A 72,089-nucleotide genomic window follows, 5' to 3' on the forward strand; every position below is an offset into this window, starting at 1 on the left:
GGACTGTACTCGTTGGAATTTAGAAGGATGAGGGGGGATCTTATAGAAACATATAAAATTATGAAGGGAATAGATAGGATAGATGCGGGCAGGTTGTTTCCACTGGCGGGTGAAAGCAGAACTAGGGGACATAGCCTCAAAATAAGGGGAAGTAGATTTAGGACTGAGCTTAGGAGAAACTTCTTCACCCAAAGGGTTGTGAATCTATGGAATTCCTTGCCCAGTGAAGCAGCTGAGGCTCCTTCATTAAATGTTTTCAAGATAAAGATAGATTGTTTTTTGAAGAATAAAGGGATTAAGGGTTATGGTGTTCGGGCGGGAAAGTGGAGCTGAGTCCACAATAGATCAGCCATGATCTCATTGAATGGTGGAGCAGGCTCGAAGGGCCAGATGGCCTACTCCTGCTCCTAGTTCTTATGTTCTTATGGTTAAGTATTCTCATATACTGTACATGATGTAACCTTAATAGATAGTCATGATTGGACTTAGATAACTAGAAACAAATAATTGGTGTGTGCTAATTTTTTGTAATCAAATCTCAAAGTATAACTGTCTGTACCTTTCTTGAGTCTGGGCTTTTTGGTGACCTAATTAGAATGCCGCGAGCTCTCGCCCTAGTCTGTAAATAAAGAGTCATTTTTAACTTCAAGAGTCTTCATCTGGTCTCTCATGAGAGTGAGCGTGAAGTACGCTACAGTCAAATAGCTGTATAATTTTTCCCTCAACAGGCCAAGTGCTGGAAAATAGGGTTAGAATAGTTTGGTGGTTGTTTTTGACTGGCGCAGACACAATGTGCCAAAGGGCCTTTTCTGGGCGGTAAACCTCTATGACTCTACGATAACATGGTCAATGAAAAAGATGCTGAATAGAAATCTGGAAAGAGAAGGAACAGAAACAAAGTACCATGACCATTCCTTCACATGTGGCAGACAGAGTTTGTGAATGAGCTGTCAAGACGGACTGTGTTGTAGTGTTGTATTGTGATGATGGTAGGGTAAGATGCGTGACAGAGAAAATGATCGATGAAGGTGTAATAACCAAGGGCAGCATGGTGGTGCAGTGGTTAGCACTGCTGCCTCATGGCGCTGAAGACCTGGGTTCGATCCCGGCCCCGGATCACTGTCCTTGTAGAGTTTGTACATTCTCCCCGTGTCTGCGTGGGTCTCATCTTCGCAACCCACAGATGTGAGGGAGGTGGGTTGGCCACGCTAAATGCCCCTTAATTGAAATTTCTTTTTAAAAAGGTGTAATGATCAGCACGGGACAGACGGTTTGGTGATGATGGTTTTCACCGTGCTCCTTCAGGAGTACAAGCTCCCTTGCTAGGGACGGGATAGCTTACCTGTACTTGTATAAAAGGTCAGCCAGTATGGAACCGACTGACAAGAGAGAATACCAGGTGAGGTTCTACCGGTATTCATGTATATAATTATTGTAAAATAAATGTTGTTTACTTTTGCTTACTTTGGACTCCCCGAGCCTTATTAAAGAAGGATTGGAGACACCATCCGCAGAGTAAAGTGTGTAGTCCCTGGTCAGCACAGAGTCTAGAACAGGACTCGGAAAGCAGCAAACCTGTGTGGAAGAATTCCACAGAAGACAATGGGCGTGATTGAACCAAATGCGGATGCGATTGAACCAAATGAGAACTATGTCCCATAGTGAGCGTGTTTAGCCGTGTGTTTTCCAGCACTCGCAGTGCCGAGAAACACACTGCTATCTAACCTGACTCTTGTTAGATACAGGGCCTCAGCAGGGAATGCACGGCTGAGGCAGCACTTTGTCCTGTTTCCTGCACTGAGGAGCCCCATTCACCGAAACTCCTCAGTGCAAGGAGAGATAAAAATGGAGTCCCAATCTCTCGATCCCCGGTGCGACCCCCGAACCTCCCACCTCAGCAATAACAGGGTCCTCACACCCACCTCAAGTGCGCAGGGCACCCCCAGGCCCGATCACCGCCTCGCAAAAAATGCTAGCTTGACACCATGGCACTGCCACCCTGCCCAGCGGGCAAGCACCTGAGGATCTCTGATCCCCTGGAAGACCTAAACGAGTGCCATAGCTGTCTAGTCCCCGTTTGTACTGAATGGCACTCGCCCAAGGTTTCCAAGGCGAAGGGGATAGATCCCAACGATTTGGTTACCTCAAGGAACTGCATATTAGAGTGAGACTAGCTGTCTTGCTCTAATATGCAGATTTGCCAAAATGTGATCCCTTCCACAATAGGTGGGCTTCACTTCGTGATGTCTCACAAGATCACATTAGATCTCGCGAGGCATGGCGAGCTAGGTAGATCCCAGGATATTACATTATATTACAAGAACACTTGTAGCTAAAGCTATAAATGATTTATTAACATTAGCTGTGAGTCGACTGTATACAAAACAACAGATGAATAACCGTATTAACACGCACAAGCAACCTCTCTCTTCCAGCTTTCCAGTCAGTCTGAGTTCAGATGACTCTAACATTCACTTATATACTAATGAGACTCCTAGTGGTCAGTCAGTGAATTACAAAACAACCATGATATCACCACAGTCCCCACAAAGCATTGTGCATTATATATAACTTGCAAACTTATCGCCAACTGTGCAGCAATAAACACAACTGCAAAATTAGCTAATCTGCACCCAAAAAGTGATTTGTTGGCAACAATGATTTTATTGTCTTGATAATCTTTCTGCATTCCACAGCTTGGTGCTTAAAATATGACATTTAAGGTAATGGTGTGGCCATGTACTTAAAATGTACAGGAAAGAACAAGCCATTCAGCCCAACTGGTTCTTTCCTGGAGTTTATTGCACACCAACATTCCCACAGGTCCCCCCTCCATATTGTCCATGTTGATTAGCTCCTCTAGGAGCGTGTCTCTCAGGGCCCTGGGGTACCATGCTGTCTCCTTAAGGAGAAAGTGTTTAATTTGGAGGTGCCTCAGCTCCTGTCTCGTCAGTAGGTCCAGGTTCTCTGTCAGTTCATCTAAGGTTGCGTGTCTGTCCCCAATGTAGAGGTCCCTAACTGCTAACGTCCCCCTGTCCTATCTCCGAACAGAATGAGACGATTATACCTGTATATGAGTTCCAACCTGGATTAGGAAGCATTGCACAATGTACCCTTCAGCTCTATCAAATGCCAGCAGATTTCCGACCCTGCTCTGAACTCCTGCTCCTGTTTCTCAGGCCTCGCGTTCTCCCTGCAGCCTCAGCCTCTGGTGATGGTGGTGGTGGTTCAGTGTGCAGCGTGTGGGTGGTGGGGCCAGAGTGCCGATAACGTAAAAGCAAAACTGGCAACACAAATCGAAAAATGAGGCCCTAAAGAGTAAACAACATTAAAACAATCCATGTTAACCAGAGCTACGTAAATCAAGGACTGATTACACAGGAGATGGCATCCTTTTTGGCTGTGTGATGTCAGCACCCTGGAGGTGGTGCGGATTGAGGACTATGCTTCAGGCAGCAGGGACTGGAAAACTTGAAAGCACTGTAAACTGAGGAAGACAGTGCAGAACTTCAAAAGAGACAAGTGGGTAGAATGGGCGGATAGGTAGCTGATGAAGTTCAATATGGAGAAATGTGAGGTGATACATTTTGGCACGAAGAAAATGGACAGACAGTACAAAATACTCTGCGGCATTGCATTTAGGAAGGATTTGAAGGTGTTAGACAGAGGTTCCAGGGATGAGAAACTTAAGTTATGAAAATAGATTGGAGAAAATTGGGACCCTTTTCCTTGGTGAAAAGAAAGCTCAGAGGAGATTTTATAGAAGTATTCAAAATAATGAGGATCCTGGATACTGTGAAAGGATTGAGAACTAGAGGGTACAGATTTAAAATAATTGGCAAAAGCGATCATTAGAACAAATCTCACAGAGAGCAGTTAAGATCTGGAATATTGATTGGGACAGTGGTAGTATGTGTCATGATATCCACATCAGCATATCATGGTGCAATCACACACACACACTGATGGACAGGTAGTTGGACCAACCAACACACACACAACATCGCAGCCAATCACCAGTGAGAGCACACGCACTATAAAACAGGGAACACCACAGTTCCCGCTCATTCTACCAGGAGATAGCTCAGAGCACAGAGCTCACAGCGTGCCACTCACACATACACCATGTGCTGAGTGCCTCATCAAGATAGTGATAGGGCTGGGTCCACAGGTTAGCTGGTGAAGCACGTACCCAAGCCAGTAGTTAGTTGTTACCGTTGTTTAGACAATAAAAGAGAGTTGTACCATCTACAGCCGTGCTGGATCATTTGTGCATCGGAATACCCAACACGACAGTATAAAGGCAGAGAAAGGCAAATGTTCCGAGATTTTGTTCAGGAAAATTCCTAGATTGTGCCCAATCCAACAAGAAAGGATGCACTGTTGGGCCTGGCTCTTGGAAATGAGGTGGGCCAAGTAGACCAAGTGTCAGTGGGAGAACGTGTAAGAGACAGTGATCATTGTATTGTAAGGTTTAGGATGATATCGAAAAGGATAATAGGTAATCCAAAGTCAAAATAATTAGCTGGGGAGAGCAAACTTCAATGCAGCAAGAATGGAGCTGGGCCGGATAGATTGTACCAAAGGTTAATGGGAAAAACTGTAGCTGAACAATGGGCTACCTTCAAAACAGAAATGGTCCAGAAACAGTCAAGGTATATTCCTCAAGTGCCCTCAGTGATCCTTGATGTGTTTGGCCTTCCTAGCTCTACCTCTACGTCTGGGTGTATCTCCAGGATGCACATCAGAGATGGAGGCAGCCAGCTGCTTACCTCGTCCCAGGGCCTTCGATGCCCCTAGCGGGCATCATCTGGGGGCTCTGGCGTCGGAGTGCTCCGGTGCACTTGTTAGCGGCACATGCTCAGCCGTGCCGCCCTGTTCCGGGTGCTGGCTGTGAGGTGCGGCCTCATCAGAGTGGTGGAACTCGGGGGAGCTGGTGGCCACTGTCGCCATTCCATGGGATGGGTCCGGGTTGCCACCCAATGCCCCCTTCTCCCGCCCGGTGCCCATAGAGCCCTGGGGTTTACCTTGAGATAGAGGGGCAGCTGATTCGAGCCCCAGCTGCCCCTGCATCATTTGGTTCTGCCATCCCTGGTGGCTCTCCAATGCCTGCACCATCTTGTCATTCAAAATCAGGAGGGGGCTAAACAGAGTAGATAAGGAGAAACTTCCTGTTCGTAAAAGGATCAAAAACGAGAGGGCACAGATTTGAAGTGATTTGCAAAAGAAGCAAATGAGATGTGAGAAAAATATTTTTCACAGTGGTTTGGGTCTGGAATGTACAGTCTGGAACAAACAAAGAACAACAAAGAACAAAGAAATGTACAGCACAGGAACAGGCCCTTCGGCCCTCCAAGCCCGTGCCGACCATACTGCCCGACTCAACTACAATCTTCTACACTTCCTGGGTCCGTATCCTTCTATTCCCATCCTATTCATATATTTGTCAAGATGCCCCTTAAATGTCCCTATCGTCCCTGCTTCCACTACCTCCTCCGGTAGCGAGTTCCAGGCACCCACTACCCTCTGCGTAAAAAACTTGCCTCGTACATCTACTCTAAACCTTGCCCCTCTCACCTTAAACCTATGCCCCCTAGTAATTGACCCCTCTACCCTGGGGAAAAGCCTCTGACTATCCACTCTGTCTATGCCCCTCATAATTTTGTATACCTCTATCAGGTCGCCCCTCAACCTCCTTCGTTCCAGTGAGAACAAACCGAGTTTATTCAATCGCTCCTCATAGCTTATGCCCTCCATACCAGGCAACATTCTGGTAAATCTCTTCTGCACCCTCTCTAAAGCCTCCACATCCTTCTGGTAGTGTGGCGACCAGAATTGAACACTATACTCCAAGTGTGGCCTAACTAAGGTTCTATACAGCTGCAACATGACTTGCCAATTGTGTGGTGGAGGCAGGTTCAATCAAGGCATTCAAGAGGGCACTAGATGATTACTTGAATAGAAACAATGCGCAGGGGTGTGATGATATACACAGAGCAAGTTTGTACATAATGTTATGCATGACCTCCGACCACTAGGTGGAAGTGTTAACCCACCATGTGACCCGGTAGCTGGGGAGTTGAGAGTAGGTTGTGCTGTGGGATAGATGTATTTTGCAGTAGCACTACAATAATTAGTGTTAGTTTATTATTTTATTTGTCTTAGTTATCTTTATCATGCAGTTGTTCCATAATAAATAATTTAAATTAGATGTTCTGTAGTTTATCATTTACTTTGGTCAATCTACAGAACATGGCAAGGGATACTGTGTAAAAGAAAGGGGAATGGCATGAAGTCATAATGTTGGTTTGGACAGCCAGTGCAGGCCCACACAATGGGCCAAATAGCCTCCCCTGCACAGTGCCGATTCTGTGATTTTGTGGATTGCATGGGAGTGTGGAGCAGACGAGTTCAATCTAGGCTTGCATGAGGGAATTGGATCATTTTTTTGAAAATAAACAATCTGCAGGGTTAAGGGGAGAAGGCGGGGATTGGTATTGGGTGAAATGGTGCAGCCACAAAGATCTGTAACAGTTATGTAATTCTGGGTGCCCACTTCGGGAGCCAGGGACTGGGACACACACACTCCGGATGGTGGGCACTGAGGAATGCACAGCTAGGGTGGGCTGGCTCAGGATGGTGGGCGCTGAGGAAAGGGTGGTTGGGGAATGCGCTCCGGACAGTGGGCACTGAGGACACGCGGCGGGGGAGGGTGCGCTCGGATGCTGGACACTGAGGAATGTACGGCTGGAGGGGTGCTCTGGACGGTGGGCACTGAAGAACGTGGCTGGGGGCGTGCTCTGGACAGTGGGCACTGAGGAACGTGCAGCTGGGAGGGAGTTGCTCTGGACGGTGGCACTGAGGAACATGGCTGAGTGCGCGCTCTGCACAGTGAGCACTGAGGTCACGCGGCGGGAGCGCGCTCCAGACGCTGGGCACGGCGGAACGCGCCTCCGGCGGCTGCTATGGTAACTCCGCACTGGCTGAGGGAGTGTTGATTCATGGCGCAGGCTCCTTCCGGCTCCGACTGATGGGTCAGGGGGCGGCCGCCTTTTCCATCGCGTCTCAACGACTGAAGGGGGCGTGAGAACCGTCATGTTTCAGCCCCGTGATCAGGACACGCGAGCCAGGTAAGGCTGTCGTCATTGGGACAAGTTCGGTCTTCGTCGGTTAAGAAAGTGCGAGGCTCCATTCAAGGCCTAGTCTCGATCCGCGGCTTCGGGATCTGCAATGTTCAGTCATGGTTAGAAATAAATAAACGCTCTGGTTTGTTTGCGTCGGAATGCAGTAATAAATAATCTGATTTGAAAATCAACCCACCCGCTTATGGAGGGTGATTTGATGTTTATATTTCGGCCTCGATGCCCCTTTGGAGTGTAAGAACCTGGGAAAAGCAGTGTCAAGGTTTCTACTCATTCATTTTGATTGCCAGAAATCAGGGGCACAACATTATATGATGTTTCCACTGCTTTTGTCAAGTTCCTCAAATGGGAGCTGATCTAATTATGCCAGACACAAACAAGCTTTTACTGGTGCGATTAATTACAATAAGATTAACCTTTCCCCCAAAACAGTGCCAAGCTTTAGCTTTATGACTTGTAATATTTATTGTGTGTTTACATTGTCGTCGCCCCCCGCCCCGCCAAATGCCAGTTAGACCATTGTGTTCATTCACACGTTTTCTTAGTCAATTCTTTAACCTAAGGTCAACACATCTAAGGCAAGATAAGAAAGAAAAAGTTGGGATTTCTGCGGAGGTTTTCATCATAGAATGTACAGTGCAGAAGGAGGCCATTCTGCCCATCGAGTCTGCACCGGCTCTTGGAAAGAGCACCCTACCCAAGGTCAATACCTGCACCCTATCCCCATAACCCAGTACCTCCACCCAACACTAAGGGCAATTTTGGACACTAAGGGCAATTTATCATGGCCAATCCACCTAACCTGCACATCTTTGGACTGTGGGAGGAAACCGGAGCACCCGGAGGAAACCCACGCACACACGGGGAGGATGTGTAGATTCCGCACAGACAGTGACCCAAGCCGGAATCGAACCTGGGACCCTGGAGCTGTGAAGCAATTGTGCTATCCACAATGCTACTGTGCTGCCCCTGGGGGATTGTGATGCAGATAAATGGAAAATGACATCTATTTACACAGTTCTTTTAATAAATTCGAATAAGAGAATGAGCCAAAATATTTTGGGCTTCCCTCAATGCTAAATGGTGTACTGAAACTTGACGCCTGCTAAAATTGGATTGAATTGTTGTTGGGGGGGGTGGGGGGGAAATGAGCAAAGGCCACTTGATTTGCTTTAGGCAGAAAGCGGGTGATTATAGGCCAGGAAGAAATAGCGAGTTATCTGGATGGAAATTGTCCCATTGGGCAGACGCAGCATGGGTTCATAAAGGGCACTAACTAATTTAGTGGAATTTTTTGAGGACATTACCAGGGACAACGGGGAGCCAATGGATGTGGTACATCTGGATTTCCAGAAAGCCTTTGACAAGGTGCCACACAAAAGGTTGCTGCATAAGATAAAGATGCATGGCATTAAGGGGAAAGTAGTAGCGTGGATAGAGGATTGGTTAATTAGTAGAAAGCAAAGAGTGGGGATTAATGGGTGTTTCGCTGGTTGGCAATCAGTAGCTAGTGGTGTCCCTCAGGGATCAGTGTTGGGCCCACAATTGTTCACAATTTACATAGATGATTTGGAGTTGGGGGACCAAGGGCAATGTGTCCAAGTTTGCAGACGACACTAAGATGAGTGGTAAAGCAAAAAGTGCAGAGGATACTGGAAGTCTGCAGAGGGATTTGGATAGGCTAAGTGAATGGGCTAGGGTCTGGCAGATGGAATACAATGTTGACAAATGTGAGGTTATCCATTTTGGTAGGAATAACAGCAAAAGGGATTATTATTTAAATGATAAAATATTAAAACATGCTGCTGTGCAGAGAGACCTGGGTGTGCTAGTGCATGAGTCGCAAAAAGGTGATTTACAGGTGATTAAGGCGAATGGAATTTTGTCCTTCATTGCTAGAGGGATGGAGTTTAAGACTAGGGAGGTTATGCTGCAATTGTGTAAGATTTTAGTGAGGCCACACCTGGAGTATTGTGTTCAGTTTTGGTCTCCTTACTTGAGAAAGGACGTACTGGCACTGGAGGGTGTGCAGAGGAGATTCACTAGGTTAATCCCAGAGCTGAAGGGGTTGGATTACGAGGAGAGGTTGAGTAGACTGGGACTGTACTCGTTGGAATTTAGAAGGATGAGGGGGAATTTATAGAAACATATAAAATTAAGAAGGGGATAGATGCAGGCAGGTTGTTTCCACTGGCGGGTGAAAGCAGAACTAGGGGGCATCGCCTCAAAATAAGGGGAAGTAGAATTAGGACTAAGTTTAGGAGGAACTTCTTCACCCAAAGGGTTGTGAATCTATGGAATTCCTTGCCCAGTGAAGCAGTAGAGGCTCCTTTTTTAAATGTTTTTAAGATAAAGATATATAGTTTTTTTGAAGAATAAAGGGATTAAGGGTTATGGTGTTCGGGCCAGAAAGTGGAGCTGAGTCTACAAAAGATCAGCCATGATCTCATTGAATGGCGGAGCAGGCTCGAGGGGCAAGATGGCCTACTCCTGCTCCTGGTTCTAATGTTCTTATTATTCAATATTCCCTCCACCCCATTCACTAAATTCTAACACCTGAATTCAGTCACCTGAATTTCCGCACAAACCCGAAAAGGCACCACAGACGCAGCAGACCAAATCCGAACACCAAGGGGATGGGACATCAAGTTGACATCTGGGGCATGATTCTCCGGCTTCGTTTGTGCTCCCGCTTGAGCGAAACGAGGCCGGTGAACAGCGAGAGAGGCCAAAAACGAGTGCCGCACCAGATGCCAAACAAGATGCAACCGGCCAGCTCCCATAGTCGAAATCGGGATCTCACCGCAGCGTGGTGGGAAACCAATTATCACCACTTAAGCCCTATTTCCATACAATTAACGAGAGATACCCCATATCCAACAGACTCCCGTCATTCATTGGCCTCCCCAGCAAGTAGTCACGCTGGCGCCGATTAGTACTCCCTTTGAAAAACGTGAACCTGGTGGAAGGGCTTCTGCGGGGAACCGGGAAGGTGAATAGCCATCTCTGCTCAGAGGCAAAGAGCTCGGGGACGCTGGACTTGCCACCCCAGTGCTCAGCGGAGGGTGGGGGGCCCTCGGCTGAATGGGAGGGCACACTGCGAGGGGTGGGTCGCGAGGGGAGGGCAGAGGCAACCCGGCATGGCACCAGCATGCCAACCACTGGATCGTGTGTACCTGTTCTTGGTGCAGCCCCTGCCTATCTGCCTCACCAACCATCCATGATCCCCACTGATTGCCAAGGCCTCTGGCCATGGGGCTGAAGGCTATTGCTGATAGGGAATTGGCAATCGTGGTTAAGTGAGCACTTCACACAACCCAAGTGGATTCATGTAGGTGGGCGAGCCATGTCGGATGTGGGAGTCACTGTGGGGCATCCTAATAACACCTCGATGCATGGACATTGTGCTTGAACACTGTGGGAGGCAGCACCACAGACGCAGCAGACCAAATCCGAACACCCAGGGGAGGGGGAGATGCCTGGAGAGACGGGCCAAGGGTTGGGAGGTCGGCCCGCATTGCCGTGACAGAGGCGTTATACTGGTTGTGGTCAAGGGTTAATGTGGTTTACAATTCACCTCTCATGATATTGCTGCCCTCACCCCCTTACCCCGGTGCCCTCAGTGATCCTCAATGTGTTTGGCCTTCCTAGCTCTATGTCTAGGTGTGTCCTCAAGATGCACATCAGAGATGGAGATAGCCAGCTGCTTACCTCGTCCCAGGGCCTTCGATACCCCTGGCGGGTGTCATCTGGGGCTCTGGCGCATGAGGGCTCTGGTGCACTTGTCGGCGGCACATGCACAGCCATGCCTCCCTGTTCCAGGTGCTAACTGTGAGATGCGGCCTCATCAGTGGGGTGGAACACGGGGGAGCTGGTGGCCACCCTCGGCACTCCATGGGACGGGTCCGGGTTGCCACCCAATGCCCCCTCCTCCCACGGTGCCCATAGTTGGTTTGAGTCCCGGCTGCCCCTGCATCATTTGGCTCTGCCATCAATGGCGGCTCCCTGATGCCTGCACCATCATGTTGTTGCCCTCGGTGAGGCTCCTCAGTGATTGAGCCATGCTCTGCAGCGCCTCGGCCATTCCCATCTGAGAGCAGGACATGTCCTACAGCACCTAATCAAGGTCAGCCTGGTACTGGGTCACTTGCCCCAGCGAGTCGGACGTTCTGCCGAGACCCTCAGCCATGGCTGTCATCAACTGCGCGGCGTGTTCAAAACCTTGACTGATGGTGCCGATGTCGTGCATCAGGCCCTCCACTGAGGTTGCCACCCTAGCAGTGTCGGCCTCGGTGCCACGCATTGCCAGCAGAACCTCCTGTGCTGTAGCCTCTGGGACTCCTCCAATCGGCTATGGATCAGCTGGAGTGTCGCTGACATCTCCTTCTGCATGACTTGACCACACCCTATTCTCTACATCAGCTCCAGGACTACCACTTCCATCAGGCTGGGATCCAGCTGGGTCTTGGGATCCAGCAGACCTCCGTCTGCTGTCTTGCCTGGGGGTTCCTGTCTCCACCTGATGTACAGTAAGAAGTCTTATAACACCACGGGTGAGGAAGGAGCAGTGCTCCGAAAGCTAGTGATTTGGAACAACCTTGTCAGACTTTAACCTGGTGTTGTAAGACTTCTTACTTTGCTCACCCCAGTCCAACACCGGCATCTCCACATCACCTGATGTACATCAGTATCTGTGTGATGCTCACCAGTTTGTGCCCCACAAGCCTGACTACTAACGTTTCCCACCGAGGTGCGTGTATCTGTGCTGGTGGAGGGTGGGGATGACTGCTGTGAAGCCTCGATCGTGTCTTCCTTGGAGCTCTGCTATGAAATGAAAATCGCTTATTGTCACAAGTAGGCTTCAAATGAAGTTACTGTGAAAAGCCCCTAAGGTGATATTCTGGGAGGCTGGAGAGAGTGCCAACCGAGATGGGCCGCCAGCGTTGGCTGGAAGACCTCTGGAGGAATGGGCATGTGGTCAGTGGGAGGGATGGGTCTGGAAAGCCAGTCCTCCTGGTCACACTCCCGGATCTTACAGTCACCGCCACCTCATCCCATGCAGCACTGGCTGCCATGTGGTGACCCTCCGGGACCCTGTGAGGAACAGGACATCTCTCCTGGCTGCCACTGTGTCTAGGAGCCTCCCCAGATCTGCATCCCCGAATCTTGGAGCCGGTCTCCTCGGTGCCATTGTTGCGAGCTGACTGGGGTTGGCTGAGCAAGTGCTGTTTAAGTGCTGCTCGACCTTGTTAGTGGGGGGCTGCTGAGCGCAAAGCCAACGAATCAGTAGATGAGCCTTCATTTTCGGCGAGAAACCTGTGGGGCCTCACTAAATGGACCAATTTACGTTGAATAGCGTTGCCGGCCTCACTGGCCTGAGTGCCGGGAAGCTCGCAGCAGTTCCTGCTTGCTGCCACACTTTGAAATCTTTCTGGAGGATCGCACCCCTGATGTGCTAATCACACCATGTAGTAAGCAGTAGAAGGGGTCCTCTCTGACAATTTAAATCTCTAAATGCTTCATAATGTTCTATTAATTCAAAATAAAACCTTGATTTTGTTTCAGAGACAGTCAAATCAAATATATTCAGAGTACTGTTGTAAATGTAGAAAAACACTTTGGTGAGTTGTGCAGCTTATTTGCCGCGTATGCACGGAAAACTGCAAGACTACGTGATAAGGCTGACCTCCTGGTTAAAGAACTCCGAGGATACTCCGATACAGAAACTCCTAATTTAAAATATGGTCTGAATGGATTTGCCGATCATTTTGCTTTAATTCAAGATTATCGCCATGCAGAGGTGAGTGGCTAAAAATATTTGTTTGAATACATTCTGAACATTCTTTGCATTTAGCGGTACATTGTAGTATAAGGGTATCTGCATAGCAAGGGTTACTATAGAACTGGGAAACAATACCACCCACAGTGTGATTCAAAGAGACTAGATACTTGAAACCTAGAATCAGTTGTTGTGGACTGAAGAGAGGCTTGTGTAGAAGCAATCATGGAGTTAGCTCTTGTTTGCCTTGGGCTGTACCCTGCATATATGTACATTGTTATGTGTTATCAATAACTACTTGGGCTGGAATTCTCTGGCTGTTGGGATTCTTTTTTCCTGCTGGCAGCCCATCCCCACCTGCGGGTTTCCAGCGGCGTGGGGTGGCTTCAATGGGAAATCCCATTGACAAGCGGCGGGAAGAGAGAACCCCCTCCGCCAGTGAACGGTGGGCCGCTAAGAAACACGCGGCTGGTGGACCGGAGAATCCCACCCAGAATGTTCAAACAAACAAGACTCAGAACCACTCTGTGAGGCTATTAAACATACAACAATGGCAGCTTAAAAAAAAACAGAACCTCAGAGAAACGAGCAGAAATTCAAAAGCTGGAAAATTAAAGGAGCAGCTTTCTGACCTGACTGAAAGTATCTGAACTGAAGACACACACGGAGATCACCTGAAAGAGGTTGCATTGTAGAATTAGTAGCAGAAATTCAGAAGGAAAAGAAATTCCGTTGTGCAGCTGAGGACTCCATAATATCTCATCGAGATACATTGCAAGGGACCACAAAGTCTTAAGGACAGAGCAGGGGTGAACAAAACATTCAGCTCTAAACCAGGACCAGTTTAAAAAGCTTATTGCTGTAAAAAGGTAGAGCAGACTGTTTCCAAAAGCACTATGGCCAGCTGGGGTTCAAAATCGGCGCCCTGTTGCAGCAGAGCCCATTGAAAGAAAAAAAGAAGCAGAAGATTTAAAAACCTCAACCAAAGCTGGGAGATCAATTGTAAAACACTCAAAAATCCTCCGATATCGCAGGAATGGCCCAAAATCATTGATTTAACAAATTGTTACAAAAACTAAACCCAGGTCTGCCTTCGCCATAGAAGCCTGCCAAAATTCAACAAGTGCGAGGAGTCTCTTTGAAAGATGGTTCTTGCAGTGATATCTTTAAAACCTGCGCAGCATTTGAAGCTGTACTCGCTTGAAATTTAAAGCAACCGTGGACAATAAATCAACCAAATTCAACCGATCCAAGGACCAGATCAAACACAATATTTTGATCTCTTCTCTCTATTGACTGCATTACCCATGTTAAACATTGAGTCCTTTGCTCTCCTTGTTTAGATTTATCTTTACAGTTCTCCACCTCCTACTATTCTGCTTTCTCCATTTGTGGCTGTTGGTAGCAAATTGCCTCTGACTCAGAAAGTTGTGAATTTTAAATCCTATTCCAGAGAATTGAGCAAGCAATCCAGACTAATACTCTAGTACAATACTAAAGGTATACTATACTTTCGGAAGTGTCATATTTGAGATAAAACAATGAACCAAGACCTTGTCTGCCCTTTCGAGAGACAGACCTAAAATATTCCATGTATAATTTCACTATCTTGAAATTGCACCATTCTAGAATAAGATGTAGGTTTTGGGAGGCTGCTGAGTGTGTGTATCTGTGCTTGCATCACAAAGCCACTTTGCAACTCCGTATAAGCCATGCTGATGTACATGTACTATATCAGTTTGATAGGTTTTGAAAAACCAACATGGGTGTTATTGTTCTGATTGCATGTCAGGTAGACCTACAAAAAACTGACTCATCGACCATTTGTATTAATGTGCACTGCTGGTGGCAGGGAAATATACTATTTGCCATTAGCTGCATTCTTGTAATATGTAAAAGTCTCAATTCTAAAATCATCCATTGATAGTGTGATGGACATTCTAAGATGATCTAGCCAATGGGATCCTGGCTGCACCTCCATTTCCTTATGTTGTTATCAGTGGGAATTAATTGTTTGTTTAAATACCATTTTTTAAGTCTAAAAATAATTTGATCTATGTACTAATTAAGCCAACCAATCACATTACATCAATGTTAGAAACACTGTGAGGCAATCCACTTTATATGTTGGTTGGAAAATGTTAAATATTAAAATACGTTCAAAAGAAATACCCAGATGCAAAAAATGAACCATCAGTTTCACAAACATTTCTTAAATGCATTTTTATTTGCTTTGCTGAGGTAGCAGTGTACTTTTGGGAGAGGCTATTGGTCTCGAACATGCTCACCTTTGTTGACTTGTGGGCATGGTTAACTCAATCAAGTGAATTTCTAGGATGTGTAGCAGAAAATAATGAGTGATCTTTTTGTTGTATAACTGGAGATGCAGTGCTCAAACTAATATGATTTAAGTTGTAGAATACACAGATATAATGGCTGGCTACAATTCATTACAAGCGTCTTGGGGGAGGGGAGAGGGGGGACATTCTGTGATAAACTTTGCCAGTGTCAGAGCTTTTTTCTGTGAAATTGTCAACTACCTCCAATGACCACCATTTTACATACCATTCTAAACATTTGACTATTTGGTTGTGTAGGTTGAAAGGCTAGAAGCCAAAGTGGTCGAACCTCTGAAGAAATATGGTTCAATTACCAGGCTTAAAAAGGTATGTTGAGCATGCATAGTGATCATTGCAGCAGGAATGATCAGAGTTCATTTCAACAATATGTTTATGAATATTTGGATCTTGAGTGACTGTGTGGAGTTTGCACGTTTTCCCTGTGTCTGCGTGGGTTTCCTCCGGGTGCTCCGGTTTCCTCCCACAATCCAAAGATGTGCAGGTTAGCTAAACTTCCCCTCAAGTGTCTGCAGGGGGATGGGATTACGGGGATATGGTAGGGAATTGGGGTTAGGTAGGGTGCTTTATCAGAGGAGAAGTGTAGACTCGGTGGGCTGAATGGCCTCCTCTGCATTGTAGGGAGTCTATGATTAAATAACATCTACCACATACTCCACATCCCCATTACTATGAAAATGGATCAAATCTAGTAGTGATATCAGGTAATGAGTCTCTTTCATCACATTTTTTTGAAGGAAGTCTTTGAATTGATTATGCAGATTTTCAAAAATTAAACCAAAATCAATTTGATCCAGTGCATCTCAGATAAAAGGATCTAACATTTGCTGATGATTTGTAGAGAAGAGGGTTCTTGCACGATTCCACAAATAAAATTAATCAAAATTAGTGATTAGTGCTGTCAAAGAATAATTTCCCACTTTTTAATAAAGTGAAAACATTCAACATTTTTTTCTTGCAGCTACCATAATAACTTTGCCTTGATGTGCAATTACTAACATTTTGTCATTGTAATGCTGAGCGCTAATACACCTTCGTGAAATTCACTTCCGTTGTACTGATTTTTAAAAAAATTGTATTTTTACTTCGTATTAGCACAGGGGCTACAAATCCCTTTGATCCAATCTTCAGAACACAACACTCTTTCAGTCTTTGATAGGTAGAGAACCTTCTAACCTGTACTGGAGGGAACAACAAATCTTATTTTTAAAGGAAGTTTTTAAAAATGGTTTTAAAAGGTAGCTGCAGGGGGAGTGAATACATTAGTTTTGATCTTTCTGCACTCCTTAAATTCTGGAATAATTCCCAAGGATTGGAAGTTAACACATAATCCCGCTATTTATGAAAGGAGGAAGAAAGAAAACTGAACCATAGACCAGTTGACTTAATATCAGTAGTGGACAAAATACTGGAATCTATTATTAGGGGAGAGATAACAGGACACTTAGAAAATCATAATTTGATTAAGCAGAGTCCACACACAATTCTGTTAAGAGTTTTTAAAGCTCTGACTGATAAGATAGAAAAGGGGGAACCTGTGGATGTAGATTTTTTAAAAACATATTCAGTAAGATTCTTCCAGGAAGTTGTTATACAAAATTAGGACTCATGGGATTGGGGGTAATATATTAGCTTGGGTTGAGGATTGGTTTATGGACAGAAAACAATAAACAGGACATTTTTGGGTTGGCAGGCTTTAATTAGTGGGGTACTATTTTAGCCTCAGCTATTTAAAATCTATATTGATGAGTTGGATGAGGAAACTGAATGTAATGTATCCAAGTTTTCTGATGATACAAAGTTAGTTGGAAGAGTATGCGGAGAAGAGGATACTGTAAGACTGCAGAGGGATAGAAATAGGTTGGGTGAGTGGGCAAGAACATGGTAATGAGGCAAGGTGTGAAGTTATCCAATTTGGTAAGAAAAGTAAAAGAGCAGAATATGTTTGAGTGGTAAGAAACTAGTAAATGTTTGCATGCAGAGGGACCTAGGTGTCATTGTATGTGAATCACAGCAGTACCTCAAGCGAATGAAATGATAATATTTGTTACCAAGAGGTTAGAATATGAGTAAAGTAGTCTTACTACAATTATATAGAGCATTGTTGGGGTCACCTATAATAATAATCTTTATTATTGTCACAAGTAGGCTTACATTAACATTGCAAACTAAGTTACTGTGAAAATCCCCTAGTTGCCACACTCCAGCGCCTGTTCGGGTACACAGAGGGAGAATTCAGAATGTCCTGGAGTACTTTGTGCTGCTTTGGTCTCCTTACCTAGTTTTTTTTTCCCCTGGCGTTTAGTAGAATGTGAGATGATTTAATTGAAACATATAAAATTCTTAAGGGGCATGACAGGGTAGATGTGAAAATGTTCCCTCATTGGGGAATCTAGAATATGGGGGTACAATCTCAGAAAAACAATGTGGATCATTTAAGACTGAGAAGAGAAATTCCTTCACTCAGGGGGTTGTGAACCTTTGAAATTCTCTATCCCACAGAGCTGTAGCTGCTTAGTTGTAGATAATATTCAAGATAACATTGCTCGATGTTTGGGTACTAAGAGAACTAAGAGATATTGGAATCATGTAGGAAGGTGGATATAAGGTAGAAAATCAGCCATGATCTTAGTGAATGGCAGAGCAGTTTTGAAAGGCCAAATGGCCTATGCATACTGCTATTTCTTAAGTTCTTATTTGTCATGTAGATAACATTTGTTTTCATTATCAAAATTATCAAATGATGACACAGTCGCAGGGTTGATTTCGAATCAGAAATAGCTCTAAATATGACATTCATGTCCACAACTGGAGGTGAGGCAAGTTATACATTAGAATTTAAAATTAGTTTATTGTGATACGAGTTGTAAGTATACTCAGCATTTCTTCACTTACATTAAAGGAAACTCAACATAAATACAGGAAAGCCTAAAGAGCAATTAAAAGCACATGATTTATTCTGAGAGGGTTCTGAACACTGGCAAAAGTGCCGACGCTTAATTTTGTGCATTGCACTTTACTATAAATTTCCTTTCTTTCTTTGGCTATAAACGATTCAAATCTCAAAATTAAATAAGTTTGTTTTGAAGTCTATAAAATGATCAGTTCCTTTTATTGGGAGCTAAAGTCATACATTGCAAACATGTGGATTTTATAAATGTAAGTCCCTTCTTTCTAGGTAATGTTTTGAGTCCAGTATTTGTGCCTGCACTTTTGTCTTGGTCAAAATTAATGTGGATTTATCTATAGGCAGGAGTAGGCCATTCGGCTCCTCGGGCATGTTCTGCCATTCAAGATCATGGTCTTTGCTCCATATTTGTTAATACCCTTAACTTGCAAAAATTTCTCAATCTCAGATTTAGAATTATTAGTTGATCTCGCATCTAATTTCAGTATTTAAACTGTTCATGGACCTCCTTTTTTGACCTCACACTTCACCTGCAATGGACAGCTATCTGCCCAACTTTGCCCACTGTCTTAACAGTCAATGTCCACTTTGTAATTTTATGCTCCCATTTAAGCCATTTATTATACCATCAGTCTTTGTGTCATTGTGAAATTGGATATATGGTTCTCTATTGTGTTATCTAATGCATTAAAAAATATAATGAATCTTTTTTTAAATTTGCTAATGAGATGTGAGTGTCGCTAGCCAGGGTAGCATTGTTGTCAACCCTTAATTGCCTTTCAGAAGGTGGTGATGAGCAGTGTTTTGAACCTTTGAAACCCATGAGTGTATGTGTACCCATTGTGCTTCAATGAAGAAAGTTCCAGGATTTTGGTCCAGCAATTCTCCATAGATCTAAGTTAGGATGGTGTGTGGCTTGGAGAACTTGCAGGTGATGGTATTCCTATCCTTTTGCTGCCCTTGTCGTTCAAGTTGTCTGCAAACGCTGCCAAGCAGATACAAGTGGAAAATGCAGGTGGTTGGATGGTAAGCTCTCAAAAAAAGGGAGCATTTAATTTAAAAACATTCAACAATTGTTACATCTGGGCTGGTCAAATACTGCGGCAGCATTCTTAATTGGAATCACTTGCGAATCATCAACTAGTGAAGCATGTTCACTTTGCATCAATTTAACTTTAGCTTTGTGTTACAATTTCATGGACTGTATGAATAATTAAAGCTGAGGAACGAACAGCCTTGGCCTCAGTAATTTCCATCCTTTTATATTTCATGTGCTCATGTTAATTATATTTTTGCATTACTTGGTTCTGCTACTAGATGGAGCCCTGAGCATTGTAAACCATATCTGTTAACTTTTCAATATACGGTTCGATTTCAGAACATTTGATCTTCTCGCACAATTGTTTAAGTTTGAACAAAAAAGGTTCACCGTGGATATTACCATGTGTCATAGTTTTACAGCACAGAATGAGGCCCTTCGGCCCATCTTGTCTGTGCTGGCCACCAAACACCTATCTATTCTAAAATGCTTTTTCCAGCACTTGGTTTTCAGCCTTGTATGCAAAGGCGTTTTAAGTGCTCATCTAAATGCTTCGTAAATGTTGTGAGGGATCCCCTCAAATGTTGTATACCCCCCTTTCAGGCAGTGAGTTCCAGATATCCATCACCCTCTGGTTTTTCCTCAAATACCCTCTAAATTTCCTGCTCTTTCCTTTAAATCTATGCCCTCTGGTTATTTGCCCCTCTACTCAGGGGAAAAATCTCTCCCTATCTATATCACTCATAATTTTGTCTACCTCGATAAGGATCCCCCCAGCCTTCTCTGCTGTAGGGAAAACAACCCCTGCCTACCCAGCCTCTCTTCATAGCTGAAATGTTCCACCCCAGGCAACATCCTGGTGAATCTCCTCTGCACCCTCTCTAGCGCAATTGCATCCTTCCTATAGAGTGGCGACCAGAACAGCACACTGTACTCTATCTGTGGCCTAATGAGCCTTTTATACAACTCCAATATAACCTCCCTGCCCTTATGTGCCATGCCTCGGCTAATAATGGTAAGCATTCCATATGCCTTAACTACCTTCTCTACCTGACCTGCTGCCTTCAGGGATCTTTGGACATGCACCCCATGATCCCTCTCGCCCTCTGTGCTTCCTAGCATCCTACCATTCATGGACTCCCTTACCTTGTTAGTCCTCCCAAAATGCATCACTTCACACATTTTCAGATAAATTCTGTTGCCACTGTTCTGCTCATCTGACCAGCCTGTCCATATCGCCCTGTAGTCTAAGGCAGGCATTGTCAAGCTCAGGCGCACGACCCGCGGGTGGGTCGTGGACGGGTGTCGGGAGGGTCGCGGAGCCGCCGTAGCAGCGCTCCCGATCGTGCAAATCAGCACGCAACAGCCGCAGCAGCCGGCTTTTAATAATGCTGGCTGCGAGCGGCCTTCAAAATGGCCAGGAACAGATAACAAAAATTCGGCTGCACTGCGCATGCGTGCCCGATCATCGATGCGCATGCGCAAAACTGCGCACGCACAAAACTATGCACATGTGCACCGATGATCGGGCACGCATGCGCAGTGCGGCCGCATTTTAAAAAATATATGGTTGCAGCCTTTTTTTTCCAGTTCGGGGGGGCCAAAGGGACAAAGGTACCATTTGGGGCCAAAGGGACCCAAAACCATTCCCTCCATTTTTGTCAGCAACAAACAAGGTGAGAGAAAATGGTGAGTTTCGCAGGCCGGCATGGGTCGCGAAGGTTGGCCGGTTGGTAAAAATGGGTCCCCGGAAAAAAAGTTTGAAAAACACTGGTCTAAGGGTTCCTTCCTCGCTATTTACCACCACCAATTTTAGTGTCACCTGCAAATTTTCTGATCATTCCCCCCTCCACATTCAGATCATTAATGTACACTGTAAACTAAGGGACCCAGAACCAATCCCTGCGGTACACCATTGGTCACAGGTTTCCAATCGCAAAAGCATCTTTGACCATTACTCTCTGTCTCCTGTCACAAAGCCAATTCTGGATCCAAATTGCCCTGAATCCCATGGGCTCTTACCACCTTGATCAGTCTATTGTGCGAGACATTGTCAAAAGCTTTAACTGAATTCCATGTAGACTATATCAACTGCACTGTCCTCATATACATACCTGGTCACCTCGAAAAATTCAATCAAATTTGTTAGTTATAAACAAAAGCAGAAAATACTGGACAATCTCAGCAGGTCTGACAGCTTTGACGAAGTGAACTCCCTTTTGTAGAGAGCATCTGTAGAGAGAAAAGGGAGTTAACTTTTGAGTCTGGATGACACTTTGTCAAAGCTGTCAGACCTGCTGAGATTGTCCAGTATTTTCTGTTTTTGTTAGTTATGATCTCCTCCTAAAAAAGCCTAGCTGACTATCCTTGGTTAATCCTTGCCTTTCCAAGTGAAGATTAATTCTGTCCCTCAGAATTTTTCCCTACCACTGATGTTAGAATGGTGACTGGAACTGCCCGGGTACTTAACTTGCATATTATTAGACAGTGAGATCTGATGCCAAAATTCCAATGTGGAAGCATTTTGAAAGATGTGACCAGGCTGCACAAGTTTATACAAAAAAAAAAAATTCTCTAATCTAGAAAGGCCTGAACAGTGCCAGATTCAAGTAGGCCTTTCAAGAGAGGGCTACTCCCTTCAAGTTATGTACGTTACGATGAGAATGACCTATCTTCAGAGTTCTCTGCATCATTTTAGGCTTGTTCAACCAAGGAACGCAGGGAAGTTTCTTGGAACCTCCCTAGCAACCACTTAAAACTGTACTGCACCATTTTTATCAATATTTGTGTCCTTATTTGTGCTCAGCTATAAGTTTTCTGTGGTTATATCTTTCTAAATGTAGGTGTGGAAGAAGATCAGAGGATGCATGCTAGACAGGTGCAAGTAGCAGCTTAGATGTTCTATTTGATCACGTCCTTTAGATGATAATTATGAATTGTGCCTCTGTCTCTTTCTGCCCTTCTTTGCCCCATCACTAACAGCATTGTCTTTAACTGCATGTACCTCACAGACTGGAAATTCCTTGTTAAAACCCATATCTTTCCTTCAGGACCCTTCTTAAACATTTGAACATGCTTTTAGCTACAATATCTAATTTGGCTGTGTCCAATTCTCTTGCATCTCTATGAAGTGCTATTCTCTGTTAAGAATGCATTTAAATGCAAGTTATTGTCGATATGTTTTTGCAATACACGTACCTGTTTAGACAGGCTATCCACAGTCTTGAATTCTAGGGCCATCAATGTGTAAAAAGAAAGAAGAAAAATTAGAGTATTTGTTTAGTAACTAATGTATAAAGCAACTTCAATGTTGAACATGTAGGTGCAAATAAGCGGTTTGATGGTAGACATAACTTCTCAAAATTAAATTTGTGTTACCTAATCCACTATTGTCAAGTTATTTAATATTTTAAAATCTTTTTCACAGGAAGACCTCAAGGTTGCTTCTTGTGCTATAAGACGTGAATCAAGGCAAATTGCCCATGTGGAGAGATTGCGCCAGAGAAATCCTTCTGACCGACAAGTTGTTGTATCCTTAATTTACTGTGGTTGTATGTCTGTGCTTTGTACAGAGCACTATTACACAATAAGTGGTGAACAGGGTAACTGTTGGACCTTAAAGCAAAATTTCCTCTTTTCCACAGTAGATCCTGTGATTGGCCTTTTCCCCTATAAACAGAAAACTCTTAACAGAATTACAAGATATGGGCCTAGCAATAAAGTTGATTTTGATAAATTGCAAATTGAACCTGTGTAGGATCTCGCACTTTGCATTCAATTCATTTCCTAAATGTCCAAAGATGTGCAGGTTAAGTGGATTTGCCATGTTAAATTACCCCCTTAGTGTCCAAAGATGTGTAGGTTAGCTTACGGGAATAAGGCGGGTAGAGTGGGCGTAGATAGAGTGCTCTTTCAGAGGGTTGGTGTAGACCCGATGGATGAATAGCCTCTTCCTGCATTGTAGCGATTCTATGATTCTTCATGGAGTTTTAAAGAAATTCTAAGCTACAATATCTATTCATAGAAAGGTTCAGCACAGAGCCCATCCAGTACATGCCAGCTCTCTGTGAGAGCAATTTAACAAGTCCAACTTTCCTTCCTTTTCCATGTCATCCTGCAATTTCTTTACCTTCAGATGCTTATCCAGATTCCTTTAAAAAGCAATGACTGAATCAGTTTGCACCATCATCTCAGGCAGTACATTCCAGATCCAAACCACCCACTGCGTTAAAATATTTTTCCTTCTGTCCCCTTTGGTTCTTTTGCCGATCCCCTTAGGTCAGTGTCCTCTGGTTCTTGACCCTTTTGCGAATGGGACAATTTCGCTCTTTTACTCTGTCTAGACACCTTATGACTTTGAACATCTCTATAAAATCTGTCAACCTTTGACAATAAACCCAGCTTCTCCAATCTATCCACATAACTGATGGCCCTCATTCTGAAGCAAATCTCATGATTATTTTCTGCACCCTGTCTAATGCTTCCTTACCAAAGTGTAGTGCCCAGAATTGGACTCCGAAGAAATACACCACTTGAGGTCCAACCAACGTTACATAAATGTTCATCATAATTTCCTTGCTCCGGCTCCCTCGCTCTGGCACCTCCTCTAACACTTGTCCACAGTTTCAAATCACCCAGGCCCTGCTACAGATGTCCTGGCCCTCAGCTCGCTGGCTAGGTTCCTCTGCTCCCTGGCCCTCTGTTTCTGGGCCAAGCACACCCCCCTGCTTCCCCTCAAACACAGTGGCCTTTGGCCTGGTGCCACAAACTTGGTTCTGACCCACTCCTCCGAAGACCCAACATGTATTATCAAAACTGAACAAATTATTAGCAAGTGGGACCGTGGGACTCCAACTCTACTTGCCTGTTTTTTTGGACTGCCTGGCGATCACCATCCTCTTTCTGCCTCCAGGCTCCTAACCTGTGGTGTGACTTTAGATTGATTTTACTTGGCCTTAACTTAATAAACCTTATAACGATTGATAGACCTTACTAGTACTGATACTGAACACGAATACTAGCGCACTTTACAAGTTGCAACAAACCTGACTTAAAGCACTCCTTTCCCCTGTACACTGAATTCCCATATGATCCTAATTCGTTACTCACTCGGCCTCCATTTCAGTCAGTCATAGTCTCCTGTCTCCTTATGTACTCCTTATTGTATTGCACTTAGAAAGGTGATCACACTGCAGGTAAGGAGCATGGAGGTGGCAGTTTTTCTTGCGTTAGTTAGAGTGTCAGTGTCAGGCTGTGGCCAGCCTGGAACATATTAGAAAAGCTCTTTTGTGCCTGAGGTTTTTTGAGCCAAGGTGTTAGGCCAGAGCCAATGTTGCTCAACCACGAGAAGCTTGTTTCTGTCTGTAGCGCACAAAGACTCCGTGAGACGAATAGAGTGAAGTCGATGAGGCTTTATTAAGCGTGTCTGTTCCCCCGCAGCTCGATAGTAAACTGGCCTGCGGGGGAAGACTCCGGCTTCTTATACTCCGCCTTCAGGGCGGAGCTAGAGGTCAATGGCCAACCAGGACCCGGGATCTGTCAGCCAATGACATTAGGGCTTCCAGTCCCACATGACCCCCAATACATACTACCACATTCACCCCTTGTCAAAAATGAACCCGGCGGGGTGATGCTCCGTATGGTGGTAAGGGTTTACAGGGCTGGTCCTGGGAGGAAAAAAATATTCACAAGGCAATACAGTATTGTACAATTTTGTCCTGCTGCAACTATTTACAGAGGGTATGGGAAGAAAAGCAAAATGTTCTTGTGAAAGTCCATATTTAGTTTTAGATCGACGCCACGAGTCGGTCGGGTGGTCTGGTCGTCCGTGTCGATCGCCTCGGCCCCGGTGGTGGTGGTGCTTGTACCGTTGTCGTCGCCTCCAGGAGCCTTACGGTTTCAGCTTGGGCTTTATTCTTGGTCGGTGCTGAGGGGAGGGGAACCGATCCTCCTGGGAAGGGGGCGGTCGCGGGGTGCGGCGGTGGCAGGAAGGGGGGGGGGGGTTGGGTTGATGGTGTCGGGGGTGTGTGCGTGTTGCCGGCGGGCGCCAGATCCCGCAGGGAGACCGTGTCCTGTCGGCCGTCGGGGTACTCCACGTAGGCGTACTGGGGGTTCGCGTGGAGGAGGTGAACCCTTTCGCCCAACGGGTCCGCCTTATGTGCCCGCACATGCTTTCGGAGCAGGATGGGTCCTGGGGCCGCCAGCCAGGTCGGCAGCGACGTTCCAGAGGAGGACCTCCTAGGGAAAACAAGGAGACGCTCATGCGGCGTTTGATTAGTGCTCGTACATAATAACGACCGGATGGAGTGGAGAGCGTCCGGGAGGACCTCCTGCCACCGTGAAACTGGGAGGTCCTTGGACCGTAAGGCCAGTAGGACGGCCTTCCAGACCGTGCCGTTCTCCCTCTCTACTTGCCCGTTCCCCCGGGGGTTGTAGCTGGTCGTCCTGCTTGAGGCTATACCCTTGCTGAGCAGGAACTGGCGAAGCTCGTCACTCATGAAAGAGGACCCCCTGTCGCTGTGGACGTAAGCGGGGTAACCGAACAGTGTGAAGATGCTGTTCAGGGCTTTAATGACTGTGGCCGCGGTCATGTCAGAACAGGGAATGGCAAAAGGGAAGCGGGAGTATTCGTCCACCACATTAAGAAAATATGCGTTGCGGTCGGTGGAGGGGAGGGGCCCTTTGAAATCGAGACTGAGGCGTTCAAAGGGGCGGGGAGCCTTAATCAGGTGCGCTCCATGCAGCTTGCATTCCGCGCAGATGTGGCAGTCCCTTGTGACTGTACGGACCTCCTCTAAAGAGTATGGGAGATTGCGGGACTTGATGAAGTGGTAAAACCAAGTGACCCCCGGGTGGCAGAGGTCCTTGTGGAGGGTTTGGAGGCGGTTAATTTGTGCGTTGGCACATGTGCCGCGGGATAGGGCATCGGACGGCTCGTTCAGCTTTCCGGGACGATACAAAATCTCATAGTTGAAGGTGGAGAGCTCGATCCTCCACCTTAAGATCTTGTCGTTTTTGATTTTGCCCCGCTGTGCATTATCGAACATGAAGGCTACCGACCGTTGGTCCGTGAGGAGAGTGAATCTCCTGCCGGCCAGGTAATGCCTCCAATGTCGCACAGCTTCCACTATGGCTTGGGCTTCCTTTTCTACTGAAGAGTGGCGGATTTCTGAGGCGTGGAGGGTCCGGGAGAAAAAGGCCACGGGTCTGCCCGCTTGGTTAAGGGTGGCCGCTAGAGCTACGTCGGAGGCGTCGCTCTCGACCTGGAAGGGGAGGGACTCGTCGATGGCGCGCATCGTGGCCTTTGCGATATCCGCTTTGATGCGGCTGAAGGCCTGGCAAGCCTCTGTCGACAGAGGGAAGGTCGTGGTCTGTATTAGGGGGCGGGCCTTGTCTGCGTACTGGGGGACCCACTGGGCGTAGTATGAAAAGAACCCCAAGCAGCGTTTCAGGGCTTTTGGGCAGTGCGGGAGGGGAAATTCCATGAGTGCGCGCATACGTTCGGGGTCGGGGCCTATTATCCCATTGTGCACTACGTAGCCCAGAATGGCTAGCCGATCGGTGCTAAAAACGCACTTGTCCTCGTTGTACGTGAGGTTCAAGGCTTTAGCGGTCTGGAGGAATTTTTGGAGGTTGGCGTCATGGTCCTGCTGATCGTGGCCGCAGATGGTTACATTGTCGAGATACGGGAACGTGGCCCGCAACCCATGTTGATCAACCATTCGGTCCATCTCCCGTTGGAAGACCGAGACCCCGTTTGTGACGCCAAAAGGGACCCGTAGGAAATGGTATAATCGCCCGTCTGCCTCGAAGGCTGTGTACTTGCGGTCACTTGGGCGGATGGGGAGCTGATGGTAGGCGGACTTGAGGTCCACGGTGGAGAAGACTTTATATTGGGCAATCCGGTTGACCATGTCGGATATTCGGGGGAGAGGGTAGGCGTCTAGTTGTGTGTACCTGTTGATGGTCTGGCTATAGTCAATGACCATCCTTTGTTTCTCCCCTGTCTTCACTACTACCACCTGCGCTCTCCAGGGACTATTGCTGGCCTGGATTATGCCCTCCTTTAGTAGCCGCTGGACTTCGGACCGAATGAAGGTCCGGTCCTGGGCGCTGTACCGTCTGCTCCTAGTGGCGACGGGTTTGCAATCCGGGGTGAGGTTCGCAAACAAGGACGGGGGTTGCACCTTGAGGGTTGCGAGGCCGCAGATAGTGAGTGGGGGTATGGGGCCGCCGAATTTGAACATAAGGCTCTGTAGATTGCATTGGAAATCTAATCCCAGCAAGGTGGGGGCACAGAGTTGGGGAAGGACATTTGGTTTGTAGTTTTTGAACTCCCTCCCCTGCACCGTTAGGGTAACTATGCAGAATTCCTGGATCTGTACGGAGTGGGATCCTGCAGCTAGGGAAATCTTTTGTGCGCTGTGATAGGTGGTCAAGGAACAGCGTCTTACCGTGTCGGGGTGTATAAAGCTCTCCGTGCTCCCGGAGTAGACTAGGCATGGCGTCTCGTAGCCGTTTATTAGCACCGTTGTCGTCGTCGTCTGGAGTGTCCGGGGCCGAGCTTGATCGAGCGTAATTGAAGCGAGCCGTGGTTGTAGTAGTGGAGTGGGGTCCGTTGTTGCCGTCCAAGATGGCGTCGGGGATGGACAAAATGGCCGCCCCCATACATCGCACGTGGCTGGGGGGGTCCAAGATGGCGGCGCCCCTCCTCCCCTCGTGGTGGCCGGGACCCAAAATGGCGGCGTCTGCGGGTCGCACATGGTGTGCTGGGGGGGCTGGGGAGTGCTAGGACCGCGAGCGCTAGGACCGCGCGGAGCTCCCTCACCGGGGACAGCGGTGGTCGGGGCCCAAGTCGGCGGCGCCGGCGGGTCAGGCGTGGGGCCGCGAGCGCTAGGACCGCGCGGAGCTCCCTCACCGGGGACAGCGGTGGTCGGGGCCCAAGTAGGTGGCGCCGGCGGGTCAGGCGTGGGGCGCGGGGTGGGGGTTAGGGTGGCGTTAGGGACGCGGAAAACTCCCTCCTCTCCGTGGAGAGTGTTGCCCGGGACCCAGAGCGGCTGCGCCTGCGGGTCGTACATGGCGTGCTGGGGGGGTTGGGGCGCGTAAACTGCTTGCAGGGCTCCCTGTGCTCCCGGGACAGCGGCGACCTCGCGGGACCGGCACACAACCGCATAATGGCCCTTTTTCCCGCAGCTTTTGCAGATAGCTGCGCGGGCCGGGCAGCGCTGTCGGGGGTGTTTCGCCTGGCCGCAGAAATAACAGCGGGCGCCCCCGGTGCGACTCGGCGTTTGGACCGCGCAAGCCTGTGGGGTGTCCGGGGGGGGGGGGTAGGAGGTTTGCCGCGACGGGTACGTACGGGGCCCAATGGGTTGCCGCGCGGCCGGGGCCGTAGGCACGGGTATTACGCGCGGCCACGTCTAGGGAGGCTGCTAGGGCCCGTGCCTCAGAGTCCTAGCGACTCTTTTTCTAGAAGTCTTTGGCGGATTTGGGAGGATTGCATACCTGCCACAAAAGCATCGCGCATTAACATGTCCGTGTGTTCGTTTGCGTTCACCGACGGGCAGCTGCAGGCTCGTCCCAAAATCAGCAGCGCGGCGTAGAATTCGTCCATCGATTCTCCGGGAGCTTGCCGTCTCGTCGCGAGCTGGTAGCGAGAGTAGATTTGGTTAACTGGGCGGACAGAGAGACTTTTCAGTGCTGCGAACACCGTCTGGAAATCGTCCGAGTCTTCGATGAGGGAGAAAATCTCCGTGCTCACCCTCGAGTGCAGGACCTGCAGTTTTTGGTCTTCTGAGACCCGGCCGGTGGTCGTTCTGAGGTAGGCCTCGAAGCAAGTCTGCCAGTGCTTGAAGGCTGCTGCTGCGTTCCCTGCGTGGGGGCTGATCCTCAGGCATTCCGGAATGATCCTGAGCTCCATAGTCCTTTTTAGGCACGCTTAATAAATTGTAGCGCACAAAGACTCCGTGAGACGAATAGAGTGAAGTCGATGAGGCTTTATTAAGCGTGTCTGTTCCCCCGCAGCTCGATAGTAAACTAGCCTGCGGGGGAAGACTCCGGCTTCTTATACTCCGCCTTCAGGGCGGAGCTAGAGGTCAACGGCCAACCAGGACCCGGGATCTGTCAGCCAATGACATTAGGGCTTCCAGTCCCACATGACCCCCAATACATACTACCACACTGTCCAAAGTGATTTAACCCCTCTTTGGAGCCCATATTAGTTCTGGGATCATAGATCAATCACTTGATTCAATTGTCTATTAGTAGGGGTCCAATATTCAAGATTTTTCCTCCTATTTCTGTGGAAGCCCATGAAGTCATTTGCTGGGACATCTTTTTCCCCTTTACTCAGGCAGTTGGTTTGCATGTGGGTCATGACATTCCCCCTGTTTATCAGTGTTTAGTAATGTTTTGTTTCACATCCTGTCCCAAGAGTCAGCTACTTTGGCAGAGATAAAAGGCCTGCACTGTTCTATGTTGGCCAATTCAGCAGGGTGCTATGAAATATTTCTTTTGAAAGGAGAAAGAGAGAGTGAGCTGCTTTTATAACATTCAATAAACTTCTTCGGATTTTAGAAAGTTATTATCCAATTAATGCTTGCAAGCGTGTGCAATACCTCTGAAATGCTGACAGAATCCTATGCATTTTCTGTGGTTGCTGCAGAATTGTTCTCTTTTGTGTGTGACCCCGGAACCTCAGCAGCTACGTCCAATTGATCAAAACTTGGATATCCTATGTTTTCTATGGGGATTGTTCACTGCTGTCTCTGTTTCCAACTCCTGCTCACTTTATAATGGCACCTCGCCATGTGGCAAAGTAACTATCTTCCTTGGACCTCCCACATGTATGTGTATGGCCCCTTCCCTCCTTCGGGTCCGATGCCTTCTCCAAACCCTGCCCCCCCCCCCCCCCCCCCCCCCCCGAGAAGCATGTGCAGAGCTACAGGAAGATGGCATAAGAGTGGCACTAATTGAATTGTTCCTTCGGACAGTCAGCACAAACACAGGGCTGAATGGCCTCCTGTTCTGTAACCGTTCTATTAAGATAGACCATAAAACCTATCTGTGACCAGGTTTTTAATCATTTGTGCTAATATATCCTTATGCAACGTTATAACATTTTTTTGTGATAACACTCCTGTAAGGTTCCTTGGGATGTTTTGCTAAGTTAAAGGCATTGTATAACAGTAAGTTGTTGTTGATGCATTTTTGGCCTTGGAGTAGGTGAAGCATGGGTTCACCAGAATTAAAACCCAGCCTTGTACTAATCTTATATCTTAATTTCTTTCATGGGGTGTAGGCATCGCTGGCAAGGCGAACATGCATTGCCAACTCTAATTTCACTCTTCACATTGGGCCTCGTTCTACCTGCTGCAGGTCTTGATCTAAGTCAAGGTCTTCTGTGGGAGTCTTGATGGAATTATTTTTTCACTCCCCTTTTCAATTTCTTTGTCACATCTTTTCATAAAGTGGCATCCTAGCTGCAGCCCTGTCAGGATTTTGTGCTCTCTGCAGTGCAGCAGGAATCCCAACAGAAAGACATGCATGTGAAATTATCTCGACCCAGAAAAATGGTTTTGGAGGTGGGGATGGGGAGAATTGGGGTTGGAAGTTCAGTTCCACTGAAATTCTGCTCCAACAAGGAGAATTCTGCCATTGATATTCTGAAATACTATTAATAAGAATTTTGAGAAAAATTATTTCCTTGACAGTCAGACAGACACAGGTTTGTGCATGAATATTAACTGCAGTTCCTGTGGAATATCAATGATAATGTAGGGAAATTATATCCTGAACGTTTATTTAATCTCAACATTATGTGGTCTCAAGCTAATTTGAATAGGAATGCCGATATGGAGAATTAAATCCATTTTTATCTTATTTCCTGCGCCAGGCATTTTTATTTTATTCATTCATGGGATATGGGCATTGCTGGCTGGGCCATTTATTGCCCATCCCTAATTGCCCTTGAACGAATGTCTGGTTCGGCCATTTCAGAAGGCATTTAAGATCCAACTACATTGCTGTGGATCCAGACCATGTAAGCATGACAGATTTCCTTCACTAAAGGGCATTCGTGAACCAGCTGGGTTTTTATGTCAGTGGTTTCATGGATTTTTAATTCCAGATTTCTAAGAATTCATCATCTGCCATGATGGGATTTGAGCCCAGGACCCCAGAGGCTGATTTTGGTCTCTGGATTACTGGTTTCTAGTGATGATACCATTTTTAATAAAATATTTTATTCCTCTATACTTTCATTTCATTATTTTGATAATTAAACAGGAAAGAATGTAAATTGAGCATTAAACCTCCTCAATTATAAAAATAGATTTATGCTCATCTTCCAGTGCAATTTTTACTGTGTGTAGGCCAGATTAAATAATGCAAATCAGGCATCCAGTAGAGTAGGCCAGATTCTGTTTATTCAAGAATTGGGACTGCTGCATTATTTACAGACTTAATAAAGCAATCATACGAAAGCCCAAATTCAGTGACGTGCAGCTCTCGATAGAAAAACTTGTTTTGTGTGGCCTATGATCTAAGATTAATTTTATATGATGTAAATAAGTGTATGAGGATTAGATTGTTATTTAGGCATTTTGATGGAATGATTTGAACAGCCTTGGTTTCCTGCACTATCTCAAGAGTTTATTTATTTTAAGTACATTTTCTGATCCCTTTCAAAATAACCAGCACTTGAATCTTAATGCTGTATGAGTACATACAAGTTTAAAATATATGCCTGCTGATCGGGAATTATTCATCTCCTTTTCAGAAAGTTGTGTTCTAGAATCTATTCCAATTGTATGTATTGGGGCAGCACGGTGGCACAGTGGTTAGTTCAGCTGCCTCACGGCGCCAAGGTCCCAGGTTCAATCTCGGCCCTGGGTCACTGTCCGTGTGGAATTTGCACATTCTCCATGTGTTTGTGTGGGTTTCACCCCCACAACCCAAAGATGTGCAGGATAGGTAAATTGGCCACGTTAAATTGCCCCTTAATTGAAAAAAAATTTAAGTGGGTTCTCTAAATTTATAAGAAACAAAATTGCATGTATTATCCAAAGTAAGTTATTGATTTCCTAACATATTTTAGTTTTTGAATTGCTCCTCTCTAATAGGCCGAGTCTGAATTACAGAGGGTCACAATGGATACTGCTCGAATTTCACGACAGCTGGAAGAAACCATTGATGATTTTCAAGAAGAAAAAATTAAGGATATTAAGGTAAATGTAGCATATAAAAATAATTCTTCCTCTTTTGCTATAAGGATTTAGACAATACCCTAAAGGGGAAATCCTGGGACCTTGGGTGGAATTCTATCTGCCAAAGAGGGATGGGTTCAGGTCTGACCCGAAAAGTGGTGACTTGAGGAACTTGACATATTTCCACAACTCTTCAATATTTAACAAGGGTGTATTCATAAGTGAGTACGAAACTAACTTGATGCTGTTGGGTCTGATGGTTAAATATATTTGGGGTGGCAGTGGCGTAGTGGTAATGTCACTGGACTAGTAATCCAGAAACCCAGGGTAACGCTGTGGGGTCCGTGTTTGAATCCCGCCATGGCAGATGCTGAAATTTGAATTTGCTAAAAAATAAAATCTGAAATTAAAAGCCTAATCATAACCATAAAACCATTGTCGTCAAGACCCAACTTGTTCACTAATGTCCTTTAGGGAAGGAAATCTGTCATCCTCACTTGGTCTGACCTACATGTGACTCCAAACCCACAGAAATGTGTGGTTGACTCTTTTTTTAATTTCTCCAAGTAAGGGGCAATTTAGCCTGGTCAATCCATCTACTCTGCACATTTTTGGGTTGTGGTTGACTCTTAAGTGCCCTCATGGATAGGGCAATAAATGCTGGCCCATCCAGCGACTCCCACATCTCATGAACAAATTAAAATGTTACATTTCAATTGAGTGTCAATTTAACTTTGTATTCTGGCTGTAACGGCATGGACTTCCCAAACTGTGTGGATGTTGCCAAGATGCACAAGGCACGAGCACAGTGGGAAGTCATAGACCAATAAAACTGACATGGCCAAAAGTGTTCAAATTGAATTCAGTCAATTCGAATCTGGAATTAAAAGTGAAACGATGACCGTGAAACCATTGTCGATTGTTGTAAAAACCCATCTGGTTCATTACTGTCCTTCAGGGAACAAAACCTGCCATCCTTACCTGGTCTGGCCTACATGTGAATCCAAACCTGCAGCAATGTGGCTGACTCTTAAACGTCCTCTTAAATGACCACTCAGTTGTATCAAACCACTAGAATGTCTACAAGGAATAACATCAGATAGATCATCCAACATTGACTCAGGCACTGAAAACATCAATGGAAAACTGAGCCCAGTTGACCCTGCAAAGTACTCCTTACTAACATCGGGGCGAGTACCAAATTTTGGAAAGCTGTTCCACAGACTAGTCAAGCAACAGCATGACATAATCATATTCTCATAACCATACTTTACAGATGATGGGGGCGATTTTCAACCTGCATTTGCCGTCAGCAAGAACAGCAAAGTGGGGGGAAATATGTTGAGATTCGGAAATCGTTTTCTGATTTTCCAGGCCCCTAGCCACTGAGCTAAGGAGAATCCCGCCACAGAAGGTCGGGAACCTCATTTAAATACATTAACATCGAATTAGCGAGCCCTCTCGCAAGGATTCGCTCCCCCCCCCCCCCCCCCCTCCTTTCCAGCACTGAATATTCATTGGGCACTGGTGCGATTTACAACAGCTATATAAAAACAAGAACCTGGTGACCTCCTCTCAGAAGGGAAAATTGGAGGTGGGCGCTCTGGTCACAATCACCCTCCAAGTTGCCAATTGCAGAGGGGGAACTGGAGAAGACCTGGGGGGGCGGAGGCGGGGTTGCTCGCAACCTTAGCAGCCTTTCGTGGCTGTGAATCTCTAGGTTTAAAGGGTCTGGCAGGTGGTTTGCAGGCAGTGCTTCCCGTGTCCTCCTTGCGGGCTTGTGCAGATATCACCGCTGAGGGATTGCCTTACTAGAGTGGCAGCTGGAAAGTGTGGGAGCAGATGAATCCACAGGATCAGCACAGGGAATCTGAGGTCCCTAGACGAGGTCTCGTGAGATGCCAGGCTGCATGGGCCGAGTCGTGGACTCTGAAAAGGGGTGGTTCCCAGCCTCGTGAGAGCTGAATGCCCTGACTCGGGGAGGAGGATGAGTGCAATCAGAACAACCCCCCACACTCAGCTGCACTTTGAAGCCTGAGGGCATGAGCTGTGTGGAAGTTCAAGGCCACTGATTATGGAACCAGGCTGTCAAGGATAGTTTGCTGGCTGTCCCAAGTTGGAAGGTTCTAATCTGCATCCCATGTGAGCTGGGGGAATGAGGGCTCTATCTAAGGGTGAAGTTGACTGAAAATTGCAGTCTTCACGTGCATCAGATGTGCCTTGTCTTTGACAAGATGAAGCCGGTTGCCTAATCAGCTCCCTAACCCTTCCTTAACGAGCAATTGTGCCAATTTTATCAGCATTGCAATGCACGAGTGTGCCACTGATTGGCGCCTAATTGTTAACCTTTCAAGCCGAGCTTCCAGGAATTGAACTCCAAGGCTAATACTCATGTCTCCATAACAGAGGTAACACTGATGTGGCCCCAAATGCAAGACGTTATGGTGAAGTCACTCATCAGTCACCCCCTTCAGGAGATGGGGGGCTTTGGGGGATGTGCGGTGGCATCACAAGTGTTGGGACCCCGTAGGTGGCTGGAAGAGAGATCACCATGGTAATGTAATGCGTGTGTTAAGGGGTGCAGTGGGAGACACGAGGAGACAGACTTAGCTTTTCTGCATGAAGACGGTCATTTATCTTTAGGCACTGTAGCCCCATCCTCTTATGGGGTGAGCTGGAACTCACTATTGTGACCACTGTCCACCAGGCGGGGCTGATGAGCTTGCTTGCTGGACGTCTGACTGATCGTAAGTAGAAGATATCACACCTCAGCTTGACACCATCTTGAAGTTTTGTGAGGCCTACCTCCGTGAAACATGGTGCCGTGTTCCTGGCAGCCACTCCACCGACTGGACATGGAAAGTGCTGGGGAGGGGTTTAAAAGGAGTACCCCACCAATTACAGAGATTAAGTTTCCCACAGCGAGTGAAACAGGAGCCAGCCACCACAAACAAGTGTGAATCACGCGGGGGAAAGAAATGTTTTTAAAGAGGCTGAATATATAGCGTGTTTTCCCACCATCAGCACCGGTGGAATTCTCCCTGGTTTTCCTGCCGGGACCAATACTATCAAAATTACTCCAATGTCCCAGATATCACCATCCCTGAATATGTTCTGTCCCACCAGCAGTGGTGGCAGTACAGTGATAATGGCAATTTAGCATGACCAATCCACCTAACCTGCACAGTCAAGAGGGAGTTGCCTTGGGAGTCTTCAACATCAACTCTGGACCCCATGAAGTTTAATGGCATCAGATCAAACATGGACGAGGACTATTCCTGAAGGTCGCCATGTAATTGCCAGAGCATGTACTTGTTGATACATTGAGAAGAAGTGAAAATGTTCGCTGATGTTTGCACAATGTTCAGCACTATTCACAACTCCTCAGATGCTGAAGCAGTCCATGGTCAAATGCAGCAAGATCTGGACAATATCCAGGCCTGGGCTGACAAGTGGAAAGTAACATTCATGCCACACACGTATCAAGCAATGACTATCTCCAATCAGAGAGAATATAACCATCACTCCTTGACATTCAATGGTGTTACCATCACTGAATCTCCCACTATCAATATCCTGGGTGTTGCCATTACCAGAAATTGAACTGGGTCAGCCATATAAATATTGTGGTTACAAGAGCAGATCAGAGACTGGGAATTCTGTGCAGAGTAACTCACCTCCTGACTCTCCAAAGCGTTACCACCATCTATAAGACAAGTCAGATGTGTGATGGAATACTATGCACTTGCTTGGATGAGTGCAGCTCAACACCATCCAGGACAAAACAACCTGCTTGATTGCCACCCATTCACAAACATTCACTCCTGCCACCACCGACACACAGTAGCAGCAGTGCATACCTTCTACAACATGTACTGCAGGAGCTCACCAAGGTTCCTGAGATAGCACCTTTCTAATCCATGACCATTCTCATCCAGATGGACAAGGACAGCAGATGCATGGGAACACCATCACCTGGAAGTTCCCTTCAAACCACTCTCCATCCTGATTTAGAACTCTCTCACTGTTCCTTAACTGATGCTTGGTTCAAATCCTGTAACTCACTCCCAAGCTCACTGTGGGAGTTGCTTCACCATATGGACTGCAGGGGTTCAAGACGGGAGCTCGTCACTATCTTCTTAATGGTAATTAGGGATGGGCAATAAAATGCTGAGCTACCCAGTGACACCCACATCCAATGAATGAATAAACAGAAAACAAGGATCTCCAGAGTGATGGTGGTATGATGCTGCAGAAAATAATGGTGCCTCAGGAGGAAGGTGCTGCAGACCACTCATTATCTTTGAATGAGAATGAAGAGAATCTTGAGGAAAAATAGTATAATGTGGCCTGGGCAATTGCAGCTGCAAACCTGGCTGTCAGAAAAGTCAACTCTTCCTAGAGATGGGGTTCAGATAAATAAATAAATCTTAAAGCAGTTCAGAGGAAGAGTCTTATGTAACTGAAAGCATTAATTCTGTTTGTCTCGCCACAGATGCTGTGACATGAATTTTTTCAGCAATAAAAAGAAAATCTTATTTAGTCAACAGTATTTTTATATCAGTAAACATTTTAAAACATGATACCTTATGTCATTTAGTTTCTCCTTTATATTGGAAGACATTCAGTGGTTCATTTAGGTAATATCAATGAATGTCGGTGGTCGGTTAGCTCAGTTAGTGGACAGTTGGTTCATGATGTGGAGCAATACCTGTACATGAAGTCCCCGCTTTCTCAACCTTGGCCTGAGGTGTGGTGACAAAGAACAAAGAAAAGTACAGCACAGGAACAGGCCCTTCGGCCCTCCAAGCCTGTGCCGACCATGCTGCCCGTCTAAACTAAAATCTTCTACCCTTCCTGGGTCCGTATCCTTCTATTCCCATCCTATTCATGTATTTGTCAAGATGCCCCTTAAATGTCACTATCGTTAGGTGTATCGTTAACCCTCAGGTTAAATCACCACCAGTCAACACAAAAGGCGAGAGCAGCCTATAGTCTGCGGGGACAATGACAATTTTCATTACCAGTACAAATTCATTTTTACATTGTTCTTCAGAATGCTGAGGAGCATTTTTGGCTGCATAATTGTTCGTGTTAAAGCTACTGTTTGCTGAATTGCTGATTCCTTTTTGAATTCTGACGTGTTGTGGAAAAATTGTTCAAGTGAGACTGATTTTACTTGATCTGAAAGAGGAAAATGTAGTTGGACAATTTCAAACTCAAATTAGAACATCGAATTTACAGTGCAGAAGAAGGCCATTCGGCCCATCGAGTCTACACAGGCCCAGGGAAAGATCACCCTATCTAAGCCTACACCTCCACCCTATCCCCATACCCCAGTAACCCCATATAACCTTTTGGACACAAATGGCAATTTAACATAGCCAATCCACCTAATCTGCACATCTTTGGACTGTGGGAAGAAACCGGAGGAAACCCGCGCAGACATGGGGAGAACGTGCAGACTACGCACAGACAGTGACGAAGGCCGGGAATTGAACCTGGGACCCTGGAGCTATGAAGCAACTGTGCTACCCGATTATTAGGGAAGATTGTTCACTGGCTCTACTCAGACTTGCGATGGTTCCCTGGGGTAAGGCAGCACTATGTGTCACTATCTGCGAGTTTCCCCATCAATATTGAATACTTGTACACTGATGGCGTAGGAAGCAGTCCAGAGAGAATTGATGTTATCTGCATGAAGCCTACTGAGTGAATTCTTCCACTGTATCTTCATGCAATAATTTTTGTGGGATTGAAGATAATTTAGGTTTCACTATATATGAATAAATTATGCAATCCACAGCTGTCAGAAAACAAAAGACTTGTATGTTGTTCAGGACCATGCACATAGTACAAAACTATAATTGGGAACTAAAGCTCACCATGCATGAACTTTGTTTAATTTAAATTGAGCCTTGTGGTCAGCCATATATATGTTGAGCACTTTTGAGATGTATGCCACCATTTTAAATGCTCTCTATGAATTAATATCTTGTGTATCTTATGTATAATGCCATTGTACATTTTATGGGATAACTTGATTTAGATTACATTTAATTTTAGAAAAGGGATATTTTAGCACCTGGCAAAAATATTTTGATGCACACTGTTCTTTCCATTGGTGAATTCATTCCTCAAGTTATTTTTTATTTACTTAAATAGAAGATTTTTGGAAACTTCATCACAATTGAAATGGCATTCCATGCAAAAGCATTAGAAGTTTATAGCAAAGCATATCAGCATGTACAGAATATTGATCAAGAGGCAGATATGGAGGTAAGCTGTGCTTTTGACGTTTTTATGGCTACAGTGAAGACAATATCCATCTCATGATTTTAAAGATATTACTGCTTTGTTGTACAGCCTCTTTTGGCTTCTTATTCAGAAACTATAGAAACAGGGCTATGCCAAGTTCAATTATACAGGAGCAGTAATTCAAATTATCCTGACATTATGTGACTAATATAATATTGGCTGTGTTGTATAAAACCACTGTAAGCTCGGAGAAGTGTTGACTCTTTTAAAATGGCTTTCCCCATAGACCAAGTCTGACATGAGTTTTTATTAATTTTCAGGTGGAATTTTGTGACCTATTCAGTGTTTTTAATATATAATAGACTAGCTTGCATCTTTCACCTCTCTTTTATTTGTTAACTTATTTTAGTTATTGAAGTAATTTAAGAAAAAATGTTCGTTTTTTAAAAAAATTAAAAAATTCTTCTGCTCACTGATCATCCACTTTGGTGCTGGTGCTGAAATGTTACAATATTTGTACATAATTAAAAGGGTCATTAATCTTTGGAATTCTATTCCAGAGAGCAATGGCAGACGTGTCATTGAATAAATTTAAGCCTGAGTTCAACAAATTTTTGATCATCAAGGATCTTATTGAATGGCGGAACAGGCTGCAGGGCCTGCTCATGCCCTTATTATTATGATTTCATATTAGGAAAAGAAATGATCTGATTATATCATTTAGCCAACAGGTCCAGCTTTTGATTTTTTTTTTGTCAGTAACTCAAGCAAAGTTAATCCTGCTTGATGAGATGAGCAAATACTTCAGATGCTGGAAATCTGAAATAAAAACAGTAAATGCTGGGAAAATTCGGCATGCCTGGCAGCATCTGTGGAGAAAGAAACATTTTTGAGACCAATATGACTTCAGAATTAATTGTCTTAACTTTCCTGTTAACAATCATTGTTTGGCATTTTTATGACAGAAGTCTAATGGATAATGTCATTATGTATTAAGATAAACTTTGCAAATATGAATTAGTCACATAATTACATGGCTAAAGAATTATATAAAAATGTAAGGGCTATTGATGAGGGACTAACTCGGTTCAGTTAGCATGCCTTTGAACAGTAATATTAAAAAAGGCATGCATTATATTACAAGGGCATATTCTAAAACAATATATCTGCTAATTAAATAGTCACTTAACGTGATCAGTTTTGAGCAATAACTTATGTTTGCATACTAGGTATCCTGGGAGTTCTTGGTATTGATTGCGTTGTTTCCAGCTAAATTTACAGTCTACCTATGTAGTTAGCGATGAGCATTTTCTATTATTGACCTATTCTAGCATTGGGCAAGATCCATAGTTAGAATGATCAAATTTCAATTCTACAAACCAATTTTGAATTGCTAGGTTTTTAAGAAACCTTTAAGTTTTTGCACTGGTCATTCTCAGCTGATTTAATGAAATAAAAATCGCTTATTGTCACAAGTAGGCTTCAAATGAAGTTACTGTGAAAAGCCCCATGTCGCCACATTCCGGCGCCTGTTCGGGGAGGCTGGTACGGGAATTGAACCGTGCTGCTGGCCTGCCTTGGTCTGCTTTCAAAGCCAGCGATTTAGCTCTGTGCTAAACAGCCCCTGCCCCTGGCTGTATTGAGATTTTGACTCTTTAGTCTAAATGTAAGAGTAGAAACGTATTAGGTCCGAATGGATTGAAAGAAAATATAGTATATATATGATATACATATATATTATATATTTCTACATCCATCACATTGAGCTATTTCTGATTACAAGAAAAGGATGTCTATTTTTGATTGGGTGAATGTGTACTCTGATGCTTTGACAAGCATCAAAAACAGTTGTGTAGCAGATTTTAAGTCCTTTTTTCCTCTTGTATCTTTGTTCATTTCTTTGTCCCTTTGGCTTTATCTTGCTTTCATTCTGTCTGAGGAGGGCTAGATATCAATTTCCTGATTTAAATTTTACGGGAATAGGACAAGATGTAAATTCAGATACACAATAGAGCTTCGACAGTTGTACAATAGGATGTTAAGTCTTACTAGAGAAGGCAATATTTAGTATTTTGTACATCAGAAAATAATTCAAATATTTCTTTATCAAAAATTGTCATTTAGAATTATTAGTAATAGTGTTATTTCTGGCATAGAAGGATATTGAGTCCATGCTGCCCCCTCTGAGGAACAATCCAGTCAATTCCACTCCCCTGTTGGATTTCTGTAGCTCTACAGGTTCATTTCTTTCAAATGTCCATCCAATTTACTTTTAAAATCATTAATTCATAAGATCACATGAAATAGACTTAGGCCTTACGTCCCCTTGAGCCAGCTCTGCTGTTCAATAAAATCTTGGCTAATATAATTGTGGCCTAAACTCCATTTTCCTGATTTCCACATAGATCAAAAATCTGTCCAACTCTGCCTTGAATATATTCAACAACCCTCATCCACTTCTCTCTGGGGAAGAAAGTCCAAAGATTAACAACCCTCTGAGAGAAGAAATTCCTCCTCATCTCGGCCTTAAATTGGAGGTCGAATAGAATAAGTTGCCTTATTTCTGAACAATGTCCGCTTAGTTCTAGATTCCCACAAAAGGGGAAACATCTTATCAGCATTTACCCTCTCAAACTCCTCAGAATCTTATATATTTCAATAAGATCATCTCTCATCTTCTAAACTCCAGTAAGTATTGGCCCAAGTAGGGAAGTCTTGCTACAACTGTACAGGACACTTGTGAAACCACACATAAAACTGCAGGTTGTAGCAAGACTTCCCTACTTTATACTCCATATTACAATAATGGCCAACATTCCATTTTCCTTCCTAATTATTTACTGTATCTGTATGCTAAGATTTTGTGATTTTAATTTACAAGGACATCCAGATCTGTCTGTACTGTAGAATTTGCAGTCTCGCTCCATTTAATTAATATTTTGCTTTTCTATTCTTCTTACCACACTTCCCATATTATACTTCATCGATAGGAATTCTGGTCACTAAATTAACCTCTACATCTGTGGATTTTCATCACCAGTGTAAGAAATGGGAGTCCAGTAAATTCCTGGCTCAGCCCGCCCACCTCAGGAGAATGTACACACAAAAGCAGAGTCTTCATCTTCAAGGGACAGTTATGGGCCAGCCAACCCAGGAAAGAAGTTTGAAGCAGCCACTGGCTGCTAGGTGCAGACGCGGACTGTTTAAAAGGTTCTCTTAGAACATACAGTGCAGAAGGAGGTCATTCGGCCCATCAAGTCTGCACCGCCCACCTAAGCCCTCACTTTCACCCTATCCCCGTAACCCAATAAACCCACCTAAACTTTTTGGTCACTGAGGCCAATTTATCATGGCCAATCCACCTAACCTGCACGTCTTTTGGACTGTGGGAGGAAACCTGAGTACCCGAAGGAAACCCACGCAGATACGGGGAGAATGTGCAGACTCCGCACAGACAGTGACCCAGCGGGGAATCGAACCTGGGCACAGTGCTATCCACTTGTGCTACTGTGCTTCTCCTTGGTGCTATGGGATTCCGTCCTGGTTAAAATAAAAACAGGTCCTCCAACCCTCACCTCTCACCTTCCAGACACTCCCCAGACCCATCCATGTCACTTCATGCTCCCTCATATCAGGCTACACCGCCCCCTCCCCCATCCAACCCCATGTCCCCTCAATACCTCTATGCCAAGCTGTGGCACTTCATGCCCAGTAACCCCTGTACACCAGTGAATCCTATAATGACAATAGGATGTGTATTTTAAAAAAAAAGCTTTTTTTAAAAAAAAAATTAATTCATTGCTTTCCACTGTTTTAATCCTTTCACTGCAGCCCAACAAAAGTCAATCATCCAATGGATCATTTAAAGTATCAATTACAGATACTGCATGCACTTGAAACCTCTTAACGTAGTGTAAATAAATATTGTGACGTTGACAGCAGATATCAGAGAAGGCCAGAGCAGTCAATCAAGCAATGTTTTCACTGAGATTCTGGTGTTTCACCAGAGTAATGAATGTTTGGCCTCATTTATGTATTCTTGGCTGAGAGCCCAGACATCTATTATTCTGATGAAGTAGTCAGATTCTTCCTCCTCAGTCAATATCAATACAACGTACTCATTAAGTATTATGATGTGGAGATGCCGGCGTTGGACTGGGGTGAGCACAGTACGAAGTCTTACAACACCAGGTTAAAGTCCAACAGGTTTGTTTCGATGTCACTAGCTTTCGGAGCGCTGCTCCTTCCTCAGGTGAATGAAGAGGTCTGTTCCAGAAACACATATATAGACAAATTCAAAGATGCCAAACAATGCTTGGAATGCGAGCATTAGCAGGTGAATAAATCTTTACAGATCCAGAGATGGGGTAACCCCAGGTTAAAGAGGTGTGAATTGTACCAAGCCAGGACAGTTGGTAGGATTTCGCAGGCCAGATGGTGGGGGATGAATGTAATGCGACATGAATCCCAGGTCCCAGTTGAGGCCGCACTCATGTGTGCGGAACTTGGCTATAAGTTTCTGCTCGGCGATTCTGCGTTGTCGCGGGTCCTGAAGCGGCCTTCAGGACCCGCGACAACGCAGAATCGCCGAGCAGAAACTTATAGCCAAGTTCCGCACACGAGTGCGGCCTCAACCGGGACCTGGGATTCATGTCGCATTACATTCATCCCCCACCATCTGGCCTGCGAAATCCTACCAACTGTCCTGGCTTGGTACAATTCACACCTCTTTAACCTGGGGTTACCCCATCTCTGGATCTGTAAAGATTTAATCACCTGCTAATGCTCGCATTCCAAGCATTGTTTGGCATCTTTGAATTTGTCTATATATGTGTTTCTGGAACAGACCTCTTCATTCACCTGAGGAAGGAGCAGCGCTCCGAAAGCTGGTGACATCGAAACAAACCTGTTGGACTTTAACCTGGTGTTGTAAGACTTCGTATTAAGTATTATAGCATTGTCCTGAACCTCTAAGCCTCACTTTCTTTGTCCCTAATGGGGCCACTCTACCTCTTATTTTCCGATTATTATTTTATGCTGGCTGAAGGTTTTGTATTGTTTTTATATGTACACTTTCTATCCTCATTTTTCTCCTTGCAAGTCTTATTTTCCTCTTCACCTGCCCTAGAAAGCTCTTGTATTTGTCCTAGTTCTTACTTGAAGAATTAAACATGCACTATAAACCCTCCTTTTCAGTTCTCTTTTTGGCTCCGCTACCTTTCACTCCTGTGGAATGTTACCTAGTTTATACCTGAATTATCTTCTAAAGATCACCGGTTGCTCTGTTACATTCATTATTCATGTCGAGGTTTGCCAGGTCACATGGACCATTGGGTGGAATTTTGAGCCTGCATTAGCCGCAGCAAGAAAGACAATGCATGTGGAAAAATATGGCAAAAATCAGGAAACGCGAGCACGTTTTCCGATTATTTGTTTCAAGGCCGCTTGCCGGTGGCATAACGAGAATCCGACCACGGAATCCCAGGAACCTAATTTAAATATGGTTCTCCCACCCCCGCCTGAATATTCTTTATGCCAGGTCACTGTCTGTGTGGAGTTTACACATTCTCCCTCTGTCTGCATGGGCCTCACCCCCACAACCCAAAGATGTGCAGAGCAGGTGGATTGGCCACCCTAAATTGCCCCTTAATTAGAAAGGTTTTTAAAAACTTAGACCAAACCAGGTGAACCAGGATGCAAGGGCCATGGGCTTCACCCACATAGCAGGCATACCCCAGGTACAGGGTGTCATCTACTGCACCCACATGCCTCTGCGTTCCCCATAGGGGGTGGCATGGGGTGCTATTTGTGAACCGCAAGGGATACCACTTCCTCACTGTACAGCTCATGTGTGACCACGCGATGTGGATCATGCAGGTCTGTGCCCATTTCCTGGGGAGCATCCATGATAGTTATGCTTTGGGACGCTCGCAAATCCTGCCCATTTTTCAGGGAGGGCAGCGGCTGGAGGAATGGCTACTTGGAGACCAACTCAGGAGGTGGCTGGTGACCCCAGTGCACAGGCCACAAACACCACAGACCCGCTACAACAAGGCTCATGAATCAACGCATGCACTGGTCGAACATGTGGTTGGATGGCTCAAGGCGCAGGGTGTGGGAGCCCTCCAATCCAAACCCCAGAGGGTGTCCTGCATCATAGTGGTCTGCTGCGCTTAACCTGGCATTGCAGCAGGGAGACCACCTGGACCAGGGGAAGATGGAGGAGCATCAAATCTCTTTAGATGAAGAGGATGTTGAGGGCTGCAGCCCCCGGAGGAGGAGGAGGAAAGACCTTAGATGATGGCCAGGGCCTGCATGGAGCCCTCATTGACTCTGTTTGGTGACGACCAGGAATAGGGGTGTAATGATCTTCCCAACATGGGGCCTGCAAGGGGTCATCTGCCAGGTCGCTCCATTCATGGGCAGAGCGCTGAAGCAACTGACCGGATGCTGCAGGAGAATGATGATGACTTGCAGTGAAGACAGAACGAAGCTCAGCCTGACCTCCGTGAAATGTCTGACTTCTGCCTGACCGAGAACTGACGACGACCTGTCAGTGAACAGCGTGATGTCAGGGCTCACAAAGGGAGAATAATACATCTCAGCTACTACTGCCTCCTGCGAAGTCAGGGGTCTGTTTATTTTGCCACTTTATGCCAAGTTGGACAGACTCTCATACTTTTTCAGCCAATGGCATCCTCATAACAAGAGAATGCTGGCACACATTTTTTTGCTTTTTTATAAATTTAGAGTACCCAGTTCAATTTTTCCAATTGAGGGGCAATTTAGCGTGGCCAATCCACCTACCCTGCACATCTTGGGGTTGTGGGGGCGAAACCCAAGCAAACAAGGGGAGAATGTACAAACTCCACACGGACAGTGACCCAGAGCCTGGATCGAACCTGGGACCTCGGTGCCATGAGATAGCAGTGCTAACCACTGCGCCACCGTGCTGCCCTAATTGCTGGCACACATGAGAGGCCTGAGCATTGGTGTGTTGGGGGGTGCGCCTGTGCCAGGAGCACACTACTGCGTCATCGGTGTGGGAGGTGGGAGAGACATTGCGCTGTCATTCTCACCTTGCACATGGAGGAAGCGCCAAGTTTGCGCAGGGGTTTACGGAGCATGGCGCTGTGACATGACAACATGAAGGCTCTTTATGACTGATTTTAAATGCAGTTATTATAATGGTGACTTTTCTCTTAGTGTCGAGGTTTACCAGTGCCCACTAGGTGCCTATTGTTTCTTACTCTTCCTCACCCTCCTGCTACATCTAGGTGTATCCCCAGGATCCACAGCTGAGGTTGAGGTGGCCTGCTGACTTCCACGCCCTGTTGCCTGAGATGACCTTGGTGAGCGTCCCCTATGAGGCTGGGACCTGGAGGGCCCTGGCCTGCTTTCCGGCAGTATGGGTGTTGCAGTGCTGCTTTCCTCGGTGCACTGGACTGGAGGTGTTTCACTCACAGGGAGAGTGGTGCCAGATGCGTTGGACACCCCCCTAGTTCAAGGACTGGTTCTTCGAATGGGATTAGGATCTTGAGCTCTGGCATCTCTCCAGCAGGCTGTGATCGCTCACGCCTGTGCTCGAGTTTGTTCTACAATGAGACAGATGGGAAGAATGTAGGTCATGTCAGATGGGGATGAAGTGCATGTGTGGGAGGTAAATGGGAGCTGCCATTTGAGGGGCACTGGATCTAATGAGGGATTATGTGGAGAGGATAGGAGAGTGGCTGTAGATGCCGAGTGCTGTGACCTGCGAGGTGAGTGGAAGTGAGATCACCATGGAGGTGTGAAGGCAGCGTTGAGGGGTGCTGAGGGAGATATGAGGCGGACTTACCCTCACCGCACAAAGAAAGTCATTTATTTTCTTCCGACATTGTAGCCCTGTCCTCTGTAGAAGTGAGGAGCCACTGACAATCGCAGCAGCAGCCTTCCAGGCAGTGTTAGTCTCTTTTCTGGATTGACCCTGCCCGATCGTGGGTAGAGGGTTTACTGCCTCTGCTCGACCCCATTGAAAAATTTGCTGAGGGATTCCTCTAAAATATGGTGTAGTCTTTCTGGCAGCCATCCCTCCCGATTGGACTTGGATAAATGATGGGGGGTGGGGGGTTTCAAAGGAGCGGCCACAGAGATTTAAATTTTCCCCTGGCGAACGTATCAAAGGCAAGCCGCCACGAGCGCGGCGTGAATCACATGTAGAAAAAAAATTGTTAAAAGTGGCTGAGTATACGGTGAGTTTTCCCGATGGTGGGATTCTCTCCAGTTTTCTCAGCAGAGCTGACACTTTGAAAAAACATAGTAAGATTCTGCCCAATATTTGTTATCCAAGAAAATTACCAGTACGAATGTAAAAATAATGAATATTAAAAACAGAAGTGAAATGATTTTTTTTCCACGAATAACACTTTTTTTTCAGACCACTGGGAATATTAGTACTCTTAAAAATAACCTATATATTTAATAAATAAATTAACAGAACATGATGACTTTTGACCCAGAACTACAGTAAGGATAATTTGCCATTTATTTAAAATATTTAGGGAATCTATAATTGCTTTTAAGAATATTTGAAAAGGACTTTAAATGTTTGCATCAATTGTAATTTTCTTGGATAACAAATATTGGGCAGAATCTTACCATGTTTTTTCAAAGTGTCGGCTCTGCTGAGAAAACTGGAGAGAATCCTGAGAGAATTCAGTAACCAGTAGCTACTCCCTCAGGGATCAGTGTTGGGCCCACAATTGTTCACAATTTACATAGATGATTTGGAGTTGGGGACCAAGGGCAATATGTCCAAGTTTGCAGACGACATTAAGATGAGTGGTAAAGCAAAAAGTGCAGAGGATACTGGAAGTCTGCAGAGCGATTTGGATAGGCTAAGTGAATGGGCTAGGGTCTGGCAGATGGAATACAATGTTGACAAATGTGAGGTTATCCATTTTGGTAGGAATAACAGCAAAAGGGATTATTATTTAAATGATAAAATATTAAAACATGCTGCAGTGCAGAGTACCTGGGTTTGTTAGTACATGAGTCGCAAAAAGTTGGTTTACAGGTGCAACAGGTGATTAAGAAGGCGAATGGAATTTTGTCCTTCATTGCTAGAGGGATGGAGTTTAAAACTAGGGAGGTTATGCTGCAATTGTATAAGATGTTAGTGAGGCCACACCTGGAGTATTGTGTTCCGTTTTGGTCTCCTTACTTGAGGAAGGACGTACTGGCACTGGAGGGTGTGCAGAGGAGATTCATTAGGTTAATTCCAGAGCTGAAGGGGTTGGATTACGAGGAGAGGTTGAGTAGACTGGGACTGTACTCGTTGGAATTTAGACGGATGAGGGGGATCTTATAGAAACATATACAATTATGAAGGGAATAGATGGATAGATGCGAGCAGGTTGTTTCCACTGGCTGGTGAAAGCAGAGCTAGGGGGCATAGCCTCAAAATAAGGGGGAGTAGATTTAGGACTGAGTTTAGTAGGAACTTCTTCACTCAAAGGGTTGTGAATCTATGGAATTCCTTGCCCAGTGAAGCAGTAGAGGCTCCTTCATTAAATGTTTTTAAGATAAAGATAGTTTTTTGAAGAATAAAGGGATTAAGGGATATGGTGTTCGGGCCGGAAAGTGGAGTTGAGTCCACAAACGATCAGCCATGATCTCATAGAATGGCGGAGCAGGCTCGAGGGGCCAGATGGCCTACTCCTGTTCCTAGTTTCTATGTTCTTATGGTGAATATCTTCAATTTATGCAGGAGTTCCAGTGATGACCTTTCTGCCTAATACCATCATTCATAGTACCTAATTTGAAACATGTGATTACAAATTTGATACAAATTATTTTTGAAGCATGAATCCATGTACTGACATTGTGTTCAGAATCACAAGCTAATTTTTCTTAACATGTGGAAAATAACGAACAATGCACCATCAAGGTCACGAATATGCATATTCAAAAGGTTACTAATGCACTGGTTCATGTTTTTTGTAGATTTTCAGGAACACGCTTCATTTACAAGACAGTCAGCCTCGCCTAAGCATAGTGTCTGCAAATTCTGTAAACACCATGAATGGAATAGACTCAGCTCTACGTACATCAGGTTCTTCTAAGGTAAGAGAGATAAGTCTGGCGAATTAGCTCAAATGGTAGATCTCTGGTTTTACATGTGAGAGGTAGCGAGATTGACGCCTTCATTCTCCAGTTATCATGGTTTGACAAACTTATTCTTTGAGGATGAAACCAGCAGGGTGGATAACGGAGAACCAGTAGATGTCATACATATGGATTTCTGAAAAACATTCGATAAGGTACCACATAAAAGCTTGATGGACAAGATAACAGCTTGTTGTGTTGAGGTGGTAATTAACATGGATAGAGGATTGGCTAACTAACAGGAAGCAGAGTCGGGATACTGGGCCATTTTCAGGTTGTCAAACTGCTACTAGTGAAGTGTTGCAAGGGTAGTGCTGGGGCTTCAACTATTTATGACCGAGATTAATTACTTGAAGGGACAAACTGTATTGTAGTCAAATTTTCTCATGGTACAAAGATGAGTAAGAAAGCAAGTTGTTAAGAGGATACAAAGAATCTGCAATGGGATGTAGTTGGAGTAAACCCACAAGGATGACAAAAGAAACTGCATTTTTAAAAAAGAACAAAGCACAGCAATACGACACCCAGGACGAAAGTTGGTGCCAACCGTGGAAGGGGAGCTGGGAGAGGTGAGGGCCGACAGAAGGGGTGCATGTAAAATTGTACATAAGAAACATCATACTTTGTAAATATTATGTGCTTTATATGCTAAACGGTTATATTGTCAAAATTGGAAAAGGCCAATAAAAATATTTTTTTAAAAAGGGATGTAGTTGGTTAAACGAATGGGCAAAGATCTGGCAGATGGAGCATAATGCAGGAAAATGTGAGGTTGTCCACTTTGACAGGAAGAATAGTAAAACACTATTATTTAAATGGAAAGATTGCAGAATGCTGTGTACAGCGAGTGTCCTTGTACATTCCTTGTACATGAATCATAAACAGTTAGTGTGCAGGTACAGCAAGTAATTAGGAAGGCAAAGTATTGGCATTTACTGCAAGTGTGGTGAAGTATAATAGTAGAGACGTCTTCACAGAATCATAGAATCCCTACAGTGCAGAAGGAACCATTCAGCCCATAAAGTCTGCACGGCCTTCTGAAAGAGCACCTACCTAGGTCCACGCCCCTGCCTTATCCCCGTAACCCCACTTAATCTTTGGGCAATTTAAAATGGCCAATCCAGCTAACATGAACATCTTTGGACTGTGGGAGGAAATTGGAACTCATGGAGCAAACCCACACAGACATGGGGGGGGGGGGAAATGTGCAAATTCCACACAGTCACCCAAGGTTGGAATCGAACCCAGGTGTGCCTAGCGCTATGAGGCAGCAGTGATAACCACTGTGCTACCTAAAGGTGGTGCTTAGGGCGCACCTAACCAGAACACGAGTGAGCGGGTTCTTCCCAGAGGTGGAGGACAAATGTGAATGGTGCAAGGGAGGCCTGGCAACCACACCCACATGTTCTGATCTTGCCCCAGATTTGTCGGGCACTGGACATCCTTCCTTGAGGCAATGTCCAGGATTGTGGGAGTGAGGGTGGAGCCGTGCTCACTAGGGCAGTGTTTGGGTTATCAGAGCAGTCCGAGCTCTTCATGGGGTTGGGGGCGGGGGGCTGACGCCCTAGCCTTTGCCTCCCTGATTGCCTGTCAGAGTCTGCTGCTCAGCTGGCCATCGACAGTACCACAAAGGCTGCAGGTTAATTGTCTGACATGACAGAATTTCTCAGGCTGAGAAGATAAAGTTCACCATCCATGGCTCGGAAGAAAGTTTTCACAGGACGTGGAATCCGTTCACCAACTTGTTTCAAGACTTGTTCGTAGCCACCATTAAAATGGGGGGTGGACAGAACAGGGGGGGGGGGGTGAATGCACCCAAAGAAGAATGTGGGATAGGCAGAAGCGAAGATGACCGCAAGAGACGGGTTGCTGGCAAATTATTCCCCGACCAACAGTGTATGTAAACTATTGTAAATACGTGTTTGGGCCATGTCTGGCCATGTAAAGTTTGCAATTAAATATGAAAAGCTCGAATAAAAATTTCAAAAAAGAATCCCCATCATTGCTACCTGGGAATAGTCCAACTAGAATTTCACATGTAGGGATATAATAAGTTTTGGTTTTGGAAATAATGCTTTCGTAATACAACTTCCAAACCTTCAGTGGCAAGGCTCACTAATCAGTGATGCATATCTCGGGCAGTTGCTTGATGATTACTGCACTGAATAAATATTTCATGCCTATTGGAGATATGTTTATTTAATTACATATTTTGAATGGCGGCACAGTGGTGCAGTTGTTAGCACTGCTGCTTCACGGCGGCGAAGACCCGGGTTCGATCCCGGCCCCAGGTCACGGTCTGTGGGGAGTTTTCACATTCTCCCCGTGTCTACGTGGGTCTCAACCTCACAACCCAAAGATGTGCAGGGGAGGTGGATTGGCCATGCTAAATTGCCCCTTAATTGGAATTGTTTTTTGAAAATTACATTTTGACTTTGTACGCATAAGGACATTTTCTTAGACGTTTACTGAATTGTGTAGGCTTTGCTAATTTCGCAGATCTGTGATTGTAAATTACATCCAGAGAACTCTAACTTCGTTACATAAACAATACGTTACATAAAGTTGATATTATGTAGTATTCCCACCACCACCCAGAGTTCTGAAATCTAGCAGATTTATTTAATGTTCTAAAATAATTTCTTTTTTCAAATATGGTATTCAGTTTTGTTTTGATCACTGTACAAGATTGGTACCATGGAGTCAATAATACCTGAATTTCTCTTGACGAAGAAACTCTGTAACCTCTAATCATTTTGTTAACCTTAATTATGTGGAATTGTTTTGTTCCCCGGTCTGATTGTTAATTTTTGGTACAGCACCAAACTCCATTATGCAAAAAAAAAATTCAAGAGGATGAGGATGATGATGAGGAGGAGGAGGAAGATGAGGACGAGGAGGAGGAGGAAGAGGATGATGACTGAGAATGATAATTCTGCACAATATTTTGATAATTGAATAGTTATTTCTGTGTATGGCACAATTATTTTATAATCCTCATTGACGTACACCTGTCCAGCCTTACAAGAAATTTCAACGTTGTTTTACACATTTGACACTGCCAAACACTATTTTCATTTTATGTATGCCAAAATTTTATATGTAAACATTTAATTAGTTTTCACTCAAGATTTAAGAGGACCTATTACTATGTACACATTTAAGTGAAAGTTCATCTGATTGTGCATTATGAACACTAATTATGTTACACAATGTGCAATTGTTTACATGCTAAAGCTGATGTGCATCTTGTATAGCAAAGGTACTGTCAACTGTCAATTAGCTGTACAAAATTTGATTGTACATGTAGTACACGCAAACTTGTTTTCTATGTCTGCATTGATGATGAAAGTGAGCATATTATTTGCCTTTTTATTAAATCAATGGGTGAAAAATCTTGGCTACCATTACTTTAAATTTGTTTTCAGGATGAAAGCATCACTGATCAGCCTGACATTTATTACCCATCTTTAATTATTCTGAAACGGTGGTATTCTTCGTAACAGTTAGATAAAATTGAATGCCTTGTTTCAGAGGGCAGTTAAAATGAACAACATTGGTAGAAAAGTCAAACTGGATAAAAATAACAGGTCTCCTTCTCTGAAGAGGATTTGCAACTTTGTGTTTTTACAACAATCCAATAGCATAATTGCCACTTTTATATATAAACATTCACAGTTTTTAAAAAAGCAATTCAAATTTGCAAACTGCCATGAACTCCTGTTCTCTGGATTATTTGTCCAGGCCTCGGCAATGCTTCAATAAAATAACTACCTCATCATGCCTCCTGTTTGGATAACAATGTGTAAAATTCTGATCAACAGAGCAATTGAAACTTCACAGCATTTTATTTTCTATTTTTATTTAGTACTTTCCTAACATCGTTGAAATTCATTAACAGAGCCGTGTAAGTCTCCCATCAGGATCACTACTGACTGCTTCAGCTGCAAGTGATTTTTTAATCACTATTTCCCCTTTCCTGCTCTGGGTTGGGGGGGGGGGGGGGGCGGGTGAAAGATTGTCCTGTAGTGCAATATAGGTGTTAGAGAATTGACAGTAATCCAGTGAAAAATAAATTCTCGTGGTGTTTAGGGTCAAAGGAAAAGGAGAATTGGACAAGTAACAGTAAAACAAGTGATTATCGGTCAATAGATGGAAATTCCCTATGAGGACAGCATGTTTGCTAAACTCCCACCTATGCTGGAAAACATGGTGTGCTGCAGAGTTGCACTCAGCAAATCCATTGGGTGTTGCAACCCTTGTCCTGTGACCTCATTGGCTGAGGGCCAGAGAACCTTTCGGAAAGACATGAAGAGGGGTAGAAAGATCAACCACCCAGGACTCTCCCTCATGAACACTCACAGACGTAGCAGAGAAGATTGGATGGCCTACTGGAGATGGAAGAAAGCAGCGTGGTGTTGACGGTGGGGCTCACGACCTCTGCCACCTGCACCAAGGCCTGGTGTATGGCAGCGGCTGCCAATCTCCTTCCCAGGGTAGCCGGCCTCTCCTCCACAATGTCCAACAGGGTCTCAAGCTCCACATCCGCAGACCGGGGTATCGCTCTCCATGCTGCTATCTTGTTGCCTGGGATATATGTGTGGGAAGTGGAGTGCTAATATATGGCTGCAGCTTGTCAGCCTCTCGAGTGTCAAGCCCCACCCCAGCAAATTGGACACTTTTTCTTTGGAATTGCTCCTGTTCCGCATGGAGCCTGTGTTAGCCCATTAACGGTTGATGAATTGGTCCAGGACCTGAACTGATTTTGTTGTGGAAGTCCACCGATTCAGTCCCGGTGTCAACACAGTCTCTGAAACAGAATCCCGCCCGGTATGATTTACCATTTATTCCAAAGAACTAAAAATCACTTTAACAAAGAACAATCTTAGCACAGGAACAGGCCCTTCGGTCCTCCAAGCCTGTACCGGTCATAATACCAACATTTGCCAAAGCCCTCAGCACTTCCTTGTGCCGTATCCCTCTATATCCATCCGATTCATGTGTTTGATAAGATGCCTTTTGAACGCCGTTAATGTATCTGCTTCCACAACCTCCCCTGGCAACGCATTCCAGGCACTCACCACCCTCTGTGTAAAAAAAACCTGCCTTAGCACATCTCCTCTAAACTTTGCCCCACAGACCCGAAACCTATGCCCACTGGTGACTGACCCCTCTGCCCTGGGAAAGAGTGCCTGCCCATCCACTCTATCCATGCCCTCTTAATCTTGTAGACCTCTATCAGGTCATATCTCCATTTTAGGTGAAGAATTTATAACTTAAGAGAACAATGCCAGCAACCACCGACCTAGAAACTGCCACCCTGAAGGCAATGCTTAGATCCTGGTTGAGGCACATCTTCAAGATTTCTATTTACTTAATCAAAATCCAGTGCTTAATGGTGTCTTGTTGAAATTGAGCTACCACCAGGTACCAGAGAAACTCTACTTTCATTTTAGAAGTGCACAAGCAAATAGTCCACATAGGTACCAACAACATGGGTTCTGCTAAGGGATTATGAACAGCTCGGAACTAAATTAAGCAGAACCACAAATGTAATAATTTCATGAGCCATGATAAATGGGCACAGATTGGAAAGGTTAAATGCATAGCTCAAAGATTGGTGTGGGAGACATTTGTTTCAATTTATGGAACATTGGCACCAGTTCTGTGAAAAGTGGGAGCTGTACCATTGGGATAGTCTTCACCTGAACCGTGCTGGGACCAGTGTTCTAGCAGGTCATCTAACTAAGGTGAGAGAGAGAGATTTGGGCAGCACGGTAGCATAGTGGTTAGCACAATTGCTTCACAGCTCCAGGGTCCCAGGTTCAATTCACGGCTTGGGTCACTATCTGTGCGGAGTCTGCACATCCTCCCAGTGTGTGTGTGGGTTTCCTTCGGGTGCTCCGGTTTCCTCCCACAGTCCAAAGATGTGCAGGTTAGGTGGATTGGCCATGCTAAATTGCCCTTAGTGTTGGGTGGGGTTACTGGGTTATGGGATAGACTGGAGGTGTGGGCTTGTGTAGGGTGCTCTTTCCAAGAGCCAGTACAGACTTGATGGGCCGAGTGGCCTACTTCTGCATTGTAAATTCTATGAATCTATGAAAAGAGTGCTTTAAATTACATAGTGGAGGCAAATGATCAAATTTGGAAAGATGTAAATAGAGAAGACAAACCAAGAGAGCAAGGTAGGAATAAGAGAAATAAAGACATGGTGGCTGGATGACAAAGAGTGGGAGCAATATTCAAGAGTGCAAGACATTTAGGCAGAGGGGGTAGCTCTGTTAATTAAGGATGGCATTGGTACAATAGAGACATGTCCTTAATTCTGGAGATTTAAGATGTAGAATCAGCTTCTGTAGAAATTAGGAACTATAAATGTAAAAAGTCACTTGTGGGAGTGGTTTAGGCCTCTAACATGGGGTACACAGGAAGAAATAATTGAGAGAAAGTTATGGTGATAATCATGGGTCGTTTTAATCTACATATGGATTGGACAAATCAGATTGGCAAAGGTCGAGTTGGCAAAGGTCGAGTAGGTTTTGGCATCAACCAGAGAGCAGGCTATAATAATAATAATAATCTTTATTAGTGTCACAAGTAGGCTTACATTAACACAGCAATTGGATTGGATTTGTTTATTGTCACAGTGATACAGTGAAAAGTATTTTTCTGCAAGCAGCTCAAACAGATCATTAAGTACATGAAAATAAAATAAAATACATAAAAGGGCAACACAAGGTACACAATTTAACTACATAGACACTGGCATCGGGTGAAGCATACAGGGGTGTAGTATTAATCCGGTCAGTCACAAGAGGGTCCTTTAGGAGTTTGGTAACAATAGTGAAGAAGCTGTTTTTGAGTCCGTTCGTGCGTGTTCTCACTTTTGTATCGCCTGCCCGATGGAAGAAGTTGGAAGAGTGAGTACGCCGGGTGAGAGGGGTCTTTAATTATGCTGCCCGCTTTCTCCAGGCAGCGGGAGGTGTAGACGGAGTCAATGGATGGGAGGCAGATTTGTTTGATGGACTGGGCTGTGTTCATGACAGTCTGAAGTATCCTCGACGTGGGTGGACCAGGACAGATTTTGGGTGATGTGCACCCAAGAATTTGAAGCTGTTAACCATCTCCACCTCAGGATGCTGACAGGGGTGTGTAGAGTACTTTGCTTCCTGAAGTCAATGACCAGCTCTTTAGTTTTGCTGGCATTGAGGGATAGATTGTTGTCGTTGTTCCACTCCACTCCACTCCACTAGGTTCTCTGTCTCACTCCTGTATTCTGAATCGTCGTTATTCGAGATCCGACCCAATATGGTCGAATCGTCATAAAATTTGTAGATGGAGTTGGAGTCAGATTTTGCTACGCAGTCGTGTGTGTACAAGTATAGTAGGGGGCTAATTACGTAGCCTTGCGGGGCACTGGTATTGAGGACTATTGTGGAGGAGGTGTTGTTGTTTATTCTTACTGCTTGTGGTCTGGGGGTCAGAAACTCGAGGAGCCTGCAGGGTGAGGAGCCAAGTCCAAGGCTTTGGAGCTTTGATATGAGCTTGGCTGGGTATTATGGTGTTGAAGGCGGAGCTCTAGTCAATAAATAGGAGTCTGATGTAGGAGTCCTTGTTGTCGAGATGCTCTTGGGGTGAGTGTAGGACCAGGGAGGTGGCGTCTGCTGTGGACCGGTTGCGGCGGTTTGCGAATTGTAGTGGATCAAGGCGGTCTGGAAGTATGGAGTTGATGCGCTTCATGATCAACCTCTCGAAGCACTTCATTACGACTGATGTCAGGGCCTCTGGATGGTAGTCATTGAGGCACGTTGCCTGGTTCTTCTTTGGCACCGGGTGTATGATGGTGGTCTTCTTGAAGCAGGTGGGGACCTCGGAGCGGAGTCGGGCAAGTTAAAGATGTCCGTGAACACATCTGCCAGCTTGTCTGCGCAGGCTCTGAGTGCACGACCAGGAATTTCGTCCGGACCCGTCGCCTTCCAAGAAAGCCGATCTGACTTTGGAAGCTGTGATGGTTGATATGGGTGTGTTATGGGCTGCTGGGGAACTCTACAGCGGATTGTTGGTTTCCTGCTTGAACCGAGCATAGAATGCATGGAGTTCATCGGGGTGGGGTGCGCTGCTGTTGGAGATACTACTCTGCTTCGCTTTTAGCCCTTTGTGATGTTTAGGCCTTGCCACAACCACCGAGAGTCTGTAACAGTAGTCTGCGACTCTAGCTTGGTCTGATATTCTCTCTTGGCATCCTGGATGGTTCACGGAGGTCGTACCTGGATTTCTTGTATAGGTCAGGGTCGCCTGACTTGAACCTCAGACCTGTCCTTCAGCAGGGAGTCAATCTCGTGATTGAGCCATGGTTTCCGGTTGGGGAACATACGTACTACTTTCTTTAGCATACAGTCGTCCACACATTTGCTGATGAAGTCTGTGACGGCGGTGGCATACTCATTTAAGTTGGTCGCTGAGTTCTTAAATATGGACCAGTCCACGGCCTCCAAGCAGTCACGTAGGAGCTCTTGTTTCCTCGTAAGAGCACTGCACGACCTTCTTAGCTGGATTCTCCCATTTGAGTTTCTGCTTGTATGCCGGGAGAAGGAGCACCGCCTTATGGTCTGAATTTCCAACGTGTGGTATGGGGATGGAATGGTAGGCAACCTTGATTTTTGAGTAGCAGTGGTCAAGAGTGTTGTCGCCCCTGCTGGGACAGGAGATGTGCTGGTGGAATTTTGGCAGTACACTCGAGGTTGGCCTTGAAGTCCCCGGCCATGATGAACCAGGCCTCCGGGTGTTCTGTTTCGTTGTTGTTTATCACTGTACAGTTTGTCCAGCGCCTTCTTCAATTCTGCCTAGGGTGGGATGTAGACTACTGTGATAATGGCTGAAGTGAACTCACATGGAAGATAGTATGTGCGGCACTTCAGTCAGGTGTTTCATGTCCGGGGAGCAGTAGATCGCCAGGGTCGCTACACCCAAGCACCAGGAGCTGATGAGGAGGCAAACCCCTCCACTCTTCGCTTTGCCTGATGACGCGGTGCGGTCCACCCGATGAAGTTACTGTGAAAAGCCCCTAGTTGCCACATTCCGACACCTGTTCAGGTACACCGAGGGAGAATTCAGAATTTCCAATTCACCTAACAAACATGTCTTTCAAGACTTGTGGGAGGAAATCGGAGCACCCGGAGGAAACCCGTGCAGACACAGGGAGAATGTGCAGACTCTGCACAGAAAGTGACCCAAGCGTCAGCAGCTTTACCACTGTAAGAATTAATTAATTACCTCATTGTGAAGCTGCTGTAGGTCGCAGTGATTGTAATATGATTGAAATTGAATTTCAAGTTCAGTTTGAAGGAGAGAGCAATGGATCGAAGACTAGTGATTGAAACACAAATAAGGGCATGAAGTCAGAGCTGACAGTGAATTTGGAACTTACGTTAATAGATAATTAGTAGAGATGTAGTGGCAGGCAGTTAAGATGATATTTCAGAATACTCAAGACATATTGCAGTGAGAAAGGAAGACTTGAAGGGACGGATGCTCCATCCATAGTAAAGAAAGTTAAAGATTGTATCAAACTGAAAGAAAAAGCACAACATTCCACAAAGGATAGTGGCAGGACAGAAGATTGGACAGAACATGAAAAACATCAAAACATGTCTATAAGGAGGGAGAAATTAGATTGAGAGAAAGTTAGTAGAAATATAAAAAACAATAGTAAGAGTTTCTGCAGGTATTTAAAAAGAGAAAGAACAAGTGAAGAGAGCATTGGTTCTCTAGAGAGTCTGGGTATGAATATTGGAAAGTAAGGAAAAGGCGGATGAATTGAACAGATATTTTGCATCTGGCTTCACTGTAAAGCATACACATAACAGCCCAGAAATAATTGTGAATCAGGAGGTGAATGGAAGAAGAAATTAAAACAATTACAATCACCAGGGTAAGAGTATAGAGAAAATAATTAGAATGAAAAGCTTACAAATCCCCAGCTCCTGGCAGTCTTCATTCTAGAGTCTTAAAAGAAGGGACTGCTGAGAATGTAGAGGCATTGGTTTTAATTTTGACAAAATTCCCTCGATTAAGGTCCCATCAGATTGGAAAATAGTGAATGTGACTCCTCTTTCATGAAGAAGGGAGACAGAAAGCAGGAAACGAGAACATCTGTCGTAGGGAAAAACGTTGAAAATCTCTATGCAATCAGGCAGTCAACCTGGTTTTGTGAAAGGAAAATCTGGTTTGACTAATTCATTAAAGTTCCCATACGAAGTAACAAGCAAGATTGATAAACTGGTGCTTGTGGATGTGCTGTACATTAGAATTCGAGAAGACGTTTTACAAGATGCCACATCAAAGGTTACTGCGCAAAATAAACTCGTTGTAGTGGAAATATATTAGCATGGATGGATGATTGGTTAGCCAACAGTAAGCGCAGAGTAGGGATTAATAGATCAGAGAAGGGGAGTGGCTTAGGGATCAGTGTTGGGCCTCAAGTGTTTACATTTTATATGGCTTGAGGGCAAAAGGAGCCTGCAAAGGGACATAGATAGGTTAAGTGAGTTGGCAAAAATTTGGCAGATGGAATGTGGAAAATAGAATTTACAGTGCAGAAGGAGGCTATTCGGCCCATTGAGTCTGCACCGACCATTGCAAAGAACACCCCACACCTCCACCCTATCCCTGTAACCCCACCTAACCTTTTGGACACTAAGGGCAATTTAGCGTGGCCAATCCACCTAACCTGCACATCTTTGGACTGTGGGAGGAAACCGGAGCACCTGAGGAAACTCAAGCAGACACGGGGAGAACATGCAGGCTCCGCACCAACAGTGCCCCAAGCCAGGAATCGAACCTGGGACCCTGGAGCTGTGAAGCAACTGCTAACCACTGTGCTACTGTGTTGCCCCAAAATAATGTGGAAAAATGTGAACTTCTCCATTTTGACAGGAAGAATATAAAAGCAGCATGTTAATTAAGTGAAAAGAGATTACAGAATATGAAGGACAGAGTGATCTGGATGTCCTGGCACATGAATCAGGAAAAGCTAGTATGCAGGTACAGCAAGTGATTAGGAAGGAGGTTGAAAGGTTGTTGTCTATTGAAAGGAGAATGGAATATAAAAGTAGAGGTGTTTTGCTGCAGCAGTGCAAGGGATTGGTGAGACTACAGCTCGAGTGCTGTGGACAGTTTTGGTTTCCTTATTTAAAAAAGGATATGGAAAGGGTAGATGCAGTTCAGGGAAGCTTCACTCGACTGATAGCTGGGATGCGGAGGATTGTGAATCTTTGGAACTCTCTTCCCCGGAGAACGATGGAGGATGGGCCATTGGGCAGGAATTTTCTGTCCATTCTCAAAAATCTAATGTCACCAGAGGTAGGTGGAATGTGGAGTTGAAGCCACAATCAGATCAGTCATGATCTTATTGAACGACGACGCAGGCTTGAGGAGTCAAATGGCAAAGTCCTGCTCCTGATTCATATATGTTAATCTTAAAATGTATCTAGCTACAAGAGTTTTCAACACTGGATGGCAGGCTCACACTCACAACTCTCTTGAAAGAGAACTGAAGCAATTCTGTTCGGTCATCTTTTTTTACTGCCATTATCAATGACACATTAAATTGTATTGCATTAAAATAGTTTTTGTTTCAGAGATATTGGGTGCGATTCAACCACCGTGTGGCGCCTGGCGTGAATCTGGGCACGCCGGGTAAATAGCGGGAAAGGCCAAAAATTGAGATTTGCGCCGGGCACGAACCAGTTGCAATTCACCCAGCCCACTCCCGATGACGAGATTGAAGTCGAATGTAGCGGTCCCCTGGGAATTACCAGACTCCCCAACGAGAAATCACATGACCGTCATCTAGTGCTCCTTTTTAAAAAGGTGAAGCTGGCGCAATGGCTGTCAAGGGGACCTGAGGAGGAGAGTAGCCATTTTTATTTTCCGGCATGCAGCTCCAGGGCACCGGAGCTGCTGTCCCAATGCTTGGGGTGGGAAGCCTCAGGGGGTTGGGCTTTGTTGGGGGGGGGGGCTGAAGCGTTCCAGGTCAGGGCTGTAGGAGGGAGGACCTTCGAGCCATCTTTAAAATTTGTGGAGACGAATAATAGAGGCAATCATAGCTGCAGCCTATGTGTCCCACCAAACACTTTCAGGTCAGAGTGCTGCTCTTGATTCTATGCTGAAAGTCACTTTAACTCCCTTTGACTGTAAGAAGCCTCCAGCTTCACAGCTAAATTGCAAATGAAGAATTGGCCTTGATAGTTGTGAGAGCACTTCACACTCAACTCACAAGTCCCTTCTTGAGGGTACACGTGCCATGTCTCAGAGGATGATTAATGCATTGCCTGTCAAGCACACTTTGATGCCTGAGTAGTGTGCGTGAACTCTATGAGCTTCAGCACCAACAATCAAACACTAAAGAGCAGGGCTTTAGCACTGGGATGTTTTCACGACCAATGGGTAAGTATGTAGATTAGGGGAGGGCACCTCTCCCTAATGTTCCTGGCAGAGGTCTGGGGTCTAGGGGCTCCTGATGTGGCAAGAGTGAGCGTGCAGAGCAAGGTTTGTTGCACAACGGCTCATGGACAGCACTCAGAAAAGGCGGGGCACATAAGTGTGGGGAAGGCTTAAGGGATTTCAGGGTCCCGACATGGAAGCCACAACTGATTGTCCTTCTCTCTTCTTCTCCATGGTTGGTGATCAACATGGTGGTTTTGTTGGTCCCGCAGCAGCAGCCCTTGCATCGCTGATGGCAGCCCAGGCGGCCAGAGAAGGCAGCAGGGGCACCGCAGGCTGGAGGCTAAGTGCAGGAGCCGCTGCACAACCTGAAGACCTGGCCACCCATCAGATCGAGGAGGAATCCAGACTGGAGGCCAGCAATGGCCCAAGGTGTATAGGCGCTGTTGGCCTTTTAATGAGATGATGGACAGCATGTGCCGCAGGAGACTCTGTCTCAACAAGGAGACAATACAGCGCCTGTGCCAAGTACTCACTGACTTGGCACCCTGTGGAGGAAGAGGACGTTCGCTCCCAGTGGCATTGAAGGTCACTGTAGCCTTCAACATTTATGCAACCGGCTCATTCCAGGGCTCGAGTGGGGCTCTGTGCAGCATATCACAAGCTACAGCCCACAAGTGCATCCAGGTCATGGCTGGCCCATTGCCAGGCATCAGACTTTATCAACTTTGAGCTGGACCAGGCCCACCTCCTAAGGAGGAAGATGTCTGCCGGATTCTCCACCATTGCCGGGATGCCCAGGTCAGGGGGCAATCGATGGCACGCATGTCACCATGTGCGTATAGTGATATCAGGTAATGCCCTTTATCAACCAGAAGGGATTCCACTCCTTGAGTGTTCAATTCATGTGCGACCACCGCCTCCATATCATGTACATGTGTGCACACTACCCAGGCAGTGTGCATGACAGTGACATCCTGGGCCACTTGAAGATTCCCGGCATCATAGAGGACCACCACAGGATGATGGGTTGGCTCTGGGGTACCCACTGAGGTCCTGGCTGATGATGCTAGTACGGCGCCTGAGACCCTATATAATAAGGCTCATGCCTTATTAGGACTTTAAACTAAAGATTTGTGTGGGGGGGGGGGGGGGAGTCAGGGAACCAAGAGGTGAAGTAATCAGTGGGAAGCGTAGCTGCTTAGGAATACAAAAAAGCACGAAAAGACAAAACTCAGGAGAGGTTACGATAGTCCCCATCCCACAAAATATGACACAGTGTATGGAAAGGCTCAGTAAACCAAGGTCCACCACACTAAGAAAACAAAAAGGGACGGTCAATAGAGAATTAAAGGTGCTATATTTAAATGCGCGCAGTGTATGGAACAAGGTAGATGAGCTTGTGGCCCAGATTGTGACTGGCAGGTATGATGTGGTAGGCATCACAGAGACATGGTTGCAGGGGGGTCAGGACTGGCATTTAAACATCCAGGGATTCACAACCTATCGAAAAGACAGAGAGGTGGGCAGAGGGGGCGGGGTTGCCTTGTTAATTAGGAATGAAATTAAATCAATAGCACTAAACAACATGGGGTCAGATGATGTGGAGTCTGTGTGGGTAGAGTTGAGGAACCACAAAGGCAAAAAAACCATAATGGGAGTTATGTACAGGCCTCCAAACAGTGGTCAGGACCGGGGGCACAAAATGCACCACAAAATAGGAAGTGCATGTCAGAAAGGCAAGGTCACAGTGATCATGGGGGACTTCAATATGCAGGTGGACTGGGTAAATAATGCTGCCAGTGGACCCAAGGAAAGGGAATTCATTGAATGTTTACAGGAGGGCTTTTTGGAACAGCTTGTGATGGAGCCCACGAGGGAACAGGCCATTCTGGACTTAGTGTTATGTAATGAGCCAGACTTGATTAAAGATCTGAAAGTAAGGGAGCACTTAGGAGGCAGTGATCATAATATGCTAGAATTCAATCTCCAATTTGAAAGAAAGAAGGTAGAATCAGATGTAATGGTGTTACAGTTAAATAAAGGTAACTACAGGGGCATGAGGGAGGAACTGACGAAAATCGACTGGGAGCAGAGCCTAGTGGGAAAGACAGTAGAACAGCAATGGCAGGAGTTTCTGGGAGTAATTGAGGACACAGTACAGAGGATCATCCCAAAGAAAAGAAAGGTTATCAGAGGGGGGATTAGGCAGCCATGGCTGACAAAGGAAGTTAGGGAATGCATCAAAGCAAAAGAGAAAGCCTATAATGTGGCAAAGAGTAGTGGGAAGTCAGAGGATTGGGAAGGCTACAAAAACAAACAGAGGATAACAAAGAGAGAAATAAGGAAAGAGAGGATCAAATATGAAGGTAGGCTAGCCAGTAACATTAGGAATGATAGTAAAAGTTTCTTTAAATACATTAAAAATAAATGGGACGCAAAAGTTGACATTGGGCTGCTCCAAAATGACGCTGGTAATTTTGTGATGGGAGACAAGGAAATAGCTGAGGAACTAAATAAGTACTTTGCGTCAGTCTTCACAGTAGAAGACATGAGTAATATCCCAACAATTCCGGAGAGTCAGGGGGCAGAGTTGAATATGGTAGCCATCACAAAGGAGAAAGTGCTAGAGAAACTAAGAGGTCTAAAAATTGATAAATCTCCGGGCCCAGATGGGCTACATCCTAGAGTTCTAAAGGAGATAGCTGAAGAAATAGTGGAGGCGTTAGTTATGATCTTTCAAAAGTCACTGGAGTCAGGGAAAGTCCCAGAGGATTGGAAAATCGCTGTTGTAACCCCCCTGTTCAAGAAGGGAACAAGGAAAAAGATGGACAATTATAGGCCAATTAGCCTAACCTCGGTTGTTGGCAAGATTCTAGAATCCATTGTGAAGGATGAGATTTCTAAATTCTTGGAAGTGCAGGGTCGGATTAGGACAAGTCAGCATGGATTTAGTAAGGGGAGGTCGTGCCTAACAAACCTGTTAGAGTTCTTTGAAGAGATAACAAATAGGTTCGACCAAGGAGAGCCAATGGATGTTATCTATCTTGACTTCCAAAAGGACTTTGATAAGGTGCCTCACGGGAGACTGCTGAGTAAAATACGGGCCCATGGTATTCGAGGCAAGGTACTAACATGGATGGACGATTGGCTGTCAGGCAGAGAGTTGGGATTAAAGGTTCTTTTTCGGAATGGCAACCGGTGACGAGTGGTGTCCCGCAGGGTTCAGTGTTGGGGCCACAGCTGTTCTCTTTATATATTACGAACCTAGATGACGGGACTGGGGGCATTCTGGCTAAGTTTGCCGATGATACAAAGATAGGTGGAGGGGCAGGTAGTATGGAGGAGGTGGGGAGGCTGAAGAAAAATTTAGACAGTTTAGGAGAGTGGTCCAAGAAATGGCTGATGAAATTCAACGTGGGCAAGTGCGAGGTCTTGCACTTTGGAAAAAAGAATAGAGGCATGGACTATTTTCTAAACTGTGACAAAATTCATAATGCTGAAGTGCAAAGCGACTTGGGAGTCCTAGTCCAGGATTCTCTAAAGGTAAACTTGCAGGTTGAGTCCGTAATTAAGAAAGCAAATGCAATGTTGTCATTCATCTCAAGAGGCTTGGAATATAAAAGCAGGGATGTACTTCTGAAGCTTTATAAAGCATTAGTTAGGCCCCATTTAGAATATTGTGAGCAATTTTGGGCCCCACACCTCAGGAAGGACATACTGGCACTGGAGCGGGTCCAGCGGAGATTCACACGGATGATTCCAGGAATGGTAGGCCTCACATACGATGAACGTCTGAGGATCCTGGGATTATATTCATTGGAGTTTAGGAGGTCGAGGGGAGATCTAATAGAAACTTACAAGATAATGAATGGCTTAGATAGGGTGGATGTCGGGAAGTTGTTTCCATTAGCAGGGGAGACTAGGACCCGGGGGCACAGCCTTAGAATAAAAGGGAGTCACTTTAGAACAGAGATGAGGAGAAATTTCTTCAGCCAGTGGTGGGTCTGTGGAATTCATTGCCAGAGGGCGGTGGAGGCCAGGACGTTGAGTGTCTTTAAGACAGAAGTTGATAAATTCTTGATTTCTCGAGGAATTAAGGGCTATGGAGAGCGGGTAAATGGAGTTGAAATCAGCCATGATTGAATGGTGGAGTGGACTCGATGGGCCGAATGGCCTTACTTCCGCTCCTATGTCTTATGGTCTTATGCTGTCATCCATGCTGTCATTGAGCGGTGCATTGGACTACTCAAAATGTGGTCCGATGCCTGGACCACTCTGGTGGTGCCTGGACCACTCTGGTGGTGCCCGCACATCATTGATTGCTTCACACAAGCGAACTGCAGTTCCATCTTTCGCCCAGAGGGTCTATCGCTTTGTGGTGGTCTGCTGTGCCTTCCACAACCTGGCAAAGCAGCAGGGGGACATGCTGGATGAGGTAGGGGGGAGGAACAAGAGGATGAGGGGGACAGGAGGAGATGGGGGAGACAGGAGGCCTCACCTGAGGAGAAAGAGCTGGGGGGCCAGAAGATGAGCCTGTGGAGGAGCCGGAGGAAGGAGGGCAGGTGACGCAAGAGTCAGCAAGTGCCTCCCCACCGCCCCGCATTCCCCAATATACAAGGCAGGAGAGTGATGACAACTCAACGTGAAGAAAGATCTGGTGCTCCTCAGTTCATGATCTTGGACCACTGTGCCGGGGGGGGGCAGGCAGGCCCACTGTGAAGATGCTTAACCAGACCCAAATAACATGGTTTAAATGAAGGGCATTACCCAAAACGAAGTTAGTGGAGAAAATAGAGTTTAAAAATAATACTTCCGCGGGCCCAGATAAATTACGTATAATAGCTCTTAAATATTTATTCTATTTAAATCCAACCGTTCCAGTTTGGTTTGCAAATCTATGGATTAAAACATTTATAATCCCAGACAAACGTTAAATGTGTAGGACAGTTTTAATTCCGAAAGCAGAGGATCCCCATTGTCCCCAAGATTCATGCACGAGCACTGGGAGAGAGCACATCCTGAATGAGACACAGCCAAAGTATATTTGGGAATTTGGAGCAAAATGGGAATATTTGGAGTTTAGAAGGATGACGGGGGATCTCATTGAAACTTATAGAATACGGAGAGGCCTAGATGGAGTGGATGTGGAGAAGATGTTGCCACGATTGGGAGAAACTGGAACCTGAGAGCACAGCCTCAGACTGAAAGGATGATCTTTTAAAACAGATATGAGGAGGGATTTCTTCAGCCAGAGAGTGGTGAAACTGTGAAACTCAATGCCACAGGAGGCTGTGAAGGCCAAGTTACTGAGTGTCGTTAAGACAGAGATGGATGCGGTGGCATGTGGCGCAGTGGTAGCACTGGGACTGCGGCGCTGAGGACCGGGGTGCGATCCCGGCCCTGGGTCACTGTCTGTGTGGAGTTTGCACATTCTCCCCATGTCTGATGGGTTTCACCCCCACGTCTGATGGGTTTCACCCCCGCAACCGAAAAGATGTGCAGGTTAGGTGGATTGGCCACGCAAAATTGCCCCTTAATTGGAAGAAAACATAATTGTGTACTCTAAATTTTTTTATTTTTTTTTAAAGCCAGAGATAGATAGGTTCTTGATTACTAAAAGGATCAGGGGTTATGGGAGAAGGCAGGAGAATAGAGATGAGAAACAAATCAGCCATGATTGAATGGTGGAGCAGATTCGATAGGCCAAATGGCCTAATTCTGCTCCTATGTCTAATGGTCTTACTTTGGTGCAGAGGGGCAGGAGGTGCTCTTTTGCTTTAACTTTTTCATCTTCGGAGAGTGGTCTTGGCTTGCTGCAGGAGTATAAGCTATAAAGGATAGAGCTAATTGCGAAGTAGTGGGTGAGTTATTTTCCTCCAATTTAAAGCCACATTAAGGAAAGGAAGAGTTCACTCGGTTTTAAAAAATAACCAAAAGTTTTCTTTGTAACTGAAAGCATGACTGGGGAGCTCGGTGTTTTGCACAGACTGCAGCATGTGGGAATTGCTAGACATTCCTTGCAGTCTGGATGACCACATTTGCAGGACGTCCCACTGGTTTGACCAGCTCATTGTTGAGATTATCTGTGACTCTCCCAGTTACTGGATTAAATAGTGGGCCAATAAGGTTTTTAACTTCCTGGTTGGATTTCATAGTTCCAGAATGGTTTACTGTCTCCACTTTCTGCAACTGTACATTCAAAATTCAACACCGCTTTTCGCACTACAGATTTGAGATTGTATTATTCATAATAGATCAATAACAATTTTATTCTGTCCTCTGCACTCAATGAATCAACTGTCTCTTTGCTTCTCATATTTTCTCTATTTTAATTTGTGATGTAATTTTTCCATTACAAAATATTCTCCAGGAGCCTCATGAATTGCTGATGAATATTGTGCCCGCACATCATTGATTGCTTCACACAAGCAAACTGCAGTTCCATCTTTCGCTTGTAAAAAAATTCTGAAAATAGCCACAATCATCATTCACATAGTCAAGTTTGAAAATGTAACACCTCAACTCCAAGTTGAGATCTATCGATACGATGTTGTAATCTGCATCTCCAAACAGTTCAATTTCAATAGAAAGGGCAGAGTCAGAAATGAAAATGAGATCTAATACAACATTTCCCCGTTACTTGAATAACATGCTGTGTAAATCCACCATCAAGAATTGCGATATTGTGGTCTCCACTTAAAGGTCACCCTGTTAATAGCAGTAGATTAAAATCACCCTCAACTATTGTAAAATCTGTTTTTTGATCACCTGCTATACCAAACATGGTTAGAAAACTGATTGGCAGGCAGAAAATAAAGAGTAGGAATAAACTAGCCTTTTTCCAAATGGTAGGCTGTCACTAGTGGGATACCACAGGGACTAGGGGGCCGGTTTAGCTCAGTTGGCTGGGCAGCTTGTTTGTGATGCAGCGCAAGGCTAACAGCCTTTAGGTTTAATTCCCATACCAGCTGAGGTTATTCATGAAGGCCCATCAAATCGGGTTGGAAAAGTAGCTTTTAGCAGTCATGGGAAATTTAGATCTTTTTCCCAGGCATCCCACCATTGTTGGTTTCGGGCGAAAATCCAATCTTCGGGCGAAAATCCAATTTGTCACATAATTCGGATTTTTAAAAATCCATATCCAGTCAGGTTTCTCCAACTTTGTTAACTATAACGTCACATTTTGACTTTTCCTCCTGCAAAGCTCAATGAATCGAACTTTGAACAAGAGACACAAAATATCAAGATGGTTCAACTTAATAATAATATAATAATATATTTATTGTCACAAATAGGCTACATTAACACTGCAATGAAGTTACTGTGGAAAAAACCCTAGTCGCCACATTCCGGTACCTGTTCAGGTACACAGAGGGAGAATTCAGAATTCTCAGCCGGCACAGGAATTGAACTGCGCTGCTGGCCTTGTTCTGCATTACAAACTAGCTGTCTAGCCCACTGAGATAAATCAGCCCTCTACTTCCTGGTTAGTCCAGACAGTTTGCACAGTAATTTTGTCAACAAATCTTCCACCATCTTCGAAATAGTAATAATATGACCGTCTTAAGTACGAACATTCCTGCCAACAGTAGTGATAGAAACAAAATCAGGTAAAGTGGGAGTACAATCTTTACAAAAATAGTGCCGAGGAGAATAGGCATGGTTCTTCCGTTTCTGAACAAAAAATTCCCAGCAACTGTGTGCCCGTTTCTTAAGTACCGAGGGTTATCAGTCCCTCCAAAATTCTGGTAAGAACATCTATTACAAATCCAAAACTTACAAGATTTCGAAGAGCAACAAATTTGTCTTTCACTAAAATCTCTCTGATATACGGTATTTCTGGAAGCACTGCACATCTATCATATCTGCCTTTTTTTGCCAACAATATTGCTTTATTAAATGATTTGCATGTTGGCATGAGCAAAAACCTTGAAATTCTTGCAAAATTTCAGTCAAAAAACTGGCTTGGAAATAAATGTTAGGAAATCCAGTGTTCCATATAGTCAGCAAAAAATAAATCATTTTGATATAATAACAAAAAATTATGGTTCTTAAAATGTCAGAATTAAACCTTATTAACCCAGATGAATGTCCTTTACAGATCCCTGAGCCAGGGTGAAAGAAGAAAAGTGGAACTCTAAACTGCAAAATTGGATAGATAATTTGATGTCATCAGCAAGCTTGTGTGATGCATTGGGCTGAGTTCACCACACTCTGCAGTTTCTTGGACCAAGCAGTTGCCATACCAGGCTGTGATGCAGCCAGATATAGAATTACAGTGCAGAAGGAGGCCATTCGGCCCATCGAGTCTGCACCGGCTCTTTGAAAGAGCACCCTGCCCAAGCCCACACCTCCACCCAATCCCCAAAACCCAGTAACCCCACCCAACACTAAGCGCAATTTTGGACACTAAGGACAATTTAGCATGGCCAATCCATCTAACCTGCACATCTTTGGACTGTGGGAGGAAACCGGAGCACCCGGAGGAAATCCACGCACACACGGGGAGAACACTGTCTCCGCACAGACAGTGACCCAAGCCAGGAATCAAACCTGGGACCCTGGAGCTGTGAAGCAATTGTGCTAACCACTATGCTACCGTGCTGCCTAGAGCGGATAGGATGCTCTCTATTGCACATCTGTAGAAGTTTGAGAGAGTCGATGCAGACATGCCAAATTTCTTTAGCTTCCGTAGGAAGTAGAGATGTTGTTGGGCTTTCTTGACTGTTGCATCAACGTGAGTGGATCAGGACAGACTGTTGGTGATGGTGCCTCCCAGGAACTTAAAGCTATAGACCATCTCCACTTGGAGCCATTGATGCAGACGGGTGTGTGTATCGTGCTATGCTTCCTGAAGTCAATTATCAGTTCCTTGGCTTTCCGACATTTAGAGAGGATGTTTTCTGTACACGATGCAACCACGTGATCTATCGCCCTCCTGTAGTCTGATTGGGCAGTCAGTGGATACTGTACAGTTAAAGTCTCCCCCTATGATCAGTCGGTGTGTGTCAATGTAGGTGATTTCCACCATGGTCTTCGTTAGGACATCTGTGTCGTCCCAGTTGGGCGGTACATGTTTACACCATGATGCACCGTCCCTCTTGGTCCTTAACCGTCGAGGTCGCTGCGAACACCGTCCACTTGCTAATCAAAGATAGCTAACCCCCCCCCCCCCCCTCAGCACTTGTCCCGTAACATGAGTGGCATGTCTGTCCCACCCAGTTTTTCCTTACCCGCAGTCGGTCCTTCTCCCGTAGGTGCATCTCATGAAGGAAGACTATGGCAGCTTTGAAACTTCTCAAATGGGTGAAGCCTCTGGATATTTTCACTAGGCTGTTAACTTCCCTGACGTTCCAGGTGATAATCTTGATTAGGGGATTTTGTCCCCGCCCCTTTCCTGTGGGATCAACTGTACTTACCTTGTGCATACTTCCGATGGCAGCATGTAGGGATAAGTCATATGTTGGGTGGCTGCTGCTCGAGGCTTGATTTTTTAGAACTTTGTCTGGTCCCAGGGGTAATTTTTCAACAAACAAGTGCAGGAAGATGCAAGGAAGGAGGGGCTGATGTCCAAAAACCAAAAGAAAGTCGCCGTGAAGAAGGGGCGAGTGAAGGTTCGCCGTCGAGCGAAAAGGTCAGCTCGGCCACTGGAAAGATGGCGGAGGCTGGATCGCTGGGTGGGGCCGCACTGTTCACGGCAGAAAAACTGACCGAGGTGATGGCTTTGGAAGTTGAAAGGCAGTTTGCAAAGTACATGGAGGTGATGAGGAAGGAGATGATAGCGGTAATGAAGGTACTGGTGGAGGAGGCAATTGCCCGGTGAAGGCGGCGGTGTCAAAGGCAAAGGACGGGGTACGGAGCAGGGTGAGAAAATGAAGGGAGTGGAGGAGGCCTTGTCACAACACACCTCGATGGATGAGGAGCTGCAGAGTAGTGGGAGGCCAACAAAGGTCTGCGAGCGAAGGTGGTGTCATGTTAAGCACACGGAGATAACATGGGCTGCAACTATAATTGAAAGATACTCCAGACCTTGAAGTTAGTTCAATAAATCAAATTGAAACTGTCACAGTTAGCTCAGTTCTCTGTGAGCTCGACTCTCTGCTAATCTAAGTGTGTTTACTCTGTCTGACTGAACCAGACTAGCTCTTAGCCACGTGATGTAGGGGGCAGCATGGTAGATAGCACAATTGCTTCACAGCTCCAGGGTCCCAGGTTCGATTCTGGCTTGGGTCACTGTCTGTGCTGAGTCTGCACATCCTCCCAGTATGCGTGGGTTTCCTCCGGGTGCTCCGGTTTCCTCCCAGTCCAAACATGTGCAGGTTAGGTGGATTGGCCAGGATAAATTGCCCTTAGTGTCCAAAATTGCCCTTAGTGTTGGGTGGGGTTACTGGGTTATGGGGATTGGGTGGAGGTATTTACCTTGGGTAGGGTGCTCTTTCCAAGAGCCGGTGCAGACTCGATGGACCGAATGGCCTCCTTCTGCACTGTAAATTCTATGATAATCTATGATGTAGGTGTTTTGTGATATATACACCTGACTCACTCTGTAGATATCCCCAGTGGAAAGAGGCAGAGCGCGAGTACCTCGTGCCTTTTATAGCGGTGTAGCCATCTGGGATGGCCACTTCCCAATTACAAAATGGACACATTGCAAAGATTGCAGGGAAAATGGACAATGCTGAGAAAACAAGCAGGTTCAGAGCTCGTCTGTATATTGGAGCCACAGCTCCCAGGCAAGACCAAAACTGTAGGCCCATTAGCATGCTAATGGCCCATCTCCGGGAACAAAAGAGTAACATTTGAGTAACCGA

The 72,089-nt window shown here is 45.4% G+C and overlaps 1 protein-coding gene across 2 annotated transcripts; it reads left to right on the top strand.

Annotated features, from left to right (window-relative positions):
* The first annotated feature begins 6,955 nt into the window (after positions 1 to 6,955).
* Positions 6,956 to 52,316, top strand: cibar1 (CBY1 interacting BAR domain containing 1). 2 transcript variants are annotated; one of them, XM_072468019.1, is made up of 9 exons: positions 6,956 to 7,130; positions 12,708 to 12,942; positions 15,519 to 15,587; positions 22,653 to 22,754; positions 30,942 to 30,947; positions 32,344 to 32,448; positions 38,593 to 38,706; positions 48,670 to 48,789; positions 51,651 to 52,316. In XM_072468019.1, the coding sequence occupies exons 1-9, from the start codon at positions 7,096 to 7,098 to the stop codon at positions 51,753 to 51,755; spliced, it is 891 nt and encodes a 296-aa protein (XP_072324120.1). In that variant the 5' UTR covers positions 6,956 to 7,095; the 3' UTR covers positions 51,756 to 52,316. The 2 variants fall into 2 exon arrangements, with proteins under 2 accessions (XP_072324120.1, XP_072324119.1); XM_072468018.1 differs by lacking the exons at positions 22,653 to 22,754; positions 30,942 to 30,947.
* The last annotated feature ends 19,773 nt before the right edge of the window (positions 52,317 to 72,089 follow it).

The sequence above is a fragment of the Scyliorhinus torazame genome, chromosome 11 (genome assembly GCF_047496885.1).
Source record: "Scyliorhinus torazame isolate Kashiwa2021f chromosome 11, sScyTor2.1, whole genome shotgun sequence".
NCBI lineage: Eukaryota > Metazoa > Chordata > Chondrichthyes > Carcharhiniformes > Scyliorhinidae > Scyliorhinus > Scyliorhinus torazame.

What these genes read in the sequence shown, in the direction of transcription:
- cibar1 (XM_072468019.1), top strand. Translation starts at nt 7,096, where the DNA reads ATGTTTCAGCCCCGTGATCAGGACACGCGAGCCAG. An exon ending in AAGATTATCGCCATGCAGAG is followed by an intron (nt 12,943 to 15,518) that starts GTGAGTGGCTAA and finishes TTGGTTGTGTAG; the next exon opens with GTTGAAAGGCTAGAAGCCAA. An exon ending in AAAAAATTAAGGATATTAAG is followed by an intron (nt 32,449 to 38,592) that starts GTAAATGTAGCA and finishes TTACTTAAATAG; the next exon opens with AAGATTTTTGGAAACTTCAT.